The sequence below is a fragment of the Helianthus annuus genome, chromosome 12, assembly GCF_002127325.2.
Source record: "Helianthus annuus cultivar XRQ/B chromosome 12, HanXRQr2.0-SUNRISE, whole genome shotgun sequence".
NCBI lineage: Eukaryota > Viridiplantae > Streptophyta > Magnoliopsida > Asterales > Asteraceae > Helianthus > Helianthus annuus.
In genome coordinates, this window is record NC_035444.2 from 796,936 (window position 1) to 869,024 (window position 72,089).

At 37.1% G+C, this 72,089-nt stretch overlaps 4 protein-coding genes and 1 non-coding gene across 15 annotated transcripts in view; 4 read left to right on the forward strand and 1 right to left on the reverse strand.

Annotated features, from left to right (window-relative positions):
• The first annotated feature begins 11,757 nt into the window (after positions 1 to 11,757).
• Positions 11,758 to 20,578, forward strand: LOC110893689 (phospholipid:diacylglycerol acyltransferase 1). Its single transcript, XM_022140793.2, has 7 exons — positions 11,758 to 12,663; positions 15,115 to 15,337; positions 15,426 to 15,706; positions 16,212 to 16,533; positions 18,540 to 18,799; positions 18,899 to 19,391; positions 20,274 to 20,578. Exons 1-6 carry the CDS (start codon positions 12,158 to 12,160, stop codon positions 19,380 to 19,382), a joined length of 2,076 nt encoding a protein of 691 aa, XP_021996485.1. The 5' UTR covers positions 11,758 to 12,157; the 3' UTR covers positions 19,383 to 19,391; positions 20,274 to 20,578.
• Positions 20,579 to 22,559: 1,981 nt separating this feature from the next.
• LOC110893688 (serine/threonine-protein kinase pakF) lies at positions 22,560 to 35,456 on the reverse strand. Of its 11 annotated transcripts, none has more exons than XR_002565937.2 (16): positions 34,297 to 35,414; positions 33,515 to 33,709; positions 30,254 to 30,520; positions 28,418 to 28,678; positions 27,165 to 27,425; positions 26,792 to 27,040; positions 25,921 to 26,181; positions 24,938 to 25,849; positions 24,669 to 24,854; positions 24,158 to 24,358; positions 23,935 to 24,084; positions 23,759 to 23,842; positions 23,446 to 23,670; positions 23,285 to 23,361; positions 22,848 to 22,952; positions 22,560 to 22,769 (listed from the first exon to the last, which is right to left on the reverse strand). XR_002565937.2 is itself a non-coding variant. In XM_022140787.2 (16 exons), exons 1-15 carry the CDS (start codon positions 35,164 to 35,166, stop codon positions 22,849 to 22,851), a joined length of 4,287 nt encoding a protein of 1,428 aa, XP_021996479.1. In that variant the 5' UTR covers positions 35,167 to 35,456; the 3' UTR covers positions 22,560 to 22,769; position 22,848. The 11 variants fall into 11 exon arrangements, 6 of the variants coding, with proteins under 6 accessions (XP_021996479.1, XP_021996483.1, XP_035836596.1 ...); XR_004874315.1 differs by having other exon boundaries at positions 22,848 to 23,218; XM_022140787.2 differs by having other exon boundaries at positions 22,848 to 22,936; positions 34,297 to 35,456.
• On the forward strand, positions 26,328 to 26,428 carry LOC118485337. The gene has a single exon (XR_004875638.1). It is a non-coding gene; the product is annotated as a U6 spliceosomal RNA (small nuclear RNA).
• Positions 35,457 to 71,057: 35,601 nt separating the features above from the next.
• LOC118479258 (threonine synthase 1, chloroplastic-like) overlaps positions 71,058 to 72,089 on the forward strand; it is a 6,350-nt gene continuing 5,318 nt past the window's right edge. The window contains exon 1 of the mRNA XM_022140741.2: positions 71,058 to 71,674. Coding sequence (XP_021996433.1) covers positions 71,155 to 71,674 — 520 coding nt within the window. The 5' untranslated portion in view covers positions 71,058 to 71,154. The remainder of the gene's footprint in view (positions 71,675 to 72,089) is intronic.
• LOC110893661 (serine/arginine-rich-splicing factor SR34) overlaps positions 71,943 to 72,089 on the forward strand; it is a 3,633-nt gene continuing 3,486 nt past the window's right edge. The window contains 1 exon segment of the mRNA XM_035980704.1: positions 71,943 to 72,089. This exon segment is cut by the window's right edge and continues 72 nt beyond it. The gene's annotated coding sequence lies outside the window, so the exon portion shown is untranslated.

A 72,089-nucleotide genomic window follows, 5' to 3' on the forward strand; every position in this document is an offset into this window, starting at 1 on the left:
TTAATAAGTCTAAAATATCTTATTTATTATTTAAAATCAGTAGCAACTGGAATCGGGTCAAAAGACCTTGTAGAACTCAAGTTTTGGCCAAAAAGGGCATATTCGGTATTTACCGAACCGTAGCCATAACCGCAGGTTATGAGCAGGTTAAAATTAATTAAAAATCTTTAAAAATCCCAAAATATTATTTTACTACAGTGGGTAAAAGTTTTGGTGACGAAATCTTGGTTTAGGTAGGCGTTATGCTAATTGCGCCGTTTATTACAAAAGTTTCTTATAAATGCGCTATTTAGCATAACTCCCATTCTAGACCTCGGATTGGCGTGAAACTTTAGGGACATGCTTAGAATTTAGTAAGCAAGGTTATGGTCCCTTCACGTGTCCGAAATACTCGTTTTATTTTAAAAAGGGCGTTAGGGTCAACTTTTAAGTAATTAACGGAAATGCGTAAAAGACTCGGACAAACAACGAACCGGTCACCGAGGGTGATACCATCACGTGACCTGGTCCTAAGAGAGTCCTAAGGCATATCTACATTGCACTAAAACGGGTCAGAACTAAAGTCAAAGCAAAAGTCAAACTTTTGCGACATTCGGCTCCGAACCGGTTCAATATGGCAAATGGCCGAATCAAACCTGCTTAAAAGAGTTTATATACTTATTATCATGTTTTATGACCATCAAAACAGGTTTCATAGCATATACATTACAGATTATGTACAAAATCGCAAAACGGCTTTCTGTTGACTTTTTAAGCATACGTTTGACTCGATATTTGAACTAGTTAGAGTGGTGATCAGGGGGAACCCTTTTAGAGGTTTATTACCCACATAAATACCAACACATAACTACTTTTGATTCGAGATATGACTGAGCCATTGTAGACTAATCTCAAAGTCAAACCGTAATTACGACGGTTTGATTTTTAGCTATATACTAAGCAAAAACTAAACCACAAAAGATTAGACAACTTACAGAGGGTTAGTGCACGACTTAGAATGATAGAGTAAAGCTTGAGAGCTCCAAGAATGATCAGAAGTTGAGTTTTGAGGTGTGTTTTAGTTGTGAACTAGGAATGGCCTTTTATAGTGCAAGATGGGCCTTTAGATCATTACAACACATCCTATAAATGAGTATGGATCAATGGCAGGTGTCCTAAGGTGCTATGGGTCGAGTAGGGGACGCCCATACCTCTGGGAAACCCATTCTTAAATGTTTTACCGCTTTAAACAGCCAACAGCCAACTTTCTGTCACTGGGCATCGCTTACGGACCGTATGGCTTGGGCCTTGCGGTCCGTAAGCCTGTGGCAGAGACAAGCTTAATCATTCACCCCTTTACGGTCCGTAAGGCAGGACCCTTGCGGTCCGTAAAGTTGTTTTTAAATCTTTTTCAATCTTTTTGTAATGATTACCAAAATCCTGTATTTAGTAACGAAATCTTTGGTGATTAATAACCTGACCTTTCGGGTTTGAAGGGGTAACTTTGCGATTTGGCCCTTGATTATTTCCAACTAAGGGCCTCGTGTTAATTACCCGTACTGTTAAGTCCTCGGTTATCTTGTTAATTATTCGGAAAGCCTCGACTTTCATTGTTGACGCTTTTAACCCTTCTCGTACGAATTTGATCATAACTTTCTCGTTCTAAAACGGAACTTCGTGGAATTTATACAGTATATTCTAGTGAGCGTATTTTACTGTTACAAAGCCTCGGGTACGTCAAAGGGTCACTCAGAGGTATAATTAAACATGTTGACACAGTTAACCCCTGTAGCTTGTAATCTCTCACTTTCTTCCACGTTCCGCTTCCGTACGATCCATGATTTATTCGTTTGAAGGTACGAGCATCGTTAGGGTTACTGTATAGTATATTTACCCTTGTTTGACATTTATAACCCTCGAATTTATATACTTTCAAGGTTTGTCAACATTTGTCCTTTATTAAATATAAAACGCCACGTGTAAACTTAAGACACGTGTCAATACATTATTGGACACAAAATTTCGAGGTGTTACACTGTTGCGGCTGCTGCTGTGGGGGTTGCTGTTGGTGCTGTTGTCTGGTGTTTTCTGGGACTGATTCGAGTTGGACACCTTGTCCACATCATTCCATTTTCGTTTGCTGTCAACAACAGGAATAGTAGCTGTAGCAGTAGTTGCAGCAGTAGCAGAAACACGTGGTGGTAGCGAGCCACGCTCCACCTCCTGATCGGTAATCTTGTGAGCTAGACGTATGATTCGAGGCAAGCTGTCAAGATTTGCTGCAGTGACTAGACCCTTGAGTTGTGGTGCTAAACCGTTGATGTACAACTCAATCTTACGGTGGGGTGGTCGCGATAAGTTAGGGCACATATTCGCGAGCTCATGTGACCTTTTCGTGTATGCTTCAATTTCGGACCCTGCCATCTTCAAATTGTAGTACTCATCCTCCAACTTTTGAATCTCATCTCGAAGGCAGTACTCTTCACGCATCAGCTCCTTGAAATCGTCCCAAGTAGTCGCGTTCGCCATTTCAATACCCAGCATTTGGACTTGGGAATTCCACCAAGTCAAGGCACCATCCTCAAGTGTTCCTGAAGCATACTTCACTTTGTCCCCACCAGGACAGTTACACATAGCGAAAACCGATTCCGCCTTTTCAAACCAACGTAGCAGTCCCACAGCTCCTTCAAATATAGGTCCCGTATCGTACTGGGTATATTCGGTACCGGTACCCACTTTTAGGGATTTTCGGTACCGATATTTTCGGTAGCAGTTGATACCGAGCTCATCCCTAACATCACCTTTGAGCTTATGCCACGTACCAACGCATTAAAAATAGAATTACCTATATATTAAAAATAGAACTTAATGAGTAACATCACCTAGGGATGAGCAAATGGTACTGGATACCAGTACTGAATTTACCAAACCGGGTACATTTTCAGTACCGATTCAGTACTGACTTTTGACATTTTCGGTACTGGTTTGGTACCTGTATTTACCGGTTTTTACCCTCAAATATAGGTACCGTATCGTAGCGGGTATATTTGGTACCGATACCCACTTTTGAGGATTTTTGGTACCGGTATTTTCTGATAGCAGTTGGTAGCGAGTTCATACCTAACATCACCTTTGAGCTTATGCCACGTACCAACGCATTAAAAATATAAGTTAATGAATAGTAACATCATTTACCTATATATTAAAAATAGAATTTAATGAATACTTTTAATTGATATAAACACCTTATCCTAGTAGTCCATCCAAAAAAAAAGTATCAGATCATATTAAAGTGTAAGTTGTTGAAAATTAATTAATGCGTACGAGGCATGAATTAAAAAGCAAAGTAAATATATATGTCACACCCCCAAAAATACCACATGCGGAAACCCCGCTAGGCGTGTGACGTACCAGGATCTAACAACAATCAAATTGAACTAATATCAAGTTATAAAACAAAGTTTCCGTTCATATTGATAAAACATTCATAAACATAATCCAAGTTTAACATGTTCAGCGGAAAAAAATAGTAAATCATTGTTCAAATGTTTCAAAACCAAATGTATGTAAAAACAATAAGCCCATCATGCGTATCCAAGCAGTACGACCCATGACCTCTCCAGCAATCCCAGATAGCAAGTTCCTCGTTCATAACATCTAACGACTTGCGAGCATGCAACAAGTGTATCAGACAACGCTGGTGAGTTCATAGCTTTACGAAAACGTTAATTTCCAAGTGTTTAGTTCAGTTCATTAATAATGTTGATAATAACTCGAGTACCGTACAATATGGCTCCAGATTGTTTTGCCCGTCCCCAATGCCCCTATCTAAGCATTGGTCATGATTAAGGCCATTAGTTCACGCCCGTCCTCTCAGGTACGGTGTGAGGTTGCCAAGCCTAATAGCGCTATCAACTAATACCCCGTTACCTCTCTGGTAACTAATTCGGTATAAGATGGGACTTAAAGTGATAGGAAATGAGTGTATTATCTAACATCCCAGTTTTTACCCAAAAGACTTATTCCTCTCAGGAATACCCATTTGATTGTCCCACCCACCGGGACGCATGCTCAAGAGAAATGAACTCACCTTAGTTTTGCTCGGTATGTTAAGTTACATGTTCCAAGTTGGTCTACCAAACCCTACAGTGGTTATCAATAACATCAGGTTTATCATCAATTAAAACACATATTTATCACAGATTGCATTTATCACAAAGATCACTGTACACACGTAGCACATACCCAATCTCATACAAGTCCACATCCCATGTGAATGACACAATACAACATATAACAGAGGAGTTTCTACTCACACCATTCCAATCAGATCTCTCATTCTTAATCAGCATTGTTATCATGTATCAGATAGTATTTATAAACACAATTATCCATTATCATATACATCATGCAAAATTTCACTGTTCTTCTGTCCATTAGCTCTTTTGTAGCATCCTTACGAAGGACCATTCTTCGTGGGATGCCTTCACGGCGAAGAATCCCCTATGGCGAAGTACTATTCTTCACCGAGAATGAATGTGGCTAAGAAGCTAAGTAGTTCGTCAAACACCAGTCGACAAAGGACTAATCTTCGTCGAGGATGAGTACGGCGAAGAACCATAGTGGTTCGTCAAGAATCAGTCAACGAAGAACCTATTCTTCGTCGAACTAGATTCTTCGTCGAACCTCATCAGACAGTTACCGTTCCTTTGATTTCGTAACAACAGTTAGCAAATTATTAGCATGATTTCACAGATCAATCAACATTTCATAGTAACAGTTACATTCATTACATCAGCTTCATAAACAACAATTAATCTGATCAATCATCATCCAAAACATAGATCCTGATCGAATCATTAACACAATGATTACAACTTTAACATGCAACCCTAATTTCTTATGTAGAATCAAAACAGTAACAACTTATTTATATCTGCAAACTATCAAAGGTTCACCTAAAAATAACACTAGATCATTATCAAACATCATCATGCAATTCCCTTCTAACAGTTAATTATCACGAGTTTGTTCCCCATTTAATTGATCCATATTCAACCGAATTTCTAATAACCCTAGTTTGTAATCACATTCAACATTATTGGACATACATACTCACAGTCAAGTATAATCAAGAATTCGAATCACAAAGTGTTGACAAACTAACCGTAGGATGCAACAAAGAATACTCGGAATCAAACGAAAGCTTCGAAGTGTTAAAGGGGCTGCCGTACGGAATAGAAAGGATGAGGGAGTTTAGGGTTTGATGAAAATCCTTAGGTTATACGTACATACGTATGTTTATATGACGCGAATAAGGTCGGGCCACATCTGGGCTTCATTTGGGCCGAGAGCCCTTTCGACGAAGGACCTGCTTGACGAAGAACCTTCTTCGTCCAGCAAAGGTTGTGGCGAAGAACCTTCTTCGTCATCTTGGGTTTCCATTACACATTAGACATTAAACATTACACATTTAACAACTAAGCATCAGAATACTTTAATTATTTAAATAAACTACACATGACACCACGTAAAACAAATTGTAAAAACAGGATTGTGAAACAAGTGATGCGTAGAGGAAAGACCTTGAAATTTCAGGTTGTCACAATATATTTTTTATGAAAGGCAGCAAAGTAAATATATACATTTTTATGAAAGGCGGCAAAGTAAATATCAGTAGTAGCTTACATATCGATTACAATCTAACAAAGCTTTCTGAAAATTAAATAACAAACTATACCTTCAAAATTTATTTAGACAAATAAACAGTTTGATAATGTCAAGAGTTTACTCGTAACACTTTCACTGCTTTTTAGCTTGCTAGGCTTAATACATTGTTTTTATAAGAAGCCTTTTAGAATGATGTACTGTTTTTTTTTTTTTTTTGGGTAAAATACCCCTAAAAGCTATTCGAAACAACTATAGTTAATATTCATCAGCTAAAAATAAACATTTTGCTATAGTGAAGTATTAGTTTGTAACTTTTAGGTATGAAAAATAGTCCTTTTTTTTAAATAAAAGTTTTTGGATGTGAGAGTTAGAAATATTTTTTAATACGAAAAAGCTTGATTAAATATAGCTACTTAAAGAGCTCAAAACTTTTTAGCACCAAATTGTCTAAATATATTTCTTATTTTATTATTGATTTATGTTCATGTTATGTCTAAATATATTTCTTATTTTATTATTGATTTATGTTCATGTTATATATTTCATACTTTTCAAGCTGCATCTAATATACCAAACATCTTTCAACAATCAACTTAGTTTATTATAATTATACACCTTAGATATGAATGTTTAGTAAAGAGCGATTGGGGTGTAAGGTTGATGACTACAAAGTGACATGTGTTATCACTTAATATATGTTTGTAAACTCGTGTGATTGATTTAAGAGTGATTTTATTAGAACTTTAAACCATAATGTCATTTAGAGCATTTTTATTCACATCAATTTCACGAGCATACATAAAGAATGTCATGTATCAATACTTAACATAGATTTGTAAACTCGTGTGATTAATTTGAGAGTGATTTTATCAAAACTTTAAACCTTAACGTCATAAAGAGTGGCATGCGTTGTTACTTGTCCATCACACTCCCATTAGAGATGCTCTTAGATTGTGTTATTTCTCGATTCACATTGGTAATAAATATAAAGAGTTAAATGTTTGGTTGGTCCCTATGGTTTGCAGATGTTGCAGAGTTGATCCCAAGACTTCAATAATTACAGAGTTGGTCTTAATGGTTGCAATTTTCAAACTCGGGTGATTCTTATCATTAACCTGTGTTAAATTTCTCAGTTAACTGTGTGTGAAATTGTAACACCTGCGTCCCTAGACTTTTAACTTTTGTCACTTCTAGCCCCTATACTATGTGATATTTGTTACTTTTGATACTTGGTGAATCTTATGCTATGACCCTTGATTCTTAATACTAGATACTTGATGCTTGGAAACTATGATTCTTGATACTTGGAAACTATGATTCTTGATACTTGATACTTGGAAACTATGATTCTTGATACTTGATACTTGGAAGCTATGATTCTTGATACTTGATACTTGGAAGCTATGATTCTTCATACTCGGAATCTAGATTCTTGGTTCTTGATACTTTGGTGCTTGACTCTTGAGGCTCGTGAAACTTGAGACTTGGTTGAACGAGGTACTGGAGTCTTGTCACTGGCGGAAACTATGAAACTTGGAATCTTTTGTGTTAAATAATGAAATCTAGTTATACGATACTATTACCCAATAATACGCAACGCAACGCAACGCTTAATCTAACTCGCAAAACGAATCAAAGACGGTGAAACGGAAAAGGATGGGATAGACCGAATGGCAATCCGATCGGATGACCATCCGATCGGATAACCATCCGATCGGATGACCAACCGATCGGATGGCCATTCGACCGTAGTGCCATCCGATCCGTGCATACCGCCTCACTCCCACTCTCTGACACTATAAATAGGTCGGTCACATCATTCTCACTGATGTGACAACCTCATTCGATCTAGACGCACGCATTCCTCTTTTCTTCCATTTCTCGGTGACTTCGGTACGTTTTACACTAGATTCTTGTACATCTTTAATCTATGCGCTATTTTCTACAAGATTTACCTTTGAAATCTCTAAGATTTGAGCTCTTGAAGGTGATGACATCGTGGTGATTTGTACCAAACTATTGTGTGATGTCACTCTAGTCAAGATCTAGCTCAGATCTAAGGAATTTCATGTGTTTTACACTGAATCTTAACTAAATCTAGACTTTTTAGCTAAAACTTACGTTTTCTGTCATCTTTTCTTAACTTTTTACTTAAAACGGTGGAATCCGGATCTGAACAGACTGAAGACTTGATGATTAGTCTTGAGTCAGCTTGGAAATGGATTGTTGCCGGAAAAGATGACCGGAGTACGGATTCTGACATAAGCACTGTCATGGGCAGACACCTAAACGGACTGGGGTGATTCCCATTCGATCAGAACGACTGTACATTGACGTGTTTACCCTTGTCTCAATACGTACCATGCCGTCACCGTTAAACTAGAAACTTAGAAACTTTACAAGGTTATGAACGGGACAAGGACAACCCGATCGAATGGCAATCCGATCGGATAGCCATCTGATCGAACTGCCATCCGGTCAGGAGACACTTGTCTGGTAACCTTAAACACTTGGAACTTTGAAAATTTGGAAACTACCATCGTCGACTGGCAATCCGATCGAACTGCCATCCGATCGATGTGATATGAGTCTTGAAACCTTTCAACACTTAGAAACTTTTTCAGAAACTTGAAACTTTGGGAACCTCAACGATCGAGTGGCAATCCGATCGGATAACCATTCGATCGAGGTAACTAGGGTTAAACACTTGGCTTGACATTTTGAAAATCTTGACACTTTGATCGAATGGCCATTCGATCGAATGGCCATCCGTACGAATGGCCATCCGATCGGATGACAATCCGTCCCACACACACATGTCATCTCGATCGAATGGCAATCTGATCGGATAGCCATCCGATCGAACTGCCATCCGATCCAGTGACTGACCTGACACTTTGCGCAATCTCGTTATTCTGTCCGAAACTTATCTATTGTAATCTAATCAGGCTAACTCTAAAGAGCTCCCTTTGATCCAATAACAGTCAATCTGTTTAGCAATCACAGTGAGTATACTCGATCCTTTTTTGTTTTAAACTTTGGGATGCAACATGTATTCTATTAAACTATGATACTTGAAACTTTTGAATCTAAACTCTATCCTATGTGTATGTGAAACTTGTGATTCTTGATTCTTGATTCTTTGTGCTATGTGAACGTTTAATCCAGAGTGTGTTGTTCCGTCTTAACAATAGTAGCGCTATAGGAGATGCACCTCCCCATTATTCTCGGGGGTATTGTTAGGATGATTCTAGTTTTCCTTGATTCTTGGGAAAACAACAAAGCATCGGGACACTTGGGCTATCACTTGGACTGCGAACACTAGCATGGCTGAAACTATTTTGTTATCATTTACATGATGGATATGAGTTGTTTTTAATCTAATATTCTATATACTCAAACTTGCATACTCGCCGATACATTTTTGTACTGACTCTATTTTAATACATGTTGCAGGCTGATAGATGCTGGAAATATGGAAAACAAGCTAGGGTTGATGCTTAGAAACTCGCCTAGTTTAATTCTAGAATTTGAAACAATGGTTTTGTGATTGTATTTGATATTTATGGTTGTGTTGATGTTTTAGACAAATTTTGCATTAAACTTATTTAATCTATATTGAAATTTTTAGTGTTATGGAATCTCGTGAACAATCTGAACGCTTAGTGCTCTCACCCCGATGTTTCCGCCATCGGTTGGGTTGTGACAGAAATGACCAAAGTACACTTAGTTATTAAAATATACAAAAAATAGTAATGTTTAAGTAAAACAATACTTAAATCTTTGTAGGTCCCACCCCCTTTTCCATCGATGTCCACCTTCAGCAGCAAAACCAAGTTCGTTTTTTCCAGGCAGACCCAATCTACTCTATGGAGGTTAGTTATGGTTGGTTGTAGGGTGTACAGTGGAGCTTGAAGGTTGAAGGGGGAATGGGAAGGGGGAAGGGGAACACCACCCTCTTGAAGAGGGGAAGGGGAAGGTGGTACGACGTCGGGGATGATGGGGGAGCCTAAAACCATTCCTCATAACTAGGGGTCTTCAAAACTATCCGTATTCAAAATTCCGATCCGAAATATATGATATCTGAATCCAAAATATTCGAAAATTCGGATATCCGAATTATCGGATTTGGATAGTGATTTTAAAAAATTTCGAAAATTTTGGATATCCGAAAATTTAATTTTTATTTTTTTCGGATATCCTCCGAAAAATATCTGAAATATCCGAAAAATATCCGAAATATCCAAAAATTATCTGAAAACTTATATTCGGATATCCGAAACTATCCTAAATATTTGGTTGTGAATATCAAAAATTAATAAAAAAATAAAAATCAAATAAAAAATGGATATTCAGATATCCGATTCACATCCGATCGGATATCCGAAATTTCGGATATGGATTTGGATAGTGAAATTTAGTATCCGAAAATTTCGGATATCCGGTTTTGAACACCCCTACCCATAACCTAAGGTGTTGTTTGTTTTTGCAGACATAAATTGTCTGCAAGCTGATTTCATCTGTTTTCATGTCTGCAACTAAAGATGTAGTCTGAAGCTCTGCAAGCTGAAAATATAAGACTGTTTGTTTTTATAAGTTGATACCGTCTGCGTAAACTGAAAATATGTAACTGTCAGACTTATCTTACTAGATAGAGTCATTTAACATTCAAGTTACAAAAAAATATGAAATTAGCATCGTCAGAAGTAAACCCCAATAACTACAAACTGAAACTAGCATTATCAATATGAAATTACATTACAATAATACTAGTAATGAAAAGCCAACTGAAGAAAAAAGAAGCATTACCGCCACAATCAAGTAGAAGAAAAAGGGGAAGATGTAAACCAAACCAAAACACGACCCACACATGAACATGAACCAAACCAAAACTATAAACCTTACTTTCATCATTACTCACTTTCAGTGATGAATCTGACCCTGAAATTATGAAATTGGGGGTGTATGTATGTATGTGTTATAATCGGTGATATTACTGATACATACATATTCATACAGGCTTTAAGCTAAATATAGAACATGTACACAAGACGAAGACGCACAAAGTTTGCGTAATCAAAAAGCAAAAGTTAGGTCTAAGAAGCTAAATTAAGAAGCAAAAAAGAAGTACCTGGTAGAAGGAGGAGGAGCGACGACGTCTGGGAGGGGCGATGTGGGAGAGTCTGATGTTTTAAGCGTATATGAGGGATGAGTATATTAAGGTTTTTGTGAAGATGTTTTAAGAAGGGGGTCCATAGCTTATTTTTTAAGATGAAAAAAGCTGAGTTCATATCTGTTTAGAAAAAAACAAACAGTCTTCAAGGGTAACGTCTGCGCGCCTATAGACATCAGTTCTCTTGAAGATGTTTGAAGAAAAAACAAACACCTCCTAAGTTTGTTTGTTTAAAAGAAAAGGGCGATTATTGTGAATGAATGAAACTCAGGGGACTAATAAGTAAAACACAAAAGTACTTTTATTAACAAACCAATGATATCTTGGTCTAGTGGCCAAGAGCGAAGTGGTAAGCTTTACTTTTCTTGGAGGTGCTGGGTTCAAGTCCAGACAAGGGGGTTTTAATAATAACTTGGTGATACTAATATACTAAATAGGTGTTTGGGATTGCTTATTTAAGTAACTTGTTTTGAAACTATTTTGTAAGGGGAAAAGTTAATTTTCCAAAAAATTATAAGTTGTTTTGGAAAGCTAACCCAAATATGGTCTAACTACTAACCCGATTAGCGATGTCCTAAGGGTGGAGGGTATAGTCAATCACCCTAGGGTGTTTGAGTGAAATCCTACCCAATAATATTATGTCATGTTAACTCCTCATTCTACTCCCCATTTTACACTCAATTACTAGATATGGTCAAACACCCCTCAATTAAAAAAAAAAAAAAACTTGATTGGTCGCTCCTCTCTCTCTCTCCTCTCAATCACATCGGTGAACAATCACCGATTTTTATTTCTCTCTCCAACTCAAACACCCAACTCAATCAGGTGGAGGTGGTCACCGATCGGTGACTCCCACTCAAACACCCAACTCCCCGAACCTATACCACCCTCCACCCTAACCCGTTAAAAAAAACAGCACAAAAAGTACTTTTCATCAGCTATGTTCCCGTCACCGGGCCCACATCAGATCCAACATACACTCTCTTCCCCCGACCTTCCTCCATCAGTTTTAGCGGTGCCGGAGATTCTTCCACCTCCCTTCGCCGCCGGTTCTTTTCTCACACAGCACCTGTATACCCCCCTCTTCTTTGTATATATATACACACACACGCCGCCATATTCATTTTGATAAGTACGTATTCTTTCACACAAGAGTTAGGGTTTAATTCTTCCATCACACCTCTCACTTCACTGTACAAACATCCGTAAACAACAAACCACTCTGAAACTTTCATCACATCACATTCGAGTATTTCTTCTTCTTAAACTTCTTCTTCTTCTTCTTCTTATTATTATATTATATTATATTATTATTACTTTTTTTTATAAATAAATATGCCGGCGGCAAGGAGAAAAAAACACGGTGGAGGCGGTAATTCCAAGAAACCAACAACTTCCAACCAGCAACAGCAACAGCAACCTGCGTCTAAAACCGACGACAAATTCAAAACACAGAAGACAGAAAAAGAGGAAACAACCAACGCTTCGAATAATAATAACAATATCAACAATTTGAAGAAGAAGAAGAGGAGTAAACGGTCATGTATAGATAACTGTTGTTGGTTGATAGGATTCATATGTTCAACCTGGTGGTTTTTGTTGTTTTTGTACAATGCTATGCCAGCATCGTTTCCACAGTACGTGACGGAGGCGATAACCGGGCCGACACCCGACCCGCCCGGTGTGAAGTTGGATAAAGAGGGGTTAAAGGCGAAGCATCCGGTTGTTTTTGTACCCGGGATTGTGACCGGTGGGCTTGAGTTGTGGGAAGGGCGCCCGTGTATGGATGGCTTGTTTAGGAAAAGGCTTTGGGGTGGTACCTTTGGTGAGGTGTATAAAAGGTAATTTTATAAGTTTATATTTATTTGCAATTGAAAATTTTAATTTTGTGATGTTATCATTGCATTTTGTTCATCTTTTAGGTATAATTATGTAGTCCTCTTGCTGTTATTGAGTTGTGATACCAAGTATCATGGTCCGTATGGTGTTAATCTTGTTAAACGCACGTTTAGCTACTTTGTATCTCATGTCTATAACTTTTTTATATGTTTTATGCACCAATATGAGAAATGATGAACCTAGCCTCCTAATTTTATTATTTTTTTTTTTAAATGCAAAAGTTCATTTTTATTTAATTCCAAACATCAGGGCAAATTACATAAGGATAGCGGGTAGACGAGCAACAAACTGCGCCGCCATCCCTTTCTGAATAGAAAACCCTAATCTACTAAAAACATAGAAAATTACATAGTGTACTTTTTATTAGACATGTTTAATCGTGTCATAAACAGGTGCGGAATTGTCAGCCTAATATGGATGAATGAGGAAGATGAGTTTCTTTCAATATGTGGATCTTTATTTTACAAAGTCAATATTTTGGTGGTGATAATCTAATGGCAATAGATTTACTTGTGCATATTTATCTTATCTTTTATATATGTTAGATAATCAGAATTTACCCAACTCTAAAGTACATCAAGAGTTATTATCTGGTGCACCAAGTTATATTGAAGCTGACTATGTGAATCTCATTATTCGGTATCACATAATAGCTTTCAATGCATGCATCTAAACACCCCTATGGATAATAGACACTCATAGTGTGGACCACTAGGAACTTGTCTCAATAATGTGGGCAGCTGGTTTTTGAAAGTGAACATGTGTTGAATTGAAAGAAGAGTTGAAAAATCATTGGTTAAAGGGGCTAAAATGTCAAATTAGGCATGTTTGTGCTTTAATTCTTTGATTATTTGATAATAAAGCATATGTATCTTTCTGTAGCACATTTTGGTTGCCTCTAGTCTAAACCTTTGTATCATCTACATGACTTCCATATTAAATGCTCCTTTTTGACACTTTCCACCCTAGAGTTCTTGGAACCAAAAAAGTTGTTTGGTGATAGAAGTACACATAGATGTTAAAAGCCATCGCCTCTTGCGCCTAGGCCCAATTTCCTAGCAAGGTGAGGCAATTGCGCCTTAAGTCAAGGCAATTGTGCTTTAATTCTCCAAGTGATGGTTCATGCGCAGGTTCCAGTGAGATTCCTAGATTCCTGAGAGTTTTCGACCAAATTCTCTAAATTCTTGCAAGATTCTAGCTCGATTTCTACTTTTATCTAATGAAACTACTTTTCTACACTAATAAACTAGCAATTTTATAACTTTTGGTTCTAAATAGACGATACTAAATGTTATATAATAGTTTTATTTTATTTTATCTGAAGAATAGTGTGATTTTCTATTATATAAAAATATTTTAAAATTTTTTTGTTGTACGCTTTTTTTTTCTCGGGCCCACGCTTTTTTTGCGGCTTGCGCCTAGGCCCCAGGCGATGCCTATGCGCCTTGAGTGCGCTTAACGCCTTTAATAACTATGGAAGTACAAATAAACTCTCATTTTCACCATAAGTAGCTTGCTTGAAGGTCTCATTGATCCGCCGTAGAAACATGGAATCAAGCCCGTTATCTTGAAATCATTGAACATGAAAATGCAAACTAACAAAGTTGATATAAACTTTGACTTACAGGCTTACAGCCCTAACCGACAAAAATAAATTTATAGCAAATTGTTTTGCACCTTTGTCTTGTAATGTGCTGTAGAGTGGTAACTCAATGGTAGAAAAATCTCGGGTGCATACGAAGTTGTTTAGTACCATCATACCATGGACCACTGGGAATTTGTGTCAATAATTATTATGCACTTTGTTTTTTTTTGGGTAAATTTCTTTTTGAGTCCCTGTGTTTTAGTGGTTTTAACTAGTTGAGTCCAAAAGCAAAAAGTTTAACGACCTGAGTCCCTATAAGCATTTTCTTTAACCATTTGAGTCCTTTTGAGTCCAAATTTTAACCTTTTGAGTCCAATTTTTTGGACTCAAATCGTTATAAAATGAACAAAATTGGACTCAAAACGTTATAAAATAAATGGTTAGGGACTCAGGGCGTTAAACTTTTTGATTTTGGACTCAAGTGGTTAAAACCACTAAAACACAGTGACTCAAAAAGTAATTTACTCTTTTTTTTTTATTTGAAAAGGGAAATCAATTTATAATAACTAATAAGGGTCAAATTAGAAATGTTTGTGCTTCAGTTTTCAATTAATTATTGAAAGATGGAAATCAAACCTATTATGTTAAAATCATTGAAGATGAAAATGTATGGCAATAGGACTATGGGACTGTGTTTATATTATAGTTTCTTTTATTTTTACTATTGAAGTTACAGTTACTTATCAGCATATCCTATCACAACATACTATTTAGTTTTAAAATAATATTTATTGTGTATTAACTGCAGGCCCTTGTGCTGGATTGATCATATGTCACTGGATAATGAAACTGGGCTGGACCCCCCTGGTGTACGGGTCAGGCCCGTATCTGGACTTGTGGCAGCCGATTACTTTGCTGCCGGATATTTTGTATGGGCAGTTTTGATTGCAAATTTGGCCCGCATCGGGTATGAGGAAAAAAACATGTATATGGCTGCTTATGATTGGAGGCTCTCATTTCAGAATACCGAGGTATGCATTTTTCACATCAACGCTTTTACAACATAATTATTTTTAAACAATTGCTCCCCTTTTTTTGTTGATATAATATGATATTCAGGTACGAGATCAAGCTTTAAGCAGGATGAAAAGCAATATAGAACTCATGGTAGCGACAAGTGGTGAAAAGGTGGTTGTAATTCCACATTCTATGGGTGTTCTTTACTTCTTACATTTCATGAAATGGGTCGAATCACCAGCTCCGATGGGTGGTGGTGGTGGATCAAATTGGTGTGCTAAGCATATAAAAGCCGTGATGAATATTGGTGGGCCCTTTTTAGGGCTTCCAAAAATAGTTGCAGGGCTTTTTTCTGCTGAAGCTAAAGATATTGCTGTCGCCAGGTATTACGAAGTTGTTTTAATAACCACTTGAGTTAATAGCCAAAATGGTCGGTTTGCTCACTTTTGCCACTTTAGTCCAAAATCCAAAATTTTTAAATCTGGGTCCCTGAGGTTTGCATTTTGTTGCCATTTTAGTCCAAATTTCAAGAACTCCATTTTTTGACTGTTGCAACCAGCCTATTTTGTCCTTTTATGCAGGGGTATTTTGGTCATTTTTATGAGTTATTATAACAAACTCAGATCAAGAACCCAGAATACCCCTGCGCAAAAGGACAAAATAGGCTGGTTGCAACTGTCAAACAAGGGGGGTTTTGAAATTTGGACTAAAATGGTAACAAAATGCAAACCTCAGGGACCCAGATTTAAAAATTTTGGATTTTGGACTAAAGTGGCAAAAGTGAGCAAACCTCAGGGACCATTTTGGCTATTAACTCTAACCACTTGTTTCATGGATACCAATATTTTGTTACTCATAATCCTCTATATTTTAATACTTTCTGTTCAGGGCTGTTGCACCTGGTGTGCTTGATTTAGATATATTCGGTTTTCAAACATTACAACATGCGATGAGGATGACACGCACGTGGGATTCGACGATGTCGTTAATACCAAAAGGTGGGGATGCTATCTGGGGTACACTAGATTGGGCCCCAGATGCTGACCATGTCTGTGTTGCTAAGAAAATTAAAAAGAATGATACTCAAACAGCAGGTGAAAACGGAGCGGGTTTTGATGATTTTAAATCTCATAATTATGGGAGAATTATATCATTTGGGAAAGATGTTGCTGATTTACACTCATCAAAAGTTGAGAGGGTGGACTTTAAGGTATTCTTTGATTTTAATTACTAAGTTATGTAGTTTATGCACCGTAATTTTAGTAACCGATTTAAAATTATGAGCAAATAGAAACCAGGTTACAGCTTATTATTAAATTTAGCAAGCAATCTCATTTTAATATATTTCACCTGTAAATTGCTGATGCGGCCAGTGGTTGGTGCTGATGTAACTTAGTTGTTATATCGATACTAAAACGTAAGTTAGGAAAAACTGTAAAGATCTTTAATTAAAGAGTTAAATGCTTGGTTGGTCCCTGTGGTTTGCGAAAATTGCAGACTAGGTCCCAGTGGTTTACTAATTACACGCGTGATCCTAGTGGTTACAATTTTTGCACTCGAGTGGTCCTTATCACTAATCTCTGTTAAGTTATCCAGTTAAGTGTGTGTGAAAATTACCTATTTACCCCTGAACAATTGAAAAAATAAAAAATTAAAAGAGATCACCTACACTCATCTTCCCCATGTATCTCTTTTCTGTCATAACAACCACCGTCCATCACCACCTCCACCAACATCAATCTCCACCACCACCATCAATCCGCCATCGACAACCATACAATGACGAACCAGGGCTGCTCCAAAATCACGTTAGCACTGCCTACGTTTATCACCGGTACTCACGCTTCAAAATCTAAGTAAACAGGGCTGCTCTAAAATCACGTTTAGAGCAGTTGAAAGGAATGGAGGCCGACAGTGATACATTTGTTTGGGTTTGCGGTTGTTAATCGTGGTGGCCAATGGTTACGAAGAAGTCGCCGTAAAGTCTGGGTAAATAGGGCTCGATGCAAAATAGATAGAAACAGAGGAAACGAAAATCGCCATTGATTTGTGTCTGATAATAGGGTCGGTTATTTATTTATTTATTTATTTATTTATTTATTTATTTATTTATTTATTTATTTATTTCCTAATTGTGAATTTGTGATCAATGCACAGACGTTTAGTGATTCACAACTTTAAATCGCGTATGACCTGCAATAAATACCCATCAGGTTTTAAATTCCCATTTTGAGTTATGTGATTTCACATTTTGAATTCTGTGATCAATGCACATAAAGACCCATCAAGTTTTGAATGCCATAGTTATGTGAAAGGTCCATGGAAAGATGCAACAGGCTGGTCTTATGATTATTATTGGTAATGTCTGAAATCGCTTAAGACCCAATCGGAGATGTTGGTGGTCAGGCGGTGGTGGTTTGAGGTAGAAGAAGAAGTGGGGTGTAGTGGGACCCACAAAAGATTATTGTTTTAATTAAATATCTTTTATGTTTGTTGTTATTAATAAGTAAGGGTACTTTGGTCATTTAACAAAACTTAACTGAGAAATTTAATAGAGGTTAGTGATAAGGACCACCCGAGTGCAAAAATTGTAACCACCAGGACCATGCGTGTAATTAGTGAACCACTGGGACCAAGTCTGTAATTTTCACAAACCACAGGGACCAACCAAGCATTTAACTCTTAATTAAAAGTAAAGTACACGGATAGTCCCTATGGTTTTACCAAAGTTTTGGATTTGGTCCCTAGCTTTCCAAAAGTACTTAAATGGTCCCTGTGGTTTGTGCTTCGTAACACATTTCGTCCCTAACGAACAAATCTAAAGGTTTTAGCAGGTCTAAGTTAGGGACTAAATACGTTACAAAGTGCAAACCACAAGGACCATCTATGTACTTTGGTGGAAAAAAGTTGGGGACTAAATGCGTTATAAAGTGCAAACCACAGGGACCACCTGTGTACTTTTGGAAAGCTAGGAACCAAATCCAAAATTTTGGTAAAACACAGGGACCATTCGTGTACTTTACTCTTAGTTTTGAATGTAAGAACATGTACTTTTGGAAAAAAATAGCCGGGGACTAAATGCGTTATAAAGTGCAAACCACAGACACCATCTGTGTACTTTTGGAAAGCTAGGGACCAAATCCAATCTTTGGTAAACCACAGGGACCATTTGTGTACTTTACTCTGAGTTTTAATGTAAGAACTTTTAAAATGTAGGGTGCTGTAAAGGGTAATAACTTTGCAAACAAATCATGTCGAGACGTATGGAATGAATATCATGAAATGGGAGTTGGAGATATCAAAGCTGTTGCAGATTACAAAGCTTTTACCGTCGAATCCGTTTTGGAACTTTTGGAATTTGTGGCACCAAGGATGATGAAGCGTGGCGGTGCTCATTATTCTTATGGGATAGCTGATAATTTAAATGATAAAAAATACGAGCATTATAAGTACTGGTCAAATCCCTTAGAAACCAGGTTAGATATCTTACTCACATGTTGCTTTTACTAATATTTATCGGCCTTTAAAGTTTTACACTTATTAAGTGGTTCTACACTTCTATGATCCCTACACAGATTACCAAATGCGCCCGAGATGGAGATTTTTTCTATGTATGGAGTTGGTTTACCCACCGAAAGATCATACGTTTATAAATCTAGTCCAGCCGCAGAGTGCTACATTCCTTTCCAGATTGACGCGTCAGCAGATGGTGGAAACGATCAAGGCTGCTTAAGATCCGGGGTGTATTCCGTTGACGGGGATGAAACAGTTCCCGTTTTGAGCGCAGGTTTCATGTGTGCAAAAGGGTGGCGGGGAAAAACACGGTTTAATCCTTCGGGGATTAAAACGTATGTAAAAGAATATAATCACGCCCCGCCTGCAACCCTTTTGGAGGGAAGAGGGACACAAAGTGGAAACCATGTTGATATAATGGGGAATTTTGCGTTAATTGAAGATATTATAAGAGTTGCGGCTGGAGCCACTGGGAATGATCTGGGAGGAGATCAAGTTTATTCTGATATTTTTAAATGGTCTGAAAGGATTAAGTTGCGACTGTAAATACAATCGGTGAGTCTTATTTGTCGCTTTATACCGTAGTAGTGGTGGGCGGGCGGGCAGTTTGACTAATGGATCAAAAGTGGGTCGCATCAAAACGTTTTGGTCGACCCACCAAATTTCTTGTCTGCTTCTTAAAATTACACTAAATAGCAACCTTCATTTAATTATGGTTTTTTATTCAATTTCTGTATCAATTATTACCTTCTGCTTATATATTTTACCAATCGACTTTTACCAAATGTTAGGTACTATTTTGTGTAGTATTAGTAGTACTCAAACATCAACTTCATCACTAAAAGCATGAAAGTAGTCACATTACTATTTTGTGCAATTTGAACTATAATAGTCAACTTATTCTCTGTTGAATAAAGTTAGGAAAATTACAAGTTTTGTCCTTTATCTTTATACCACTTTTCAGGCGGTGTCCTTTTTAACGAATGTTGACAGGCGGTGTCCTTTACTAGGTATTTTGTTGCAAGTTTAGTCCTTTACCTAGGTATTTTGTTGCAAGTTTAGTCCTTTACACCCAACAATTAACAGGGTTTTTTAACTGGGTTGGGTGTAAAGGACTAAACTTGCAACAAAATACCTAGTAAAGGACACCGCCTGTCAACATTTGTTAAAAAGGACACCACCTGAAAAGTGGTATAAAGATAAAGGACAAAACTTGTAATTTTTCCATAAAGTTATTTAGGAGATTGGAAGCATGTTAATTTACATTGGATGACATTTAACGCTGAGTTTTTAAACTCTTACAACATTTGGTGTAAAATATGATCCATATTGACCCCCATTAATATATAACAGGTTTAATTACCGCATCTCTTTTACACAAAGGATTGCTACGATCATATATTTGATATTTGTATTGTGCTCTTACCTTTATGTTAGATGCCAAGGCAAAATATCAAACAATGATCAGATTAAACGAAGAAGCTTCTTGGAGTTGGCATACAGGTGGCAGTTTGAATGCAGATGATGATCAAGCCGAGACGGGGAAACAATCTAATTAAAATCAAGCTTGTCGACATGTGTAAATATCTACCTTATATACTCCCCCATATATTACTAGAAGTTTGGTTTTTAGAGTGTAATCAGATAGAAGTAGCATGTATGTAGTTCGTTAGCTACAGGTAGAAAAAATGCTGTCATAAAACAAGCACCAAAATTCAATTTGCATCTTCCAATTTTTTTTAGATTCTGCTTCAATCCCTATTGATTGGTTGATTACAATTCGGATTTTGCATACCTTCCAGTTCGATTGGTTTATTGTGACCATGATTAGTAAAAATAGAAAACCAAAACGAATCGTTCGGTTGGTTGGTATTTTGATTAGGATTTTTGTTCAAACCTGTTCAGTCGGCAATTTGATTGCGTGCAGCTGGTGTACGATTTTTTAAACTTCCGGTTGATTCTTAATTGCACTTGGTTGCAGTGCCTTTGTTTGAATATGACAAGCTTCCGCTCATCCCTTGTGATAGAAGGAGCATGTAACACCTCCACTCATACTTAGCCAAAATGACTAAACATAACCAAAGCCAATTTACTTGGTGCGTTTGCCTTGTTTTGGCTTCCAGGTATGTGAATAACTTTGCAAGATCGGAAAGTCCCCGTAAGCTCCTTTACGTAATTATCATGGAGACTTCTTACCCTGGGCTCTTCTTGATAGGATCAAGATTCAAGGCATCTGTTATGAACCGTGTTGACTCCCGTAGGCCCAACCTTGTGGCCCGTTTAATAAGCCCAGCAACACAAGCTAGATATAACACTGGGAGTTCTAGATTACAGGGATTATGAAAGAATGTTTAAGCAAATTGGTGTTCTCTCTCATCTCAGATTCTACTCTAATCTCTCATCTCCATTCTATCAGTTCTTATTTTCCCTTGTAAAGTCTTTTCTTGCAATTGAATGTTAATGAACTTGATTAGATTGTTCTCGATTTGAATTCTCCTTATCAATTGATGTATGAATTGAGAAGTATTCACTTCAGCATCGCCTTCTCGATACACGTGATCCTTATAAGACAATCACATCTAAACTCCTCTAAGATGTGATTCTTGTTCAAACTTTCCGAACATGGAACCATAGGAGATTCATCTTCCGATCGGGCAGTGGCGAAGCTTGAATTTTTCGGTCGGGGGGGGGGGGGGGGCGAAAACGTATATACCCACAAATTTCTATACGAAAACTACATATATAAACACTATTGAGCGAAAAATTCGGCCCCCCCCCCCCCCCCCCCCCCCCCCCCGCCCCTCTTATCCTTCGCCCCTGCGATCGGGTGTCTTCAGTCGTGGGTATTATCTCAGTAGCATTAGGCTACGATTTGAATCTGTCACTAAAATGAAACTCTGGCTCTGGTGGGTCGGTTTGGAGATTTCTGTTAGTGGTGCTGTATTCTAATTGTTAGTGGTGCTGGATCTGGATCGTTGGCCGATCTCACAGTGGCATCAATGTTGAAGAAAGCATTTGTCTCGCTCTGGTTTTGGACATACGATATACGGATGTCAGGTAGAACACATCAAGCAAACAATGTATGCTTCTGCGAAACAAAACATCTTTAGCTTTGTAACAGTGAGAGGGGATGTCTCCCTTTGACCAGGCTCTGGTGTGAAGATAAGAATTTGTTTGCAAAGGGCATGTAAAGGCAGAGTGAGACAGCCTAACATATGTCACTTGGTGAAGATGAGTATTTACACTTATTTTTAGTCTCTGTCTCTTTGACGTGACCTTTCTGGCATTTATGGTGTAGGTGCCAAGCCTCGTCATGTAACTATTGTATCACATCATTAATGGTCGACCTTTTGCCTGACCATGTTTCCCACAACTTAAATGGTCATCATGGGGCATTACTTATGTTTCACAAGTGTTCTTCCGGACCTGCTGGTCCGATTAGTTAAACCAGAGATTTATACTTTGGTCCTTAGGTCGGACTCAAGCTGGATAGGTCGTTCATTCCTACTTGAAGTACTCAAGCACAGCTTGTTCTTAAGGAAAACAAAAAAAAGACCCGATTCTCACCGAGGTAAATGACAAGCAGGCTTAGCATAGCATTTTCATTTTCCCGATGTGTGATATTAAAGTGTACATTTTGATAGTTATTGACGGCCTGGTTCCGCCAAGCGTGTTTGACTATGTTGTTACGGAGTTTTTAAGTTTGCTTATAACTGTAAGGTATTTAAATAAGAATCCCAAACACTCCTTAAACGTTGTTGCATGCAGCATGCATAATGCATTCATGCCTCATGTTGTACATCCGCATGCTCGATTTTCAAATGGTAAACAAAGGCGGTATATACCAATATCACACTCGTGTTCAAACACAAAACCTTACAAACAATAATCAACAGGACAGGAACCAATCATGTAAGACGCCAATACTTTCTCCTACAAAATCAAGAAACAAAGTATTAACCAACAGTAACACGAAACAAGATTATCTGACAAACAATCTATCGAACGTACCTTAATCTCTTTTGCTAGAACATTGACCTGTCATCCAGGTAAACATCGATACCAGTTTATTCCAGAATAGCTCTCCGCACAAAACCACTCTGTAACATAACAAGGCTATAAAGTAGAAATAAGAATAAAGAATATTCTGGTAACAATAGTTTTTTAGATTTTGGTAGCAACCCATTGGGTTGTCGCGAGATGCTTACTAGTTTAAGCTTTGATTTTTTTTTTTTTTTTTTTTTTTTTTTTTTTTTGTGAACCAGTATGTCTAATATGATTATTATTATACAAAAGAGGTTTGTGCAACAGAAGTATGCTTTCGGCCTTTCGGGCAAGGATATTCGTTTCACTTGGTTTTGGGCTTGTGTCCAGTTTTCACCCTGTTAAAGAGATTAAACATAAGTTGAATTGGCGCATTCATAACATGGACGAGAAAGAGAACGGACCTGTCTGAGATGAACTGCCACCAGGAACAGTAACAGCAGCAATAACAGCAGTTACCCGAGCCTCTTGTTGTCTTTTTCTGGTAACAAAACATAAATCTATCAGTCAGACACCAATAGATTCTTTAGAAGATTTCGGTTCTGAAAACAGAATCTTTTCTTACTGCGTTGTCAGGACTCTTTGGCAGCAAATAATCTGAAGCAGCAGTGTCATCACCATTGCTAGACTCAGAACTTGTACTATTACTTCTCTTGATTTTAGACTCTTGGATTTGGGTGGCGGAATTACTAAAATCTCCTCCTCTATCATTGACAATCAAGTCAGGTTTGTCGGTGTTCAATGAGCCAGCTTTCCCGCTGTCATCCGGAATCGTAGAGTTTTTCACTTCCTGCACACAGTTCCGTTTTTTAATGGTTGAAACTTGAAAGTTGAAACTGTTGGAATATTTTTAGACGTTTACATTAAGACGAACTCACCACGATGTGGGGATTGCTTGTGTTCATCATCAAGCCGTTACCCTTTTCTTTTGTAGCACTTATTTCATCTGGAAGGGGCTCTTGCTGTGTAAAGTTGGTGGTCAAGTGAATATCAGAACCGTCACTAAAGAACTTTTAGATAAATGCATTTCATGCCATGAATAATGATAACTCACCATAGCAGAACTGGAAAACGATGCAGTTATTTTGCATTCGTTAATGACTTCACTTTCTCCAATGATCTTTGATTCCTCATTCGACTTCGGATCGACCGTAATTTCTTCTGTACTCTCCGGGACTTTCACATTCTCTTTTACAACATCCTCCTGTACACACCCAACATCATTACTGAATTCATTTCATGCCATGATTATAAATCATACATTATGATGAACTCACCATAGCAGAATTACTGTTGTCACCATTGTCAGATTTTGAAGATGGTGTAGTTATCTTGCTTTCATTACTGACTTCATTTTCCACACTGATCTTTGATTCCTCAATCGATTTCTGATCCACCGTAGTTTCTTCTGTACTTTCAGGGTCATTCAGGTTATCGACATTCTTTGTTTCAGCATCCTCCAGCAGACTCTCCCCTAGCTGCATTACATACATGTTTGTAATTTCTCAATTAACGAACAAAGTTTTTGGGATTTAAATCTGTCTATCGTTTATCTGAATAGAGTTGTTTAGAATGAGCACTTTCACACTGTTTATTTAAAACATTTTATTTCACTTACAAATAATTAAATAAATAGTCTAAAACAATCCTGATCTCCCCAATCAGTATTTTTTTTTTTTTTTTTTTTTTTTTTTTTTTTTTTTTTTGCAGTTTCAAAACGCAATAAGCAGATGATCAAAATCTATTCAATTCATCATACTATTTATTGTAAGTTAAGATAGAACTCACCAGATTGACGTCTTTGTTCTTTTCGTCAATAGTTTCTTCAGTTACCTTGGATTCTTCCTCTATTATATTTGGGCTCACCGTCTCAACATTATCATCACCTTTATGATCATCCTCAACAACGGGTACTTCAGATAGACGGTTGCCATTACCACTACCAAAAATCTGGACATCAGATACGTTCCCGCCCTGCATCAATAACCGAAAATAATGAAAAACTATAGCCACATATTTCATTAAACAAACCACATTAAAAGTACTGTGAAATTCACCTGTAATCTCAGTGCTTTCTCGAGTTCTACGACAACCTCAGGCATGGTAGGCCTTCCTTCAGGATTTTTCATCACACACCAACACGCAATTCTGGCATAAGTTTCCAAGGACTCGGTTGTTATTTCATCTCTAATATCAAAATGTACTATCTTACGCAACATATTTTGTTCCAATCTCTTGGGAACCAATTCGGTCACATGACGTTCCTGATAATCATCAGTATCCACCAACTCCGGTACCCCACATAAAACTTCAAGCAACAACACGCCGAATGAGTACACGTCAGATTCCTTGGTCAACTTCCCTGTCGCTGCATATGCAGGGTCCATTGATTTTGGAACAATCTCAACTTGTCCCGGCAGTAGTTTCGGTAACCCAAAACCCGAAACTTTAGCTTCAAAGTTTGATGAATCTGAGTCTGACTTCAACAGGATTTTTGGAAGTCTTATATTGCCATGAATGACATCATCACTATGCAAATATTCGAGTCCACGAGCAGCACCATGACAGATCTGGAGGCGCTGGATCGCGGTAAGATGTTTACTCATCTTATCTGATAAATTCCCACCCGAGACATACTCGTAAACAAGTATTATTTCTTTGTTGTTTTCATCACAAAACCCGATTAACGCCACAAGATTAGGGTGTTGCCGGAACCTATATATAGTCAAAATCGCTGATAGCAGCTTAGGTTTGATGTTATGAAGGTTTGTGATGTTTAACCGTTTCAACGCCACTTGTTGGTGTCTGTATTCTCCTTCAAACATGGTACCGTAACCACGGAAATCTATTTTTTGACCAAATTTGATCTCCTCTAATGGAATTCGAAGGCGCTCAAGTTCATCTTCATTAACCTCACTGAAGCTGAAGCTCCCTCTGTCTGACTTCAGAATCTTCGACTCTTGCACTTCCTGTATTCAGTAAGGTAGTTTAGTGCAACACATATTGCGGTTTACTTGACCCGCAAGAAACTGATATTTACCTGGCTTGTTAAGGTAGTTGTGTCAACATTGCTAGATTCTGAAGTTGTACTGATTTCAGTGGTCCCTTGGTCAATTCTGCTCGTTTCGTTATGAGCATCCTTAATAGCGATTTTGCTTTTATTTTCCTCTTCGTTTTCAACCGTGATGTTTGATTCCCTTATGAAGTTTAAATCGTTTAAAATTTCTTTTTGGGTCGTTGGATCATTGTTGCTACTCTCATTATTGGCATCCTCAGCGTGATTTTTGTCGAGTACAGTCTCCTGTATCAAACCAACAGTTCCAATTTCGTTACTCAAATTCAAAACCGTCACTAAAATAGATTTGAAGCATCACGTGTATCAAATAAAATACAACGTTTGATTCTATATGTAATGCCTGTTAACATATACATAATGCAAATACAAATGTCCCTTCAGGGACATCCGATAAAATTGGAACGATACTAAGAAGATTAGCATGGCCCGCACAAATCAAGAAATAGTCTAAAAAGAAAGTAAATAAAAACAGATAAACCAAAGTATCAAACGCAAGAGTCAAAATATAAATTGTAGGTCAACCATTTCAAGTCTATATGACTATAACTATTTACGCCACTGTTATTTTCAGGCCCAAACATTTAAACCCAAAATTTAAAGCGGTAACCGACACAAAACTAAACATGCCATATGCAAAATAGAAAACTGAAACTAATATGTATCAGTTCCTAAACTGAACAAAAATTTCGGTTTTGGTTTAGTTTGGTTAGTTTGAGTTCTAAACTGACCCATGTATACCCCTAGACTCAGCTTTTTTTAATATTTAAAAGAAATTAAGTACAAACTATAAAATTTAGAAATCATGTGGGTTAATAATATATAAACTGATATTTACCTGGTTTGTTGAGGTACTCTTGTCATCATTGCTAGATTCTGAAGTTGTAGTAATTTCAGTGGTCTCTTGATCAGTTTTGCTCATTTCATTATGAGCATCCTTAATAACGATTTCGCTTTTCTTCTCCTCTTCGTTTTCAACCGTGATGTTTGATTCGTTTATGGAGTTTAAATCATTTGCAGCAGCTGGATCATCATTGCTATTCTCATTTTTAGCACCCTCGATATGATTTTTGTCGGGTACACCCTCCTGCATCAAACCCATGGTCCCACTTTCGTCATTCATTCAAACTTTTTTTAACATTTTAAATAAATAAAGTACAAATTATAAAATTTATGTATGTATCACTCACGCGCAAGAAACTGAGATATACCTGGTTTGTTGAGGTACTAGTGTCACCGTTGCTAGATTCTGAAGTTGTTTTCATGTCAGTGGTCTCTCGGTCAATTGTGATCATTTCATCATGAGCATCCTTAATAGCAATTTCGCTTTTATTCTCCTTTTCGTTTTCAACCGTGATGTTTGATTCCTTTGTGGAGTTTAAATCGTTTGAAATTTCATTTTCGGTAGCTGGATCATCGTTGCTATTCTCATTTTTAGCATCCTCGATATGATTTTTGTCGGGTGCACTCTCCTGCATCAAATTCATTGTTTGAATTTAGTTACTCACTTGTCAAAACCGTCACTAAAATAATTTTGAAGCATCATGTGAATCAAATAAAATACAACGTTTGATTTCATATGTAATGGACTAATGCCTACTAAAATATGTAAAATGCAAATAAAATAGATAAACAATTTCCTTGTATGTATATTTAAAATATGAAGAAAATACAATATAGCAATCTAAATTTAGAAAAAGAATGGGTTAGTAAACAAGTTAAAATGATTTCAGATTAGTCATTTTTAAATCTTGTCAAATGTTAGCTCGTTTACGTTATGGATGAAAAAAAAAAAACGATTAACGAACTGAACCCAAATTTTGATAAAACCGCACCTAAATGACCAACTCGTACTAATAATCGATGTTGAACGGTTTGACTTTGGTTATATCTCGTTCCAAAACCAAACTGCACCAAACCTCACCGAACCGAACATGGAAACCAAACCACACTGAACATTTTAAAATGTTTGTTATTGGAATTATAGCGAACTTGAGCCATTTTTTTTCGGGCCCAAACATTTTAAACAAGAAATCGACCCATAACGAAACTGAACCCATATGTAAAATTGAAAACCAATATCAATACGAATTGGTTCCTGAAACTGAAAATCTGAAATTTTGGTTTTGGTTTTAGTTTTTGCTTTGGTTGGTTTAAATTCAAAACCGACCTCTGTACACCTTGGACTCAACTGTTTTTTAATATTTATTTAGAAAAATAAAATACAAAATATGAACTAGTTTTTAAAAGGCTTAGTTTTGCTATTCAAAAAGGGGTAGCGGCGCAGCTTGTAGCCCGTTTACCAACTATCTTGATGTAAATTATTATATGATAAATTAAATTAAAAAACGATACTTTATATGTTAAAAAAAAAGAAAAATAAAATACAAAATATGAAGTTTTGTAAACATGTTAGTTACTAACATATATATGTACCACTCACCCTCACAAAACTAAAATTTACCTGGTTTGTTGAGGTATTTGTGTCACCAATACTGGATTCTGAAGTTGTAGTAATATCTGTGGTCTCTTGATCAATTATCATCATTTCGTTATTAGCATCCTCAATAGCAATTTCGCTTTTATTCTCCTCTTCGCTTTCAACCGTCGTGTTTGATTCTTTTATGGAGTTTAAATTATTTACAATTTCATTTTCAGTAGCTGGGTCATGGATGCTATTCTCAATTTTAGCATCATCGATATGATTTCTGTCGGGTACACTCTTCTGCATCAAACACATGATTCCAATTTCATACTCAAACGCCAAAACCATTACTAAAATAAATTGAAAAATAAAACATTTGATTTAATTTATATGTAATATAATAAAAATTATTTTCCTGATATAGAAAACGTAAGTAAAATAAGATAAGATATACCAAAGTATCAGACGCAAAAAAGTGGAATATGATCAAATATCGTATTTTGTTTAAACCGTTTGGACTCATAGTAATTTCCTTCCACGCACACTTAACATATGAAAAATAATTTAATATGGATCATCTTAATAATTTATAAAAAAAAGGGGTTAGTTAACAGGTTGAAACGATAATTAGTCATTACTTGTCAGATGTTAGCTCGTAAGTCGTAACAATTATGGGTGAAAAAACCGAAACTGACATCGTAATAGCTAATATAACAACAATAAAATAACCGACCTATGGTTTGACAGTTCGTTTTTTTTTAACCGAAACCTATGGTTCACTTAAAGTTATAGTTTGTTCCAAAACTGAGCCTGTAACTCAAACCGCACCAAACCAAACTATTTTAAATGTTTGTTATTGGGTTAATCATTTATGCCCCTGTTTAACTATTTTGAGTTAAAAGTTTTAGGTCCAATTATTGAATTAAAAGTTTTAGGTCCAATTAACTCAAAAGTTTTTAAGCCCATATTTATCAATTTGTGCCAAATTTCTTTTCAAGCCCAAATCTAAAGCGGAATATCGAAACATAACCTGAAACGAACCCGTACATAAATTAAAAAAAACCGAATATTGAAATATCGGTTGTAGTTAATTTGGTTTGAGTCCAAACTTAACCCAAACTAAGCCATGTACACACTAGAAAACGAAATACAGAAATCATACGTGCCAATAATCAAGTATATCTAACACATGCGCTAAAACCTGTCACGTGAAATGCGCAAATGCATTATTGTTTTTGTATGTTTCTTATCAAAAGCCAAAACAATGATTGAATGAAAAAAAGTTAAACCTTAATATACTAACTATTAAATTTTGTTTTTAAGTTAAGATCACACATAGAAGTGTTTGATTATAATATTTTGTTTGTAACGTAGCGTGAGTCAGGTTGTTAAAGTTGCTTTGATGCTAATAAATATATGGTAATTGACATAACAACATATCACATCTAGTGATGTAATTGGCGAGAGAAATATGATGATTAACTCTTCTTTTTCTTCTTTTTATTTTTAAATTTTATTTAAATCATTTATAGATGTTTTCCAGTTTATATAAGTTTAAGTTAGATAAGTAACTTGTTTTTATGTTTGTCAATTTTGTTTTATTTAATATATTTTAAATTTTTAAAAGATTTAAATTGATTATAATACACTATTTTAAATCGAACTTCATTTTCAACAAAATTTATACCGGAATGTCGAGGAAAAAGAATTTGAACACACCCATGTATTCAATTTTTTTAAGATAACGTCACAAGTTATTAGAGAAATATGAAGATATATAAAGGTAGAACTGAAACTTTAAAAAAATATATCTTATAAATACTATTTATAGTTAAATGCAAAATAATAAGTAATTTAATTTGGTTTACTACTTACCGTATTAGTATCTTTCATTGTATAATTCTCGTCGTTGCTAGTAACCTTGATACTTTTCTCATCTTCATTGTTTTCCTCGATGATTACTGATTTATTGTCCGAGTCAAAGGCATCAATGGTTTGATCTTCAATGCTCTCTGGATCAATTGTGCTCATTTCGTTATAAACATCCTCAGTAGGAATTTTGCTTTTATTTTCCTCCTCGTTTGATTCCATTTTGGAGTTTAAAATTTCCTTTGTGATCGATTGATCATTGTTGCTACTCTCCTGCATCAAACGCATGGTTCCAATTTTGTCACTAAAAAATTTGAAGCATCACGATGAATCAAATAAAAATACAACGTTTGATTTGATAGGTAATGTAAAATAAGAATTGCAAAGCATTAAACACTTATAGACAAACAAAAAAGGTGAAAATGATACAAATATTTTATTTTTTCAAAAACTGTTTGGACTTGTACTAGTTTCCTTTCATGGTTAGACAACAAGTTAAACGACATATACTAATAACTAAAGGTTTGATTTTTTTAGACCGAAATTATGAACCAAATTGGTTATACATCATTCAAAAACTTCAAAAACTGAATCACACCCTAAACTTGGCACCTGAAGCACACCAATCCTGGAAGCCAAACCAAACCGCATTGAACTTGTTTGAATATTTGTTATTGGATTTATGGACCTTATTTATTATTTTGTACTAAAACACTTAGAGTACCCAGTTTAGGGTGAGAGGGGCACTCCCCTAAGAGGGGAGCCCCCTCTCTTACGCATAACCAATCATCGTGTGTCACGTCAACTCCCCTCTTAAACTCCCCTCACACCCTCAATTTGATGGCACCACTCCCCTCTTAACTCCCCTTGTTTTTTTATTCAAAAAAAAAGGAAAATGTTTTGATTGGTTGAAAATCAGGCTGGCCCACCATCTCCCCCTCTCCTTCATCGGTGACTTCTCCCCGCTGCCACTCACCGAATTGGGTCACCGCAGGGATGGCAGCGGTGTTCCCGCTCGGGGAATAGGGTCACCGAAATGCCTCCCCGCTGGTGCCCCGGACCCCCTTATAATAGGTGGTTAGCAAAAATTTTAGGTCAAACTTTTTAACCGAAATTCAACCAACATTTTTCAGGTGCAAGCATCTCAAGTCTAAATTTAAAACCGAAAATCAACACATAAGCGAACTGAACCTATAGGTATAGTGAATAACCAAAGATCGAATTAAAAAGCCAAAACAAAGATCGAATTAAAAAGGTATAACCGTAATATATAACCGTAATATATTGAGTCTCTGTTTATAAGTTAAGGTATTACAAAAAAAAATGTTTAGTTATAACTAATGGTTACACTATTTGTTTAGTCTCGACCAAAGTTGTAATGTAAGATCATGGGGTGTGGTTTGCTTAGTCCTTTTGAGGACTACCCGCCACGTAGGTGACACATCACCATGGGTGGAGGACCATCCCCTTAGGGACTACCCAAGGGTGTGTAGGATAGTTCTCTCTCTCTTTTTTTATTATTATTTTGTTTGATTTAATTAAATAATTAAAACAAAAAAAAAATAACTCTCTCTATCTTTCTCTATGTGGTGGCCCACAATCAATCACTAGCCAATCAAAGAACTCGTCGTCAGCGTCCTCCTTCCGCCGTTTGAGACGCGACGAGCTCCAAGGGAGCGGTGTGCAACGTGAGGACGAGCCGAGACAGGAGGGGACGACCCCACACCTTGGTCTAATACATCACGTTTATAAAGTTGCATAGATGCTAATAAATAGATATGACAATAGACATTACATCATGTCACATCTAATGATCAAATTGGTGGTGAGAGACATGATAACTAACTTATCCTTTTCTCTATTTTTATTATTTTTACTTCGATGAGAAACTTCCATAAACATTCATTTCAAAGGTTGAGATCCTGTACAAACAGTGCTAATTATAAGAACCGTAAGAACAGATCTGAACCATTGTTAATTTAAATCAAGGGTTGATATTGATTATAAATAAAACTCTTATAATTAAAAATTATTACTAACAAGTTAGGGGTAATTTTGTAAAATTGCTAGTCATTTGACCATTTTCTATTAAATACAAATTCCACCAAGGTTTTTTAAACTAAAATAACTTTTATATACTTCATTATTTTTTTAAAAAATATATACCATAAAATCAAGTATTTTTTTATCTTTAATATGAGTACCATATTGCTATACCTTTTTGTATTTATAAAAGTGTTTTTTTAAAAAAAGTTAACAAAAGGTGTTTTATATTTGTGCTAATAAGGTGCTGATTATGTGTTAATTACAAAATAATACAAACAAACACCAAAAGTAGATATAATCAGCACATCTGGTGTGCTGATAATGGAGAACGATTGAAGATGTTGTGCTAATGTCGTTTATGTTGATAATGGAGAACGATTCGAGGACGATGTGCTGATAATGAAGAACGATTAATGATGTTGTGCTAATTATATAGTGTTGTGCTGATTATATTTTTTGTAATTATTTTTAATTAGTTATAAATAAATATGGTCAAAAAGTCTAAATTACCCCTAAACTAATTTTTTATTGATGGACACTTGTCAATTATGTATTGGTTCTTATGGTTCTTACAAACTTAAGTGTTTGTATTTGATCCCATTCCTTCATTTCAATATCCCATATCACATACCAAACATTCCTAAAAAAAACCCTTCATTTTTTTTTTTTTGACAACATCAAACCTCCATCTTACATTCCATTTTTATATAAAATAATAATAATAATAATAATAATAATAATAATAATAATAATAATAATAATAATATAATATAGTCTGTGGGTCAAGCTCATTTGCTGTCCGCAACCGCAAGTGCGGACTTGGGGGCCTGACTTTGTTGTTCATTTGCATCGCATGTGTGGTCGTAAGTATGGTTTGTGAATCAAGACTTGCCACGTTTAGAGCGATGTGCATGCTTAAGTTGTTACATTTAAGGTCTATTTTTTTATTTTATCATTTATTATATTACATATGTTTTTCAGTTTATACTGCTTTAAATTAGAGAAAGTCACTTATTTTTATATTCGCTAATTTGTTTTATTATATATATTTTATTTAATATATGTGTTGTTAAAAGTTTAATTGGTTATATACTTATATATCTTATTGTTTCACATCAAATACGTTAACTAATATGTTTAAAATACGTTAACTGATTAGATATTGAATATAAGAAATAAAAAGGGTAAACAGAATTTTCATTATATTATTTAGTCACTCACCGTATTAGTAGCTTCCCCTGTATTCTTCTCACCATCATCTTCTCCAGCAGTATCCACTTTGTCTCCGGCGTTCAAATCCTCCACATCTTCTTCAATAACCGGAATGTTCTCCTTCTCAGGTTCTTTTCCGGCTTCATCTATCACTCCGGCGAGCTTTCCACCACCAGGAATTTGGACATACGTCACTTCCCCTCCCTGCATCAAAATTCCAAACATAAATACATATTTTATCTTCCTTTTAAAAATTTCTGGTTCCGTCACGTCACTGATACTATTAGACCACCCGTAGTGGTGAACAAAAATAATACCCTCACCATGGGGCATTATCTGACACGTGGCATCCTAGTCAGCATGGGACGTTATTGCAAAAGTGACGTAGTGGGTATAATGCCTAATAATACCCTTCCAATCATTAAAAAAGAAAAAAAAAAGCAAAAGTTGCTGCTGATTGGCTAGTCAAAAAAGCAAACAGTCCCATTGCCACATGCAAAAATCTCATTGGCCACTTGCACCACACCCCAAACAACTTCAGCGTTTTAATAAACACGCTCACATGCAAATTTTCAAAACAAAACGCCGGATAACGCCGCACGTAATGGGGTGGGGGGCGTTTTGGGGCGGTTTTTTTTTCAAATTTTTTAAAAAATCACGCCCCACTACGGGTGGTCTTAGTATTTATCAGAACGTCTGAAATAGAGTGAATAAAAATTGGAGTAAAATCATGGATCCGCCACTAAGTTATATCTACTGAATAAACCATTTCAAAACCGTATAAAACTTACCTGTAATCTCAACGCCTTTTCAAGTTCTTCAACAACTTTAACCATATCAGGACGCTCGTCCGGATTTTCCAACACACACTGGCACGCGATAGCGGCATAAGTATCCAACGCCTCAGTTTTAATCTCCTTTCGAATATCACGATGAACGGTTTTACGCAATTCATTTTGCTTCATCTTCTTCGGTACCAATTCAGAAACATGACGTTCCTGATAATCGTCAGTATCCACCAGTTCCGATACACCACACAACACTATCAGCAACAACACACCAAACGAATACACATCTGATTCCTTCGTCGGTTTGGAACCTTCTTCATCAGAAGATTCCAGGACCTTCTGACCTTTTCCAGGCACTATTTTCGATAATCCGAAGCTAGAAACCTTCGCTTCATATCTTAAATTTGCATCTGAATTGAGTGAATTCAATAAAATTTTTGAAAGTTTGATGTTACCGTGAACGATGGTTAGAGATTCAACTCCGGTGTGCAAATAACACAGTCCACGAGCAGCACCGAGACAGATCTCAAACCGCTGAATCGTTGTGAGTCGTTTTCGCATCTTATCTTCTAGATTTCCACTAGCTACATACTCGTAAACTAGTATTATTTCATTGCTCTTCTCATCGCAAAACCCTAGCAGAGCCACGAGATTCGGATGTTGACGGAATTTAGAAATTGTTAGAATCTCACCTAACAATTTCGGTTTAATGTTCGCAAGGTTCGTGATGTTTAACTGCTTCAACGCCACTCGTTGATCGTTAAACTCTCCTTCGAACACTGTTCCATAGCCCTGAGTCTCGAGTTTCTCACCGAATTTGATTTTATCGTATGGAATTCGAAGGTGATCCAGTCCGTCACCGGATTCAGACATGATTTTGGAGTTTTTCGGTTACGGAAATGAACGGAAAGAGAGCAAAAACCAGAAAAAGTTGCAGTGTGAGTGAAAACAGAGGAGCATGTAAGATTTATATAATATTACAGATACAGTAATTGATAGTCTAGTGAGAGACTCTAAATGTGAATGTGGATCTGAAAGTGGTTGTGGAAAATGTGATGAATAAACTAGAGAAAGCTTAATGATAATAATAATGGATGGAGGAAACTGGTAGAAGATGAGGCGAGTTTGAAAGCAATGGGAACCACCATTAATGAAACATGTTGAAGGTGTGGGGTTTTATAATTATTTTATGATTTTAAGGGAAATAGCTGTGTTTCGTTACGTATATTTAATTTAAATGAAAATGAAAGCATAAAATATTTTAATATAACATATTTTATAAGTAATATTCAAACAAATCGTTGACCGTTAATATATAATTAAGATTACATATTAATCATGCAATACGTGCTAGCAGGCGAGTTGCAATACCAATAATATATTAATTAATCATGCAATACGTGCTAGCAAGCGAGTTGCAATACCAATAATATATTCTTGGTACCTAAAATTCGATTTCAACAATTTTATTATTTTGAAGGAAAATACTTTTATATTTATTTTTTCATTGCAACTTTTGATAAAATCGAGAAGATATTGAATTATTGATCGACTGAAGAACGTGATAACTGCTAAATTAAGTAAACGAAATTTAATGTATTTGATATTTGCCTCCCATGCTAAAGTAAAATCTAGGTGTGCTAAACGGGTTTGTAAATTTATTTTCATTTAATTTTATGTGATTATGCCAATGATCTCTAGATCAAGTGGTGGAGGGCTTGCATTTCTCTTGAGAGATTCAAGTTCGACTCCCACTTGGTGCAGAGTGAGGCATTGGTGGGCAATGATAGGAGACCCAGGGAAACCTGGGTTGGATCCTTGAGCCAAACGGGTTTTACCGGTAATTTCACCGTCGTGCCTACGGACGGGTGGGTTACCGGGTTTTCCCCGGAATTGGTGGTGGACTCGGGTTACTCTCGGAGTACTCCGTTTGTCCAGTGGGTGCCCCGAGAGTACTCGGGATTGAGTTTGTTGGCCGTTCAAAAAAAAAAAATTTATGTGATTATGAGTAATATAAAATCAACTTCATATATGTATATTTCATGTTTTTTGTTTTCTACCATGAAAGACTATATCAATAGAAAGATAAGTGGTACCCAAATTACTACATGTTAAAGATTTAAGATGAAGGCAAACAAAGTTAGGTTATTTTACCACATGGCATGCATGCTAGCTCTTTTGGTAGTTGTATGTCTCTTGAAAGATAGGCCACAAGTGCAAAGTGCAAACCTGGGTAAAAGAAATAGTTTAGAATAATTTGTGTCAAGTGAAATCTTGACTCGAGTTTTTTTGTTCAAGCATACATCCTCTTTTCGTTCTATTCTTTGGAATAATTGGTATAATTTTGTAATTATGTAGTCAGTATCGTTTTTCTGTTGTTTGTTTTTTCCGGCTCGGTCTTCAGGTTCGGTGTTTTGAATGAAAGTTTCTTTAAAAAAAAGTCAACATACCCGGTTTTCACACATTATATCCTACCTACTGGTACGAGTGCTCCTAGAGCTGTGGGATTTTTTTGGTTCAAAGCATAGATCCTCTTTTCATTCCATTCTTTAGAATGATTGGTGTAATTTTGTAATTATGTAGTTAGTGTCGTTTTTCTGTTGTTTGTTTTGTCCAGCTCGGTGTTTTGAATGAAAGTTTCTTTAAAAAAAAGTCAACATACCCGGTTTTCACACATTATATCCTACCTACTGGTACGAGTGCTCCTAGAGCTGTGGGATTTTTTTGGTTCAAAGCATAGATCCTCTTTTCATTCCATTCTTTAGAATGATTGGTGTAATTTTGTAATTATGTAGTTAGTGTCGTTTTTCTGTTGTTTGTTTTGTCCAGCTTGGTGTTTTGAATGAAAGTTTCTTTAAAAAAAAAGAGTCAACATACCCGGTTTTCACACATTATATCCTACCTACTGGTACGAGTGCTCCTCCCTTGTCAATGAGCATTGGTAAATTCCCAACAACTTTATCAATTACAAATGGCTAGAGGTCCATAGAGATACTAAATAATCCTTTTAAGTTGTAACATGTTAACTTTGTCACAGCATGCAAAACTAATTAACAAACTTTATCAAGCATGATTGTAATGTTTAGACGAGAACAAGTAGCGTAGAGGAGAGTATCAACAACTTGATAATGCACACACTGTCTAATCCATAAGTTATTGTGGAAGGAGCTAACAATGATTATTGCCGCGACGGTGATTATTGTTATTTTGATAAAAGCCTTAGGATCAAGCGTCAAGGTAAGGTTTGGATATGATTATGATTAAATGCAACGGGACAAGTTTTTGTTTTGCTACAAAGAAGGTGGAGTTGCACTGGATAAAACGTAATCAGTTACTTATCAACTATATTATCTTTTAAAAGTTTCGTATAAGATGAAAAAGGATTAATAGTTATAATTAACAAATCCTATTTTGTTATCTAAAAATGATTTCAAATCTTTCATTTCATATCATGCTTTTAAGTTTTTTTTTCTTTTAAAAGGAAATAATGTCACATGCTTCCAGTTATAAAAGAGTTTAAATACATAACATTCAATTATTTTTTTGAATTATTAACTTGCAATTAACGACGTCGATGGGCTTGGCAGGTTGGCATCGTGGCAGGGTATAGGTAGGGTTGGTCCGATTTTTCAACCAATAAAATCAATTTATGCAGATAATGTGTTATCAAAGGTTTAAACTATCAATAATTCCATATCGTGTCAATTTTAAAATATATTAGGGCATACGGAGTGGGTGCGGCAAAGGGGCGGCAAACGAGTTTGCCGCGCGGCAAACACCGCCGCCGACAAACTTTGGTCGCGGCAAAACTTCAAGAGCGGTAACCCTTTGCCGAGCGAGGAAGAAGAGAGAGAGAGTGAGGGAGCAGGAGAGAGAGAGGGAGTGTATGAGAGAGAGGGTGTTGTGGGGTGGGGTCCATGCCATCTCTCAACCAATCACACCTTTTTCCTTTTTTTTTTAAAAAAAAGTTTACCACTTCACCAAGTGTTTAAACCATTGCCAACACTTTTCACCAAAGTTTAAACACTTTTCACTGATTGACGTGGCACACTCTCATTGGTTGATTTTTTAGTCAAGGAATCAAATTAATCAATTTTGAAGTCATTAATCCTTTGTCAACTATAGACAAATTTTTTTTTAATAGCATATTTTTTTTACTCCTGTTGTCTGTGGGACAACTCAATACCTTCCCTCCTAAGATGTTTAAATGCTTTGCTTTTGCCAATGGACCACCACCCAATTGATCAACTATAGACAATTAACTAAGGGTTTTGAATGTAATTTATTTTAAGTAAATTTCATTAAACTACCCTTGACCCAAACGGGTAAGAGGCCAAAGAATATACATACTTTCAATCCAAACGAGCAAGAGACCAAATTACAACATACATAAAGGAAATTTACACCAATCCTCCAATCGGATGGATTTAAAGGAAGAGCCATTTTTCAACCAAACAAAACCTCTGGACTTGACTTTCACTATCACATCTTATGTACTACATTTTTTATTTTGAAATATAACCTTGTTCTTTCTTTTTCCGAATACACCACATTGTAATAAGAATTAAGCCATGGATAATCTTTTTCGCTTTCTTATCCATGTTTGAGAAACAGTGGGATTCTAATAGATCTTTAACCGCGATAATAAGCACACCGTGAATAAATAATCCGCGTATTCCTCATTTTTGACACAAAGTAGGCACATGACCACCGAAATTTTCACATTTCTTCTCCTTAGATTCACATGGGTGGCTAACTTGTCTAAGTTAGCCCTCCAAGACATAATGTTGCATTTTAGAGGCACCCACTTATACCATTTGAAAACTGATTCTATACCACCCCCTTTATCTTTATCCTTTATTTTTTAATCGACTTTATAGAAAAAAAATACCAGATTCATCACCAAACCATTTCCACTCATCCTTCCCATCTGATAACCGCACTCCCACGATCGAATCCTGGCAATATACATATTCCAACCTCCCCGCCTCCGACTCTGGCGTCCTATGCCAGTTCCAAGATCCCACTATCCTATTTTGGGCCAATGCGACCCTATCCGCCACTTTGCACGTTCTATCAACCTCGAGGCCAAAAAGGTGAGGCCCTGTCCTTGAGCAATTGCTCTCCCATCCAGATATCGACCCCGTATCTAATATCCCGCCCCCTAATTCCCCACCTACCCCTTTGATGAGACTTTGAAGACATTTCCCATTAACTTTCAGGACACAAGACAATCACCAAGAAATACACAAAACCCAGTAATAGACCTCCTGATACTCAAACATTTAGCCAAGTCAGCATCAGCATAGGCTGTGTGTCACACCCCCAAATTACCACCTAGGGAATACCCCTGCTAGGCGTGTGTCGTACCAACAACGAGCCACAATCATGTTGAACCCATACAAGTTTTCAAATAAAAAGCTTTCATTCATTTCAAGTAAGTGTTACAAAATCATAATTTATAACTCGTTATGTTCAGCGGAAGCATAATACATAGTTTAACCAAAACCCAAGTGTATGAAATCAGCTAGTCTCTTTCTAAGTTTCCATGTATCTCGACCCACGACCACTCCAGCATCCCAGACGGCAAGTTCCCATGTTCCACATATCTATAACCTGCGAGCATGCACACACGTGTATCAGACAACGCTGGTGAGGTCATAGTTTTACGAAAACTTTAGTTACCAAGTGTTTAGTTCAGTTCATTGATTTCAATGTTGATAATACCCCGAATACAAGACGACTCCTGATTTACACTGCCCTTTCTCTGATGCTCCTATCAAAGCATTGGTCATGACTAGGTCATTAGTTCGCACCCGTCCTCTCAGCTGCGGGGTGAGGGTGCCAAACCTAAGTAGCGCTACCAACTAATACCTTGTTACCTCTCAGGTAACTAAACAACACGGAGGGACTTTAATGGTGATAGGATGAGTATATTATCCAACATTCCAGATTTACCCAAAAGACATATTCCTCTCAGGAATACCAATGATTTACCCAAAACCAATCCCTCTCAGGGATACCCAAAGATTGTCCCAACTAGGGGTGTGCAAAAAACCGAATTAACCGAACCATAACCAAATTAACCGACAAAACCGAACCAAATAAAAAACCAGTGGGTCGGTTAATGGTTTTTTTTTGAAAACCGAATGTAGCGGGTCGGTTATGGTTATCATTTTTTCCATACCCACCATAACCGAACCGAACCGACATGTAATAAATATTTGTAGGATTTAGGACTTTTCACCATATTTTTAATATTTGATGTTTTTGACTGAAGATTTTTAGTACTTATTGATTTTTCATATCATTTTGTGGTTTTGGTTGAATGTTTAGTTGAATTTATAGAATGTAACATATCACTTTATTTGAATATTCAATAATAATTGGTATTAATATTATACATTATATGTATTTTTTAATACTATGTAATATACTAATATATACAAATATGCAACAACAATTTATTCCATGTTATAAAAATTAAGCTATTTTTAGCTAAGCTAAGTACACGGTTAACCACCCATAACCGACCTGCTATAACCATCAAAACCGAATAACCATAACCACCATAACCGATCGGTTATGGTTATGGTTATCCAATAACCGACATCGCGGTTATGGTTATGGTTTTTGGTCAAAACCGACCCATGCTCACCCCTAGTCCCAACCACTGGGACGCATGCTCAAGAGGAATGAACTCACCTTTGATTTGCTCGGTAAGATTAATTACTTGCTGATGTGCGTGAAGTGTGTTATTATTTTTGATGTTTATTTAAGCCCTTTTTACACTTTTAGCCAAGTTTTAAATTTATAAAACACGATATTTACTAACACTAAACACACATATGGGCAAGTGCACCCATCGTGGACGTAGTATAGTGTTGGCAAGATACCGAGGTTGTCCAAGGACACAAGAGCTTTTAATACCGGTTTATCCTCAACGTCTAATCAAATCAAAAAGGTTAGAAAAATGTTTTAAACTAAGAAAATGAAAACTAACTAAATGCTGAAAAATAAAATAAAAATAAAAACAGATAGACAAGATGAATCACTTGGATCCGACACGTGTATTAGTATAACCTTTGATTATTTTCGCACTTTTGCACTTGTTTAAGAGATTATCTTAGTTATTGTAGTAGGCCCCTCTTTTGAAGGCGACGTTACCCTCAACCCAGTAGTTTGAGTCAGCAAGGATACAATCCTAAAGGGTCGGATTATTGAAAGATAATGAATTAAGTTATTAATGCAAATTGTGGTAGGCCCCGCTTCTGGCGGTGACGTTACCCTCGGCTAAGTAGTCTGAGTCAGCAGGGATACAGTCCTAAATAGCCGGGTTATAGTATTAATAGTAGTTAACTTATGAGGGGGTCAAAGAGTTTGGATCCCCGCCATCCAATACCTATGGGCATTGAAGGAGATCCTACTAAATTTGACCCAGGTCCCAAGCAGGACCTCTAAACGCTGAACAAGGGCAAGACCTTTACCAAACCGTTCCCTTAACCCCCGACCAGGTAGCCAACATACCTCCATATAGACCGTGGAGATATGAATGGTGAAAATCTTTTATTTTATATAGACAGTAAAATAATGCCAAGACACCACGGACAAACGATAAGGAAAGATCACCTTCAACATAAGTAACTAGTTATTAAAGTCATTAATACAAAACCAAATAAAAAGTGCAAAAGATTAAAAATAAAAAGTATTATACTAAACACTTGTCTTCACCAAGTGATGTAAGAGACTTAGGCAAACATGGCCTTGATTGTCAAGAACTCTTACGATCAATCTTGGATCCCGAGACGACTCACACACTCTACGATGGACAATGGATGATGGTGGTGAATGATGGTGTTATGGTGGTGGTGGGTGGTGGATGAAGTGTGAGAGAGGTGGTGTGCCAAGGGATGAGAGAGAATGAAACCAAGCTCCTCTATTTATAGGCTGAACAGAACGCTGGACACGGCCCCGTGCCCGTCTGACATTCTCTCTCTTCATTAATTGTAATTGCGAATTACAATTAATGCGCCTGCTGTACTTTCACCACGCCCCCCGTGCTCGCTGGACACGGCCCCGTGGTGAGCAATGGAAGCTTCTACTGGTTTGTCTTTTCTGCTGCTTCCTGGGCACGCCCCCGTGTTCGCTGGACACGGGGCGTGTTCAGACTCTGTTTCTTTCTCTTTGCCTTGGGAGGTGCCGTTGAGGGTCCGGGCAGTCCACTTTTGTTCCTTTTCTTGTATTTATGGTAGAATTAGTGGTCTTTTTGCTTCTTTTGTAATTTTGAGCTCATTTCATCCTGAAAATACAAAAGGAAGACAAAAACACTCTTTTTCCAACATTAGTACTTAAAAAGGGTTAGTTTTATGCCTTAATTGATGTGTTTTATATGTTGCATTTTACACACATCAAATACCCCCACACTTGAACTTTTGCTTGTCCTCAAGCAAAACTCTTTAAATGTGGCTTACACTCCCAAATGGAATAGGTAGAAGAGAAGTTTTTTTAGCTTGTCCTAGAGTGTCTGGAATCCAAGGTTTTTATAGGTTTTATTTTTATTTATTTACAATCCTATTCGTTATGATTTATTTTGAACTTTTCATAAGATAAATTACTTATTCGGGTATAGCATGTTTTATTAAAATTCCATTTATATACAAGTTCACATACCTCACGGGAGATCACTCAACACTCGGCCGAAGGTGTATATTTTAGTGAATCACTCGAGAGTGGCACGGAACTTACGTCTTCCATAGGCTTGCCAAGCAATCAATCCTCCTCCTTTTTAACTTTTTTACCTTTGTAAATATCCAGAGGACTTTTGGGGTGAAGGCTTGGGTTTAAAGGTGGGTGGTTGGTTAGTGGTTAGTAAAAAGGGCGAAAATCGTAACAAGTGTCGGTTTTCGTAAAATACCTTGTTTTTAGTGACTTATTATTTTTGAAGCATTTCTCCAAACAAGCTTTTGTAGCTTTTGTTTGTTTTTGACTTTATATATATTATTATTATTATTTTTTTTTTGTTTTTTGATGTCACATGAAAGGGCAAGTTGACGAAAAACCGAGCTTGTTACTAAAATAAAAGGAAAAAAAATGAAAAAGGTTCTTGGTGGGTAAAAAAAAATGGTTTTTTTGGGGTGATGAAATGATAGGTTTAGGCTCAAAGGGGTTTTCTAGGGGGATTTTGGGTAGGTAAAAAAAAAATGAAAAATAATGGTTTTGAAAGAAAAATAGTTAGTCCTAATGCCTCCATCATTTACTTACTTGGGTTTAAGTTGGTAAGGACCGGTAATGTATCGTCGTGGCAAGTTCTAGATCTGTAAAAACCGAGCGGCTATTCACACAAGAAACGAAAAATGAGCATTTAATCTAAATATGTGTATTTTTATGCTCAATAAAGGCTCAAAACTCACTTTTGTGGGAATGGGTTTTTAATGTGACCAAGCATATATAATCGAATTTTTAACTAGACTTGTTATACCGTTTCATAATTTTCTTATGTTAGTTCTTTTTATCACGACGCTATCGGTTGTAAACTTGTAAAAATATAAACCTTTTAGAACTTGTTATTCCCAACTTAAACTAAGATAAGTAAATAAAAAAAATGAAAAAGTTTTTGAAAAAATTTGGGGTGTTTAGCGGTTCCAATAGAGTTTTGTGTAAGGCTTGTTTTAGGATTTTGCAAAAAATTTCAAGGTTTTAGCATCCCCCCCACACTTAAATTACACATTGTCCTCAATGTGTCCAAAAATAAAGTTTTTGGTTGATTAGAATGTATAAAAGTGTGTTTAAAAAGCAAAGATTTGTGTTACTGGCATTCTGGACACGACCCCGTGTCCATTGGACACGGCCCCGTGGTGAACTGCCAGTAACAAAAAACTTACAGAAGGTGAACACGGGGGCGTGTTGGGTGAACACGGCCACGTGTCTGGCAAAAAATTGCAGGTCAGTAGCCAAACAGCAGAACTGGGAGATGGACACGGGGGCGTGTCGGCTGGACACGTCCCCGTGTGGACAGTCTGTTAGCCCAAAAAATAGGTTTTTTCTCCCGGTTTCTTCATCCTAGGGCTGCAAGTGCTAATGTTTAGCACCCTAACCCTTGCATTGCATCTGTTTAATCATTCAATACCAACCAACCAAGCACAAACCATCCTAATTTACCATTGTCAAACATTATCCAAACATAAAATAAAAACAAAATAAAGATAAAAAGTAGTTAAGGAAAGTAAATTGTTCGACAAATGGCACGCAGGCCATGAATTGTTTGATAGATAAGAAGGGCAATCAAACCTGTGGGCTCATCACCAGCCAGCCCCTTGTTCCTCCCAGCCTCCTACTCCATGTCTTCATCACTATCCTCACCTCCGCCCCCTTGCCTCGCCATGTACTCCCGGATGCTACCGATATCATCTTGTATATCGTTGACGCTGCGTTCGATAGCTCCAACCCGGAGGTGTGTGTTGTTGGCGAGGTTGTAGGTGTTCCTGGTGCACATAAGGTTTTCCTGCAAAAGATCATGTAAACTTTGAAAGTTAGGAAAACCGCCTCCTTGAGAGGAGGATTGACCCGGATCGCCTTGGGGCGGGTACTGAAAATGGGGAGGTGGTGCATGAAGAACTAGAGCCTCCTGCGGGTTCCATGCGTAGCCTTGCGCCCTCTGAAAGCTCACCGTCCCGTCCTCCGCTTCATAAAGCAAGTTCATGGCTCGGCAGATGTGATAATCGACCCGTCCCGACCATGGACTCCTTTCGAAGGACCTAGGGATATTCGTGAAGTGCTTAAAGAGACGGTACACCCATCCCCCGAAGAAGATTGGTGTAGGAGCAGAGGCAAGGCGGTTCAAGTGCATGTTTCGCAGTAGGAGGTAAGGAACATCGAGAGGCTTCTGGTTGTGGATGCAGTGAAGGACAACCAAATCTTTCAACCCAACAACGCCACTACTGTCATGGCGTTGGTTCAGCGAGTACGTGAGGAGCCTGTGGATGTAGCGGTATAACGGGTCCCTCAGTTTGGTGCTCTTTGTGCTGCTCGGGCTGTAGATTCCATCACCTATTTGAGCCCATGCGGCTTGGCGTTCAGTTGCATCCAAGTCTCGCAATCCCCCAGTATTCTCTTCATTCCCCGCTTCTTCATCTTTGTACAGCCCAATGATGGATCCAAACTGTGCCATGGAGGTTCTATAGGTGGTCCCTCCACATCGAAATTCGACCGCCTCGTGGTCAAACGGCTCCAATCTCGAATTGAAAATGAAGGTGCTATAGAACTCCATCGTGCATTGATGGACCGACCGAAGTCGGGCGGTCAATGCGACATGCAGCGGACCCCTCACAATGTTGTTGAAGCGGTCCAGTTGGTTCACCATGGTTAGCAAATCAGTACACGCCCGCCTTGGGTACTCTTCGGGTCTTGTTTGTAAAACCTCGTATCGTGCCCTTGCGTCCAGTTCATTTGCGTTAAACCGTGTGAATTTAGACATCTGAAAAGAATATAACAAAAGTTAGTGCGAAACAAGGAAAATCGGATTGGAAACTGCAAACAATGGGCTGGACACGGCCCCGTGTTCAGCGGACACGGCCCCGTGTCCAGGCGTCTGTAACACAAAAATTTCATTTCCGTCCCGGTTTCGAAAACCTGAAAATTTTTAGCCTAATAGCAGCGGTTTCCCCCGAAAATGAAACCCTAAGTGTCATTTTTCCCAAAACAAACCGTTTACCCTTTCAATTTCGTGTTTTTCGGTTCAAGAACAAGGGTTTGGGTTTTTAGTTGGAAATCGGACGAATCTATCAACAATACATGTCTATTTACTTTCTACTACTCTATTCTAAACTACTACTAACAATTTTCATCAAAAATTTTGAGTTCGATCCGGATGAACATGAAGAACCCTAGATTTTTCCCCAATTTTTGATGTTTTAACTACATGCAAGTAACTAATCTAACTACTAAGAAGGATAGAATCATACCTTGACGTTGTTAGATTCGGTGGTGACGTTGAAAATCTGCAGAAAATCGCCTCTAACCAGAGAGTTTTCGACGAAACGGGGCGTGTGGAATGGTGTAACTGATAGGAAAAGAGGGTTTTATCCCGACAGTCGCCTCGACACGGCCCCGTTTCCAGCGGACACGGCCCCGTGCCGGGCGAAGTTTTTAAAATATATTTTTTTTATGTGCTCGTGTGCATGCCCCTTATTTCCGAAAAATGGTTAGATGATTTACCGGTTTTGAACGTACACTTACCTGTAACATGTCGGGTACGAGTTTATTCGTCGACCGTCTGAAGTGAGATCTCCTCTTCCTCATCCTCAATGGATCCTCGGTAGAGTTTCAGCCGTTGGCCATTGACTTTAAATGGTGTCCCATTTCGAGTTTTAATTTCTACAGCACCGTGTGGAAAAACATGGGTGACGGAAAAAGGTCCTGACCACCTAGATTTTAACTTACCAGGAAATAATCGAAGTCGTGAATTAAACAATAGAACTTGGTCTCCAACCCGAAATTCATTAGATTTAATATATTTATCATGCAAATTTTTCATTCTTTCTTTATAAATTTCGGAGTTAGAATATGCATAATTCCTAAGTTCGTCTAATTCGTTTATTTGACAAAATCGATTTTTACCGGCAACTTCTAAATCTAAGTTTACGTTTTTTATTGCCCAGTAGGCTTTGTGAGCGATTTCTACTGGCAAGTGGCAACTTTTCCCGTAAACGAGTTTATATGGGGTTGTGCCTATAGTGGTTTTATAAGCAGTTCGAAAAGCCCATAAAGCGTCGTCTAATTTGTCGGCCCATTCTTTTTTATTTATTCCTACGGTTTTTTCAAGTATTCGTTTTAAACCTCGATTAGTCACTTCGGCTTGCCCATTTGTTTGAGGATGATATGCTGTTGAGACCCGGTGATAGACCCCATACCTTGTTAATGTTTTTTCGAGTTGATGATTGCAAAAATGGGTACCTCTATCACTTATTAAAGCCTTTGGTGTCCCGAAACGAGAGAACAACTTTTTCAGAAATTTTACCACTACTCTTCCATCGTTTGTTGGAAGAGCCTCGGCCTCTGCCCATTTAGACAAGTAATCGACCGCCACAAGTATATATTTGTTTCCCTTTGAAGGTGGGAAAGGTCCCATGAAATCGAGTCCCCACACATCAAAGATTTCACAGACGAGAATGCCATTTTGAGGCATTTCGTTTTTGGAAGAAATATTACCTGATCTTTGGCAGGCATCACATGTCTTTACAAGGTTTTGTGCATCCTTGTAAATGGTTGGCCAGTAAAATCCCGAGTCAAATACCTTTCGTACGGTACTTGCGGCACCATGATGTCCTCCGTATGGACCTTCATGACAATGACGGAGTATTCTTCGTGCTTCATTACCATGGACACACCTTCGGATGAGCTGGTCGGCACACATTTTGAAAAGATAGGGGTCTTCCCAAAAGTAATGCTTTACATCGGCAAAGAATTTTTTTTCTTTGATGATGTGGCCATCCTTTTGTGACTATACCGCTAGCTAAGAAATTAGCTTAGTCGGCGTACCATGGTTCTTGTCTACTTTCCATCATTTCCAGGGACTCCGTCGGAAATTTCTCGTTGATTTGCTCGTCCCTGGTTGTCTCCAAAGCTAGGTCTTCTAAGCGTGAGAGATGATCTGCAGCAGTGTTTTCTGCTCCTCTTTTGTCCTTGATTTCAATGTCGAATTCCTGGAGGAGTAGAATCCATCTTATCAAACGGGGTTTTGCGTCCTGCTTCTTGAAGAGGTACCTGATGGCTGCATGGTCTGTATAAACTACTGTTTTAGAAAGAACAAGGTAAGAACGAAATTTATCAAAAGCAAATACCACCGCTAGTAATTCTTTTTCTGTAGTTGTATAATTTTCTTGCGCATCATTAAGAGTTTTACTAGCATAATAAGTCGGGTGGAAATGTTTTTCTTTTCTTTGTCCCAAGACTGCTCCAACAGCAAAGTCGCTTGCATCGCACATGATTTCGAAAGGAAATTTCCAATCTGGCGCTATCATGATAGGTGCATTGACTAGCATTTCCTTGAGGGTTAGAAATGCTTGATTGCATTCCTCGTCAAAGATGAAGGGTGCATCTTTTTCAAGCAGTTTTGTTAGAGGTCTTGAAATTTTTGAAAAGTCCTTGATAAACCTTCTATAGAATCCGGCATGTCCTAGGAAACTTCTGATTGCTCGCACGGAGGATGGAGGAGGTAATCGAGAAATAGTCTCTATTTTTGCTCGATCAACTTCCATTCCTTCGCTTGAGATTTTGTGACCGAGTACTATTCCCTCTGTTACCATGAAATGGCATTTTTCCCAGTTAAGGGCGAGGTTAGTTTCCTCACATCGGGATAGCATTCGTTCAAGATTATCGAGGCATTGGTCATATGAGTCTCCAAAGATGGAAAAGTCATCCATGAAGACTTCCATTGTCTTTTCGATCATATCATGGAAAATGGCGACCATACAACGTTGGAATGTTGCAGGCGCATTACATAGACCGAATGGCATGCGTCGATATGCAAAAGTTCCGTAGGGACATGTGAAAGTTGTTTTCTCTTGGTCTTCCGGTGCTATCGGTATTTGAAAGTAACCTGAAAAACCATCTAAGAAACAATAAAATTTATGACCGGATAATCTTTCTAACATTTGATCAATGAAGGGTAAAGGAAAGTGGTCTTTCCTAGTTGCTTCATTTAATCTCCTATAATCTATACAGACTCTCCATCCCGTGACGGTTCTTGTTGGTATTAATTCATTTTTCTCGTTAGTTATCACCGTCATACCTCCTTTCTTTGGGACTACTTGGACGGGACTTACCCACGGGCTATCGGAGATAGGGTAGATTAGTCCGGCGTCGAGTAGTTTGATGACTTCATTCTTAACCACTTCTTGAACATTGGGATTCACTCTTCGTTGTGGTTGAATTACTGTTTTGTAGTCATCATTCATTAAAATTTTGTGCGTGCACATGGAAGGGCTTATTCCTTTAATATCTACAAGCTTCCAAGCGATCACATTTTTGTGTTTTTTAAGTAGGTTAACTAATTTTTCTTTTTCTATACTACTTAATTTAGACGAAATAATTACAGGTAAACTACCATCTTTGCCTAGAAAAGCATATTCCAAACCTTTAGGAAGTTCCTTGAGCTCAATAGGTGGGTCTTTAAGAGACACCTTATTTTGTGGCTCATCTAAATCAAGGACCTTAAAGGTTTGTTCTATGGCTATCTCTTCCTCGACAAAGTGGTCTTCTTCGTTGTTTGTATCGGGTGGCTCAGCTTCATCTTCAATTAGGGGGTCATTGTTGCCAAAAGGATATTTCATTGAGCGCTCAAGATCTATGCTCCTTTTGAATGCCCCTAATTGAAGAGGTAGATTGTTGAATTTCCGGTTTTTCAAAGCTTTGTGTGTTTGTACAAAAGGTTTTCCCAAGACTAGGGGAGCATCATCTAAGATGACGAAGTCGGTTGGGATTACTATTTGATTTGTTTGAACCAAAACATCTTCAACTACACCGATTGATTTTATTACTTTCCGGTCGGATAGAAAAATGGGTATTTGAAGTGGAGTAAAATCACTAACACTTAATTTTTCAAAAATGTAGTTAGGCATTATGTTAACACAAAGATCTTTATCAATAGTGATATTGCTAATAAACGAATTTTGAAAGAAACATGGAACCGGTGTAATGTTAATTTCAAAAGGATCTTCTTTTATTAGCGAGGTTTGATCATTAGTTAACTTAACACTTACTAAGTCTTTGATTTTAGCATTAGTGTTTAACTCTTTTAAAAACTTAGCAGGAGGGGTTATTAAACAATGATTTTCGAAAGTAGGTGACAAGAGGTTAATTTCTTCAAAATTAGACTCTTCTTGAATTTTAACAGTAACGGATTCACCATTTTCATTGTTTAACTCATGTGTCGGTTTTTCACTTATTTGTTCTTCCATTTTTACACTTTCAACTATCTCTACGTTATTATCATTTTTTAACTCTTCTCTTGCGCGGAATTCCTCTTCCCTTGTGCGAGATTCTTTTATATAACGTTCGATAGTTTTAAGTTGTTCTATTATCCTATTAGTTACTTCGGTGAGATTGAAAGAATTCGGATCTTCAAAGCTTGAATCCGGTTGCTCGATCCTTGGTTCCTCATAATACTCATATGAAGTAGATGGTTCACACCATTGTTCTTCATTGTAAGTATATGATGGATAAGGGTCGAAACTTTGTTCTTCATAGTACTCATATGAGGTGGGCTGTTCACACCATGGTTCCTCATAATAAGAGTATGAAGGTGGTGGCTCATACCTTGAGTCTTCAAAGTATGAGTATGAAGGCTCATACCTTGGTTCATCAAAATATGAGTATGAGGGAGGAGGTTCATACCTTTGGTCTTCATAGGATGTGTATGAAGTTGATGGCTCGTACCTGGGCTCCTCATAATGGTTGTATCAATTGGATGGTTGATATGAAGTGTCATATTGAACCGGGCGTGCATTACGACAATTAGTGCAATAATTACCCCTATAATCATCCTCATCATAGGTGTAGTTGTAACCTCTTGAGTATTGATCCATAAGAATCACTCAACAGACCACAACTGAGTCTCGGGACCAGAAAACAAAAATAAAGATGGAAACAGAAGCTGGACACGGCCCCGTGTTGAGTGAACACGGCCCCGTGTTCAGGGACTGTATCTGGGCGTTTTAATTAAATTTACTGGTCTCGTTGAGCACGGGGGCGTGTTGAGTGAACACGGCCCCGTGGTCAGACTCTGTATCTGGGTATCTACTCTAAAATATGCAGCACGGGGGCGTGTTCAGCGAGCACGGCCCCGTGTTCAGGCTACTGTAAATGCAAAAACTAAACTAAAATGCAGAAAAATGCGCGCGTTTTAAAAAGGTTTTGAAAAACTGATTAGGCCGTCGATTTTAAGCTTTCTTAAAATCCTTGTGTCCCCGGCAACGGCGCCAAAAACTTGATGTGCGTGAAGTGTGTTATTATTTTTGATGTTTATTTAAGCCCTTTTTACACTTTTAGCCAAGTTTTAAATTTATAAAACACGATATTTACTAACACTAAACACACATATGGGCAAGTGCACCCATCGTGGACGTAGTATAGTGTTGGTAAGATACCGAGGCCGTCCAAGGACACAAGAGCTTTTTATACCGGTTTATCCTCAACGTCTAATCAAATCAAAAAGGTTAGAAAAATGTTTTAAACTAAGAAAATGAAAACTAACTAAATGCTGAAAAATAAAATAAAAATAAAAACAGATAGACAAGATGAATCACTTGGATCCGACACGTGTATTAGTATAACCTTTGATTATTTTCGCACTTTTGCACTTGTTTAAGAGATTATCTTAGTTATTGTAGTAGGCCCCTCTTTTGAAGGCGACGTTACCCTCAACCCAATAGTTTGAGTCAGCAAGGATACAATCCTAAAGGGTCGGATTATTGAAAGATAATGAATTAAGTTATTAATGCAAATTGTGGTAGGCCCCGCTTCTGGCGGTGACGTTACCCTCGGCTAAGTAGTCTGAGTCAGCAGGGATACAGTCCTAAATAGCCGGGTTATAGTATTAATAGTAGTTAACTTATGAGGGGGTCAAAGAGTTTGGATCCCCGCCATCCAATACCTATGGGCATTGAAGGAGATCCTACTAAATTTGACCCAGGTCCCAAGCAGGACCTCTAAACGCTGAACAAGGGCAAGACCTTTACCAAACCGTTCCCTTAACCCCCGACCAGGTAGCCAACATACCTCCATATAGACCGTGGAGATATGAATGGTGAAAATCTTTTATTTTATATAGACAGTAAAATAATGCCAAGACACCACGGACAAACGATAAGGAAAGATCACCTTCAACATAAGTAACTAGTTATTGAAGTCATTAATACAAAACCAAATAAAAAGTGCAAAAGATTAAAAATAAAAGTATTATACTAAACACTTGTCTTCACCAAGTGATGTAAGAGACTTAGGCAAACATGGCCTTGATTGTCAAGAACTCTTACGATCAATCTTGGATCCCGAGACGACTCACACACTCTACGATGGACAATGGATGATGGTGGTGAATGATGGTGTTATGGTGGTGGTGGGTGGTGGATGAAGTGTGAGAGAGGTGGTGTGCCAAGGGATGAGAGAGAATGAAACCAAGCTCCTCTATTTATAGGCTGAACAGAACGCTGGACACGGCCCCGTGTCCGCTGGACACGGCCCCGTGCCCGTCTGACATTCTCTCTCTTCATTAATTGTAATTGCGAATTACAATTAATGCGCCTGCTGTACTTTCACCACGCCCCCCGTGCTCGCTGGACACGGCCCCGTGGTGAGCAATGGAAGCTTCTACTGGTTTGTCTTTTCTGCTGCTTCCTGGGCACGCCCCCGTGTTCGCTGGACACGAGGCGTGTTCAGACTCTGTTTCTTTCTCTTTGCCTTGGGAGGTGCCGTTGAGGGTCCGGGCAGTCCACTTTTGTTCCTTTTCTTGTTTTTATGGTAGAATTAGTGGTCTTTTTGCTTCTTTTGTGATTTTGAGCTCATTTCATCCTGAAAATACAAAAGGAAGACAAAAACACTCTTTTTCCAACATTAGTACTTAAAAAGGGTTAGTTTTATGCCTTAATTGATGTGTTTTATATGTTGCATTTTACACACATCACTTGCTTAACCTTAATCAACCGTGTCCTATTTCAATTACTCACTATAGTCAAGACCACATTCAACGTTTCGCACCAAAACTTATCACATAACATCCATCATACATTTTAGTAACCCATGTAACTCAGTCATTTAAACAGCAAACCACAAGCAACAAACAACGCTTAAGCAATTCAACGTAGGGCCCATAATGTGCAACGTCTTTTATAAATCTACCCGGCCCATTAGGCTAACGCAACTAGAGTGTGCAGTATGTGCATGTCACACCCTGGATTTTGCGGAAGCGTGGGTTTATTTGGTGTGACTTCTTAATACCATAGTGTAACACCCCGAAAATATAAATCTTTATATTAGAAATTTAAGGATTTCATAAACAAGAAATAACCATGTAGAAATTTTAACCTAGTTAAGATTTTACAAGTCTTGAAATAACTTACACTTGGTTAAAACACTAGTATTTAAAACTAAATAAAAAGTGAGGGACTAAATCTGCCAAAGAATGAAAGTTATAGGCTGATTAGTAACAAAACTCACCAAACACACCATTTGTTGGTGTGTCTGGTCGAACAAGAGGAAACGGGCGACCAGGGTATTCCCCAAACCCTAACTTCACACTAAAATCTGCAAATTGAAGCCCCAAATCCGTTCCAATCAAGTTCTAAACGCAAATTAGCGAACACCTCGTCATAAGGATCAAAAGGTATGTAGAAATTTGATGTTTTGATTCACCATGAATTCTAGGGTATTGATGAAAAACTGAAATTTAGCCTAGATATGTTATGCATGAACAAGTCTTGAAGTAATATGATGTTTAGGGTTGAACCCTAGATGATTATTAGTGAAAATCATTACATGATACTTGAAGAAATTACAATCACCATTGTAGGTGATTTATGATATTGTAAAGTTAGACAAACACTAGGATTATGGTTTTTAATCTAGTGAAAAGCTGAATTGTATGATGAAATTCAGCAATTTAAATGTTAAGTATGTAAGATTTGCTTAATTGAAGTTAATTTAGATGTTAAATTTCAAGTCATGAACTTGGTAATGATTGTAGAAAAATCTGACCCATTAGGTGTTTGTTGAAATGCCTAAGTGATGGTTTTTATGCTAAATTTGATGAAAACGCAGATTTTGATCATGTCTCATAAATGATGTGATTATGGTCATGAAAAGAATTCTAAACAAGTTAAAAAACTTCTAGGCAAAGAGTCCGGATCATCAAGCGGACAAGCCGGAGGGAATTCACGGGGAAAAGGCGTGCTTTAAAGGTATGAAATTTATCGTTTCATTACATTATGTTTATGGTTAGTCTCATGTCGTTATTTATACATGAAAATCGAGAGTTACCTTTATGGCATGAATTTGATTAAAGTCTTAAACAAGTGATAATTATGGGAATTAAATGTCCGTAAGGTGCTTAATTCAGTACCAAACGGGTCAAACAAGTTTCGTAGTAAATATGAAGTTTAACAACATTACATAAGGCATGGTTATGATCGTTGTGTAAGCCGTATGTTAGACACGCTAAATTTTGTTGCGAAGTCCAACTCCTAGTACAGGAGTTAGGGTCATGAAATGGTAAATATGTCAAGTAGTATAGTTGATGAACATGAAGTCTTGAATCAAACATGTAGATGATTTCGTAAGCGATCCCTCGTGGGAAAGCGAAACATGATAGCGAGTAACAATTCCGAACATGGGTAATTAACCTTGGGTAGGTGATAACATGTCCAAGGTTAATTCCCTGCAAAACGGAATTGGAATGACTAAAATCGCAAAGCAAGAAAACATGTGCAGGGTATACCGTAAGTTACGGTGACACCGTAACTTACGGTAGCCAATAAAATGCTACGGTGGGATTCTTCTGCCTTACGGCAGAACAACAAGCTTCCAGGTGCCACCGTAACTTACGGTGGCTACCGTAAGTTACGGTAGCCCCCAGTTCCAAATGCTGAAATTCATATTTCTTGATTCCTTTAATGGGTTTTAACACACCTTTTCGTTTATATTAATGGTCATGGACCATAATACTAACATTGGATTAAAATGCTCAGTTTTCAGGTTTTCTAGCAGAAGGGTGATGATCAAGCATATGCATCCGGACCGAACACTTTAACAAATGCTTCCGCACATGATCTTTAGTTTTAAAAACTATGAAAACAATTGCAGTTTTCGTTTTGAATATGGTTTTGTAAGAACAATACATGTATGTTGTGTCTAGTTATGGTTTAAAATATTAAAAGTTTTTGTAAACTCTAAATATTTGGTATCAAATGCATAGTCTTATGTAATTAATCTAGTAATATTTACTGAGTGTTACACATAGCATAATCACAACAATGCTATATGAAAATAAAACCATGATGTTCATCCATTCATCAAGTTTTTAAAAGTAAAAACACAACAATATTGTTTAAAAAGTCGACACATAAGAAGAAATACAACCATGACATAATGAAAACATGTTCGTACGATAAGACAAAAGACTTGACTAAAAACACAGTTTAAGACTTGTAACCCGTCCAGGCAAAGGTCACACTTCTTAAACTCGGATGACATCATTATTCCTACGCAGCTTGACGTGATGCATACCGTGCCAGATCCACTAATTTCCTGAAATACATGTAGTTTGAAAAATCAACAAAAGTTGAGCGAGTTCATGTAAAAGTGGGTATGAATAAACCTTTAGAGTATGTATAAAAGTCTCTGGTATGTAGCAATAAGGAAAAAGAGATCACCAATGGGTTGCAAAGCCACTGGTATGTGTGAGAAAGTGCAGGGAAACTCAAACCTAGCAAATTTGTTACCGGGCTTCGGCTGTAAGACACAATCACCTCTATGGGCCACCCCGGCCTCACGGGTGTGGGCTCGCTACACCCAAATAGATCTATCACTCTTTTGTCCCTCGGTCCTACAACGAGGATTAATGGCCTCAAGTGTTGTACCCACCCCTCACATGATCTAATAGTATAAACCCTCCCTATGCTAACCATACCATGTAAATAAATGTTTGTAATAATTGTCGCATGTATTTCACCCCCGAAGTATAAAACTGAAAACAGTAAAGAGAAAAGGGGGACATGAACTCACAGAAGTGCGTATCCAGAAACGTCAATCTCCAACTCTATCTGCTGCGTGACGACCTACACGTACTAATGCCTATTAGACGGATGGGCCGTGCCTTGGCTTAGGGTTTAACGTTTTTGGTAAAATAGTTAGGTAACTATTTCGTATTCACACTTCTTATTTATTTTATAAGTATATTTCATTCCCAAGGATGAGGGTTTTTATACATGTACACGTTATAATCCCGAAAATATATTTTTAAGTCTTACTTAAAAAAATATATTTTAATCACTTGTCTAAAATGTTTTAAATTCCAAAGTATATCTATTTTTCCCAAAAATATTATATTTTACTTCATACATTTTCCAAAATAATACTTATCAAAATATACATATAAGAGTATTTTTCAGAAATACTACATAAGTTACGTTTTAACATTCGCGTTGTAATAACAATACATGTGTAACTTAAGTATTTATTTTGTGAGAGCGTTGTATTAATTTGGAGTCGTTATTTCACAGTATTTTCAAGTTATATTATTTTTACCCTAAAAATAATATATCTAGTACACAAAATAACAAACAATCACACAAGCGTTTTATTATAAAATATATATTCTAAATATATATTTATCAATTTTAATTTACGAAAATCTACCTCCGGCACTTGGTATTTTTGTAATAAAAATCATGGCGAAGTTTATTTTGAAAACCAAGTTAAAAATATATTTGTAAACGCTTGTTAGAAAAATATTTCTAAGTGTTGTAATTCTAGAAAAATTTCGCCAGAGTTTCCTCTGTAAATGGAGGTGTCAATGCTTTTTAGCAAATCATTTTCTTTTGTAAAATCATTCAAACAATCAACAATCAACAATATACAATCTTTAATCACTAATCTTGACAAAAATAAGCCTAAATCATAAACTCATGAACTTGAAAGTTTGTAAATATATGTAGTAAATTACTAACATACTTAGTAGGTCTTGTTATCTTTAAAAATATGATTAGTTTCTTAAAAACTTTATAAAGAATGTGTATTTTCACAACTTCTAGTCATGATTTCCAAAAATATTTCTTTGTGAAATTTTCTTTCTATACAAGTGTTCCTACACTTGTTTACCCACTAAATATGTGTTTAGTTCATACAAGATCCAAGTTTTAACAAAACTAATATTTTTCACTTGGTTCTTTCGAAAAACCACTTATAGATCTTTAGATCTACAAGTTTACAACTTCATTTTTCAAGAAAACTTATATTTATTCAAGTTCAAAGTTCATGTGTGGATGGTTTCATCATCCTTCATAACTTTAACCTTTACATCTTGCTAGTTCATGTTCTTAAACATGATCTAGCAAGTCTAGATGATGAACCATCTTACTTCTACTAAGAAACAACATGTATTAAGCATAACAACACAAGATCAACATGATTTCAACATCATTTTACACTACTTCATCTCTTTATCCATTCTTCATCCTTTATGTTCAAGATTAGTTCAAGATCTTTAGAGTTCCTTAATATTTTACCATTCAATCAACTATTAACCACCAAAAACAAGAACAAGATGAAGATTCGAAGCACTTACTACTAGCACAAGGCTAGGGGAGAAACAAAGCGTAAAAGTGGTGGATAAAAGAAAACTAGAGTGGTCCTTGAGCTTCCGAGTGCACCAAGCTTACTTGTTGGACCTCTAACACCTTTAAGTGTATGGAAAATGGCTTGAACAAGACTTGATGGTGGGTGTATGGTGGTGATGGGTGGTGGCCGTAAGTGGGGAAGGAGGAAGAGAGAAAGCTTGTTTTGAAATGAAATGATCAAGTTCTTATTTGCAAATTTATAAACCATGTTTCCTCATTAACCATCATGTAAAGTGTTTCTAATCTTCCAACATGTGCAAATAAAATAATCAAAAGAAAACAAGAGTGGGTCACCCTATGGTGACCTTCGAGTGGGGGGGGGGTAGGGGGTTGGGTTGTAATTGTAAAGTAACTAATTTGGTTAAGTTCTAAGTTTTTAGTTAGTGTATTGTTATGTCTTATATAATATAAGGTGTGTTAGGGTGTTCGGGGACCCTAACTAGTTCAAAAAAGTAAAAAAAAACAATGTGTTTGGCAATATTTTAATGTTCCGGGTAAAGTCCGGTTGTTCGGTTAGATGTTGATCCGTTAAAGTGCTAAATAAAGCTTTAAAGTGTCTTTTATATTGTTTTTAGTAACACATTAAATTCCTAACACTTTGGAAAGTGTCTAGGACTATTTTGCCAAGTTTTTGCACTTTACTAGCTTTGTTGCTGAATTTTGGTATTTAGTGCAGAATTCTGCACTTCAAGTATGTTTTAGGCACTTCCGGGCACTATAACTATCACCTAGTGACGCAGTTTTATGGTCCTCACCTCCCTACACTCCCTACTAGTGTAGTATTCTATTCCTGACTCATACTGGCCTCAAAACAATGTCTGTCTAGTGCTGGCATTGTCAGCATGTTTACTGGGTTATCCGCTCATTGTGCTAACTGTGCTTTGTGCATCAAGTTTGTCACTATTGTTTGTATGTAATAAATAGAGTGACAGTATGAAATGTGATGCATGGGTATGTATGTATCAGAAAACAGGAAGTAGTTCAATCATAATTGTAATCAAGCAAAGTAATTAAGCACTAATTAAATATTAATTAATTTGTACAGATACCTGGATTCGTGAGGGTTGTCACAGTGCAACCCATTTATAACCAGCCCATGAAAGGTGTGTATGCGGCCCACTTGTGTAAGATAACTAATTTCCTTGTGCCCATTGTTAACCCTCAGCCCAATCCCATTGTCAGCCCATAAGTTTATGTTATATGCAATTGTATGTTTAAGTGCGGCAAAACAAGAACCTGCGATTTATGTGTGGTCCGGCCCTTAACGCAGATCTGGCCCAAACAGCCCATCAGTCCAGGGTGGCTGCCCGATTGTTTCCGCGTCCACTATGCGGCCCAGCCCATCCGTATACCAACAGCCATCTATGCGGCCCAGACCAGTAACAAGCATAAATTAATTTGTTAGACTAACCCGGTTGTATGTAAAGCCCAATCCATTTGTCCATTACAAGTTAACAAACCCATTAAGTAGTTGTTTAATTTACTTATGAATGTGGTTCAGTTTATGAATTCAATTACATTCTGTTTCGCCCCCCTTTTAGATCATTAGGAACCAACAAAATAATTTAACATACAGGACTCAAATTAAGCAATTCCATATGTGTTGTACCTTAGGCATCTATTCTTATACTTTTCATGAAAATACATGCTCAATCTTTCAAGAAGACTAAGACTCAGTTTATTAAACCAAACGATTTTATATTCATGCTTTAAAGTATTTCATGTCCACTATCTTTCTTGTCATACAAACAACTTCCACAGTTTTCATACATCAATCGAGCCATAATTATATGATTTATACACTTAATAGATCATGCATAAGCAACCATATTCAGATCCGTTACACAACACTAAATACGCAACAATTCCTTTGACTATTATTACCGAGTACCCTATGCTCCTGCTATTGCTTTTGAGACAATCTACTCGAATCAGATTGGTAAAAAACCTGGCCGTATTAAACCTAATGTGTATGTGTTTTTAACAAGTACATCTCATTAATAAATCTACGTGATAAATCTATATAATGTTTGATAACCCCAAACCCTACAACTTCGATAATCATGCAGATTCACGTAACAATCATTCAATCACATATTCGGGCAGATTAATCAGATACCAAACACATAGAATCATACTAACCGGATAATAGCGTTTGCTAGACACAAGAGACGATGCACAAGGTAATCTGCTGTTGATTCCCAGAGGCGAATAAGGGTGTTTAGGGTTTGTTTATTGTTTGCAAGCTATGTGAACGTATACCTACATGTTTACTCTAAAGATATATACGTACCAAGAACTTATCGGGCTTCTTTGTGGGCTTGTACTGGGCTGCGGATCACAATGTAGTAAATAGAGATATATTTTGGGCTGATGACTTGATGTGCGGGCTCAACATATGAATAATGTGATGACCGGCCCAATTGTAGTGTGTGTGTGTATATTAAATATACTCATGACATAGACGACCCAAGTATATTTGGCCCAAATACATGAAATACCAAGGACGACCCAATCACAAGGGTGGCCCAATAACACACTCGAGCATAACCCGACGTGTTTACGTTAAATAATTAATCGTAGCAAAATGTGAAAGAGGAATAACGAGGAATCAAGACTGCAAGACTAACCTTGGAAGTTCGGGTTGTCACATTGTTAAGCTAAACACATCTGACTTGGTAAATAAAATTCCTTTATCAGGCGCATATTTAAGATACCTTAGCAAATGAAAGGCAATTTTTAAATGACCTTCAGTCGGGCTATGCATGTATTGACTCAAAAAATATACTATATATGCAATGTCTGGTCTAGTATGGGACAAGTATATCAATTTTCCTATTAATTGCTGATATCCTGTAACATTCTCTAACGGACCATTATTACTATTAAGAACAACATTTACACTATCACTGTTCTATTGGACAACTAACTGGCTTACAAGCTAACCTTCCATATTCAGCCAATAGATCAGTGCAATACTTTCTTTGTGACATACAAATACCTTTATCACTACTAAAGACTTCAATACCCAAAAAGTATTGTAAAACACCAAGATCTTTAATCATGAATTTGGATTTAAAGCATTCTGTGACTTTATCAATTTCAGCCAATGAATTACCGGTTAACACTATGTCATCAACATAGACCAACAACACAACAAAGACATCCTTAAAATTTTTAACATTGACTAAATGAGTTAATCTTTTGATATAAATCAAAAACCACCGACCCATCTATTTTATCATAAGTATCCCTTAATTCCTTCCAAACCTCAGCAGCAGATTTGGAATAAACATGACCTAGATATAATTCTTCTGAAACAGAATTTAAGATCCAAGTTAACACTACCGAGTTACATCTTTCCCATTGTGTTTCAAGAATTGCATTCCCCTCAGGTTTAGCAAAAGTACCATCTATAAAACCAGTTTTATTTTTGACTCTCAAAGCCAGACTCATGGCATTAGACAAAACAATATAGTTTCTGTCCCTTTAAGTTTTACATTAATAACAGTCAAAGCAATGGAATCACTAGCATGTAGGTATAAAGGACTATCGACTTCTAACTTGCTAATTAAGGTTTCACTAGGACCACCTGTATCTCCAATTTTAAAACACAGTAACAAATAGCAAACAACAAGTTTACACAAAAAATACTCAACTGGACAACACATGAGACAACAAGTAACAACAGACAGAAAACTTAGACCAGATAACCAAAAACAGTAATCACACGACAAAACTACAACAGGACCAGATTAGGGGTTCATCACTCAAAGGTCCCCCGCGGGCCTTATTGTAGAAGTCTTTTAAACCTAGATACAAATAACAAAAAAACAAACATAATCAAATAAGGCACAATACATAACACATTAGACTAACAGAATCAATTAAGACACACCAAAAAATATGCACAAAGAATGAATGCAACAGGATGTGACCCGTCCTGTGTCCCAATCAAAACCAGTCCAAACTATCCCGGCATCAACAACAACTAGATGCAAAAAAACAGTAAAAAATGAGTAAATCAAAGAACGATCTCACCAAGCAAAGAACCCAAGTCAGGGTTCCTCCAAATCCAGTTAGGGTTTTACAATCTTCAAGGATTGAACCCTAACTGGAGCAACAGCTTCCAAGAGTTCAACCACAGTAATCAGATCCAATGCCGGCAAACAGAAGTCCACCAAGACTCAGATCCAAAAACCAAACCCTAGATCTAGGGTTTCTACTTCTTGAACAGTACGAACTTGAATACGACAAGAACTGAAATCGGCAATAACCGGAATCCCCTGATTCTTTGAATGACTCTCACAAACAGATCTGATGATAACACAGTGGAACAAACACGAAGATCAAAAAACTTCGACAACACCAAGAGCCACTATGGCTCTAATACCATGTCAAAATGATGGTATCTACTGCACAAACACAAGAATACCCAAACTAGAGAATTTATAAAAACCCTAGACACCTAAATATTCAGTAGTACAACTGGAGAAATGAACTGAGACACACTCTCAACTCTCAGACGATCATCAACTCGATGATCGACACACACGAACACAAGAATCAAAGACCGACAAACAAATCGGAGAGATTTGTTCTATGAAAACCTAGATCGCTACTATGATAGAACAAATGAAAGTGAAGGAAAATATATCTCAGAGCCCTCTTCTACAAGCCGGGTACAAAACTTATATAGCGACCCAAGACTTGAACCATTCTTACAAATAATCCGGGATAATCCGGGTTGTTTTAATAAGCGTAACAACCCGGTCTTCATAACAATGCTCCAAGCCCATAAATCAAACAGGTACCCAGCTACAAGCCACTCCTGACGCCCAGTGAACTTTAACCATCAGCCTAACTACAAGTCACTCCTGGCCCACTTGTATGACAACCAATATAAAACAAGTAAAATAGAAACAAACATAAATTACAAATAATGAAATTGTATTTATTTATATTTTTAACAAAAACATCACAATTTAAAATAACAAACAGGTTACTAATTTACAAGTAACATACATAACTTGAGATACAAAAAATGTTAAGAATGAAGAAAATAGATTACAATGTAAGATGTAAATTTCCTTATAACTTTTTCGGGATAGAACACTTGCAATTAACCAGGGATGTCCCAAACATTTAAGAGAAAACCACAATATGAGAATCTATTAATACATCAAAAGTTGTACTATACATCACAAACGAGTCTTTATTTGTAGGATACACATTAACAATTGGTCAAAGTATAGAGACATAATTGAAATAAAAGACCATTACCGGAATATTAATTTCGATCAACATAATCAACATCTAGACTTACTTGAATAAAAAATAAAACCAAGAGTATAAAATAAGACATAAATTATTAAGAAAGGTCATGTGTTTATTATTATTATTATTATTATTATTATTATTATTGTTATTATTATTATTACTATTATTGTTATTGTGAGCTATATGTCTTTTTTTAACTCTTGTTCTGCATTCACACCGGTTCACAAACAAGTCATTTATTCAAATTATCGGTCCCTTGTCAGGATCGACGCTACAGCAATACTGCCAACCATAAGTCCAATAGCAGTAGCAGTGATACCGATTCCATTCACACCATCTGCGTAATCATAATAATACTATGTTTAAGACTAAATGACACAATCATATTAATTAAAAACAAAATGATGACTAACCTTTAGTGATCCAATCTTCAGTCGCCTTCTTAACTGACCAAACTCGGCTCCAATATGGTGCAATCTGTAACCACACGGTCAAATCAAGGTTTATATGAATTTAAACTGTAAATATTAGATCTTCTATTTTTAAGTAAAATACAATCTTCAAATTCAGGTTGTTTGTTGAATTCTATCTACGCATGATTATTTTGTAGTTTTTTTTCGTAAGGTACCAATTACGTTTTGTATGCTATGTTATCTTGTTGAAATGTCTCATTTCATTGAAGACATGATTGGATTTGGTTAAAGGAAACTTACCATCTTAGTAGCTTTTCCCTCATTCTTCTCAACGTTGCTAGACATCGAAATGTCACTAGCGATGGTGACCTCGTTGTCATTAGCTACTCTGGCATCATCTAATTTGCCTCCCCCAAGCGAATCGTTCACACCTTCTCTAACAGTCAGAATGTTTTTGCTACCAGGAGTTTGGACCTCCCCTCCCTGTAATCCCACTGCTTTTTCTAGTTCTTCAACAACTTGATCAATCTGAGGACGCGCGGTTGGATTTTCCATCACACACTGGCACGCAATTGCGACACGATCAAATCAAGGTTTATATGAATTTAAATTGTAAATATTAAATCTTCTATTTTTAAGTAAAATACAATCTTCAAATTTAGGTTATTTGTTGAATTCTATCTACGCGTGATTATTTTGTAGTTTTTTTTCCGTAAGATACCAATTACGTTTTGTATGCTATGTTATCTTGTTGAAATGTCTCATTTCATTGAAGACATGATGTATATTAGAATACCCGATCAGCAGACGGGTATAACGCTAGTTGGATTTGGTTAAAGGGAACTTACCATATTAGTGGCTTTCCCCTCATTGCCATTAGCTACCCGACCAGGAGAAGGGTATTCGCTTTTATTCTCCTTTTCGTTTTCAACCGTGATGTTTGATTCCTTTGTGGAGTTTAAATCGTTTGAAATTTCATTTTCGGTAGCTGAATCATCGTTGCTATTCTCATTTTTAGCATCCTCGATATGATTTTTGTCGGGTGCACTCTCCTGCATCAAATTCATTGTTTGAATTTTATCATTTATTATATTACATATGTTTTTCAATTTATACTACTTTAAATTAGAGAAAGTCACTTGTTTTTATATTCGCTAATTTGTTTTATTATATATATTTTATTTTATTTATGTTTTGTTAAAAGTTTAATTGGTTATATATCTTTTTGTTTCACTTCAAATGCGTTAGCTAATATTACATTAGTTACTTGGTTTAATACGGCTATTTTATATGTATATTTCTAAAACCCGTTAACTAATTATATATAACTTTACAAGTATATTTTGGTTTAATACAGTTATTTTACATGTATATTTATAAAATACGTTAACTAATTATATATAACTTTTCAAGTATATTTTTAAAATACGTTACTAATTAGATATTGAATATAAGAAATAAAAAGGGTAAAGAGAATTTTCATTATATTATTTAGTCACTCACCGTATTAATAGCTTCCCCTGTATTCTTCTCACTATCTTCTTCTCCGGCAGGATCCACTTTCTCCCCGTCGTTCAAATCCGCCACATATTCTTCAATAACCGGAATGTTCTCCTTCTCAGGTTCTTTTCTGGGTTCATCTATTGCTCCGGCGACGTTTCCGCCACCAGGAATTTGGACATAAGTTACCTCCCCTCCCTGAATCAAAACTCCAAACATAAATATATATTTTTATCTTCTAGTTGAAGGTTTCTGGTTTCGCCACTAATACCATTAGTATTTACTTGTATGAATCACACCCTAAACCTGGCACCTGAAGCACACCATTAATCCTGGAAGCCAAACCAAACCGTATTGAACTTGTTTGAATATTTGTTATTGGATTTATGGACCTTGTTTATTATTTTGTACTAAAACACTTATAGTACCCGGTTTTTAATAGGTGGTTAGCAAAAATTTAAGTCAAAATTTTTAACCGAAATTCAACCAACATTTTTCAGGTGCAAGCATCTCAAGTCTAAATTTACAACCGAAAATCAACACATAAGCGAACTGAACCTATAGATATAGTCAATAACCAAAGATCGAATTAAAAAGCCAAAACAAAGATCGAATTAAAAAGTTATAACCGTAATATATTGAGTCTTTGTTTAGAATACCCGCCAGTTGGATTTGGTTAAAGGGAACTTACCATATCAGTAGCTTTCCCCTCATTCTTCTCACTAGCGATGGTGACCTTGTTGTCATTAGCTACTCCGGCATCATCTAATTTGCCTCCCCCAACAGTCGGAATGTTTTTGCTACCAGGAGGTTGGACCTCCCCTCCCTGTAATCCCAATGCTTTTTCTAGTTCTTCAACAACTTGAGCCATTGAGGACGCGCGTCTCGATTTTCCATCACACACTGGCACGCAATTGCCGCATAAGTGTCCAACGCCTCTGTTCTGATCTCCTTTCGAATATGGATGTCAACAGTATCACGTAATTTATTTTGTTTCATCTTCTTTGGTACTAATTCCAAAACCGGGAATCTTCGACAAGCATCATCCGTATCTGGCAGTTCCCAGGCACCACACAACACTTCAAGCAACACCACACCGAAGTTATACACGTCTGATTCCTTTTTAGGTTTCTCAGTTTCGGAACGTTTTACAGGATGGATTTTTGAGAATCCGAAACCAGATACCTTGGCTTCAAATTTCGATGAATTTGCATTTGAATTCAACAGGATATTTGAAAATTTGATGTTACCGTGAACGATACCAGACGTGGCAGCGTCGACACCGGTGTGCAAATAACACAGCCCACGAGCAGCACCGAGACAGATCTCAAGTCGCTGGATCGACGTGAGTCGTTCCGTTATCGTACCTCCTAGGTTCCCACCCGCTACATACTCATAAACAAGTATTATTTTGCTGTGCTTCTCATCACAAAACCCTAGAAGAGCCACGAGATTCGGATGCTGCCCAAATCGAGAAATTGTTAGAATCTCAGCTAACAACTGAGGCTTAATGTTATCAAATTGGGTGAACTTAAACTGCTTCAACGCCACTCTTTGATCACAAAACTCTCCTTCGGACACTGTTAAATATCCCTGACTCTCCAGTTTCTTAACGAATTTGATCTTATCATACGGAATTCGAAGGTGATCCAGTCCATCTCCAGTTCCCGACATAACTTTGGAGTTTTCGGTCACCGAAATGTTGTGAAACACCGGAAAGAATTGCTATTTTGTGATTGAACTGTAATGGCGGGAGGTGCATTGAACATCAAACAGAGGAATTAAGAGATATATAGTATAGAGACACTCGCATAATGACAAACGTTAAATGTGAACGTGGATCTGAAAGTTGTTAGAGAACATGTGATGATGAACATGAATCAGAGAGAGCTTAATTTAAAAATACAAACATCGTTAGTTAGAATTAAAGAACATAAAGGTAAAACATTTTATTAATATTTATAGTATAAAATATTTAAACAAAGCGTTGACAATCAATATGGCTAACTTACTAATCATGTGATGCATGTAAGGCTTGTCCCCGGCACGGCTACACCGTCCCCTACCTCGCCGCGTCGCCATCGTCTCCCAATTGCCGTTCTCGCCAGGCCTTCATTCAAAAAATAGCGTTCAACGGCTCTATGTATTACAAAAAAATTAATTACTTTTTTCCTTTATAAATACTTACCATTTATTCCACTTTTCTATACAATCTCAGTCCAATCATTCTCACTTTTATACATCTCTTCGTTTTTATAAATACTAGCCATGGATCCCTACAACCAAAACAACCCGAATCCAAACCCGATATTAACACGTATACGGAAGAAGACTCCGCTGTCGACACGTATCCGGAAGAAGACCGCGCCATTTTGAGAAAAATGAAAGAAAAGATTAAAAATATGGAGTTCGTAGGTTTTTAAAATTTAAACAATCTAGTATTAAGTTTCTTTTTATTTTTAAATTATGTAGTGCTTTTTAAAGGTATGTACCATTTTTTTTCTTTTTAACGTTATGTTTAAGAAATTGTTGATTTTTCCAAAACAATAAAAAAAAGAGGCTCGTTCTCCACACTCTTGCTCCATCCTTTGAGGGTCATCTCCCTTCAAGGATGACATGGTGGAAGCGGATGATGTGGAGGCCCATCCCTTGAGGATGGGGCATCACTACACCCACCAGCCTAAGCAGGCAACTTATTAGGGACGGGTGGGGGAGCGGGTGCCCCCCTTAAAATAAACTTTTAGTGTATTTTACTCGCAAAAATCTTGATCGCATCCTTTGAAAATTTGGTTGAACCCCTTGTTCTCACCTTATAAAACAAATCCTGGGTCCGCAACTAAGATTATTAGAGTAGCATTTAAAGTTTGATTTAGAACAATTTTATCAAATAGAACAAATAATCAGCAATTAGAAATAAAGTGCCTTTCTGGCTTGACTTGTGGTTGGGTACTGACACATTGCAAAACAGATTCCCTGGTGTTTATGCATTAGCAAAAAATAAGGTGTGTATAAGCCAAAACGTGCACAAGGTGGGAAATATAACAATGGGCTTGGGCCTAGAGAAAACACCTTAATACAGAACATGAATGGAGAGAAAACGGAAGTCATATGATGGAACTCGGATAATGCAAACTCAAATGGGAATGGCAATCAAGCATGGGTGAACCTTTTAGTATATCCATTGTTCGAAGGGATATAGCGTTGGCCAGCAAAAGGAATAATGATGGGGAGTGAGAATTCTGGAACAATTGGATACCACCGAGGATAAACTGCTTTGTATGAAGGGCATGTATCGTCGAAGGTGGCCTTAATAAGGCGAGGAGTGCACATACCGAATCAACTATGTTGCAGATGTGGCAAGATCAAACACGGATCATATGCTGGTATCATGTCTAATCGTGCAATCATTTTAGTGGCAGATGTTTATTTGGTTAAATCATTCAGGAACAGCTAAGCATCGTGCAATGAAATCCTTCAAATTTATACGACCCAAATGAATGGAAGAAAATGGTGGGGTCGGTCATCCAAACAACAATATGACAATTATGGGAGTCGCAAAACGAAAAGGAATTCAATGGAACCAACGTGTCAATCACGAAGATGGTGGAGGATGTTAAAACAAATCCGTTTCTTTAGATAAAGACTAGATCGAAATATAGTAAATTTTAATCAGGAGAGACGAAGTAATTTGAACGTTTAGCCCAATGTATTAAAACAAGGTCTAGAAGGTTAAGTACTCGCCGAGTAATCACTACATGGTAGGTTACCGAGATGATTTTCTTCAACTCTGACTAATTATTCGTAATTGATCAAACGCAATCAACCTAGGATACAATCAGATCTAGTTGGTCAACTCGGGCCGAGTTTGACTTGATACAAATAAAACGTAATTCATATGTCTATCCTGTACTTTGTTGGTTGATACTTACCATATGATGTTCTTTTAATAGGGGTGTTCAAATCCTCCAATAATTAGGCTAAAAGATTACAACTCTTCTTAAAATGGTATGACAATTGGGTGTAACCATTAGCATTTACACTAGCAGGAAGTTTCAGTTGAAACATATTGTTGGTCGCATTTACCACTAATAGCTATTTTGCCACTAATGGTTAGTTTTTCCGGGTCATCTGTTGTCGTTGATTTGATATTGTTGACACTAAAATCACCAACAATGGTTAACCGGGAAGGGTTAACTCACTGATCTCGTCAAGAAGGGTTAATCCCTTCCTCTCAAGGATCGCTGGCTGGATCACCGGTGGGTTGATCTCCTGCACAAGGAAACGAACCGTGACTCATAACAAGGAGGATGGGGTGGGGGGTGCTCTTTGTTACCACTCTCCGACGTGAGAATCAGTAATCTGCTTGGGAAGCAAAGTATGATAGTAGTAGTAGTGAGAGAGTTGTGAAGAGATACCTCAAACCTGGTTTGGGGTTGGTATTTATAGCCGAGGAGTGAAGGAGGAGGATGATGGACAGACTGACGACGTGTTGTACCTTTGCAGGTGTGTCAGGCATGTCGGGTGTGGAGGTTACGCCACGTCAGTCTGTTGCTTACGTAGTCCTGACAGGTGACTGTCATTGGTGCTACTTGCACTGTGGTGTCAGTCCCACTTGTTGAGCGTACAGGATGCGGTGCGAGCCGCATCGCTGCCTGCGGTAACTTCTGATGTTACCGCGTCCCTTGCTTGTGATCAAGAAATACGCGAGATGCGGTGCCAGCCGCATCGTCGTCCGTGGAGACTGTTGCCTGCATCCCTTGTCGTGACGAAAATGCCCATATGATGCGGTGCCAGCCGCATCGTTATGTTCATCTACTTCTACACACAAGGTAAGGCTTCTTATCCTCAGACCGATTGGATTCGAAGGATGTGACCGCATGGGTGCGGTTCATTACTGGTGGGGGTTTGTTTGATACGGGTGATGGTCGATTTAGGACCATACCCCTTCAATATCGTTCTTAATTAAACCATCCATACATAAAACATAGGTGCATCTTGTTGTCTAGCTTAATTAGATTTTTGAGTTAATTACTGTTTTCGTCCCTGTGGTTTGTCAAAAATCACTATTTCAGTCCATTAGTTTAAAATTTTCGATTTCAGTCCCTGTAGTTTCACTTTTGTAACCATTACAGTCCACCCTGTAACCATTTCAGTCCCTTTACTAACAGAATAAATGGATTGAAATGGTTACGAAAGTGAAACCACGGGGACTGAAATCGCAATTTTTAAACTAATAGACTAAAATAGTAATTTTTAACAAACACAGAGACGAAAACAGTAATTAACTCTAGATTTTTTATGTTATGATATTATTTAGTGAATTTTATGGTACTGGTACCATCTTTTCACTAAAGCATATGTTCTAGATATTTAATAACGAGGCCCATAAAAATGTCATAGTGAGCCCAAGTGTTTTAATCAGAGGGTGAAGTGCACTCTTGTCATATCTGTAGTTTTTTATTTATCTTATATATACAAAGTTTGACGAACTGTGTCAAATAGCTGTCTGACACTCTCTCACTGGTCCAGGTATATATTATAATTTTACCTTATTTCAAATTTACGAATTAGCCTTCTGTTCAGAGTTATGATTTTGTCCCTGGTTAAAAATCAGGGTATTGTCATCGCTTTTGCTTTTTCCAAAGTATAATTTTACCTTATCCAAAATTACAATTTTGCCCCCAGTTAAAAATTACGAATTTGGCCCTGTTCAAAGTTACGATTCTGCCCCTGGTACAGTATTGTAATTGCTTTCGCTTTTGACATTACGATTTTACCCCAGCCAAATATTACAATTTTGCCCATAGCTCAAAACTTCAGTATTGCCATCATTTTAGTTTTTTAGCAAAACTAGAGAAGTGTTTTGTTTTATTTGGTTGACTCGATCTAATTTTTTTTCGTATCAAGTAGCTACTTAACACTCGTTCATTAATGCTGACAAATTACAGTTTTACCATGTGCTCAAAATTACATTCTTGCTATCATTATATTTTTTTTTTCTGTGAAAACTATGATAGTGTTTTTATAATTGGTTGAAAAAAATTTCGCCTACCGCCCGCCACCGGCCGGGGCGCATCAACTAGTTAAGGAATACAAATGAGAATATATCTAGCACAGTCAGAATATACGAGCCAGCCAGAATAAATTCAAAGAAATGCATCTTAAGCTCTTTAACTCCTTATGTCACACGTGTATTATTACATATCTAAATTCAGATAACATATCTGACTCTACAACACCACCACCCACTTTTTCATCCTCTCCTCTTTCACACGTCAAACATGGCTTACACTTACTCTCCGACCACCACCTTCTTCCCAAAACACCACCTCCGTTCCACCACCATCAACTGCACCTCCTCACCACCACCCACCACCGTCACCACCACCACCAACCGCCAACCAATACCTCCTCTCCTCCCATTCTCCGCCAAATACGTCCCCTTTAACTCCATCACCGACGAATCCTACTCACTTGACGAAATCATCTACCGGAGTAGCTCCGGCGGCCTGTTGGATGTTCAACATGACATGAATGCTTTGAAACAGTTTGATGGTAAGTATTGGCGCACGTTGTTTGACTCACGTGTCGGTCGGACCACGTGGCCGTATGGTTCCGGTGTATGGTCGAAAAAAGAGTGGGTGTTGCCGGAAATTGATAACGATGATATTATAAGCTGCTTTGAAGGTAACTCGAACCTGTTTTGGGCTGAACGCTATGGAAAAGAGAATCTCAATGGAATGAATGATTTGTGGGTGAAACACTGTGGTATAAGCCACACCGGCAGCTTCAAGGATTTAGGTATTTTATTTATTTATTTTATAACAAGTTGTAAATCTATAATACTATAAAAAGGAGAAGTGATGTACAAAAATGTAATCTATAATACTATAAAAAGGAGAAGTGATGTACAAAAATGTAATTTTGCCATATGTACAAGTTTTGAACCAGTATGTACAAATAAATCCAAGCAGGTAGAATAGGAAATGAAACAATTTTTTAAGACGCTCAAAGGGCAATATAGTAATTTTACCCATGAAATATAATTGCATCTTTCATTGTCATTGTCTGTTCGAGTATACAACCGGTCGCCTCCCTCATCATAAATGGAGAATTTGGATGGTCTTCTCCTTCACTATACTCCTATCTGATTGGTATAAATGCATCAAATCCATTTAGTGAGGTCGTTTCTTGTTTGATTTCGATTCGTGTTGAT

Bases quoted from the DNA above. Each gene is read 5' to 3' on its own strand.
- LOC110893689 (XM_022140793.2), top strand. From the start codon at position 12,158: ATGCCGGCGGCAAGGAGAAAAAAACACGGTGGAGGCGGTAATTCCAAG. The intron at 15,338-15,425 runs GTATGCATTTTT...TATGATATTCAG, and splicing joins TCTCATTTCAGAATACCGAG to GTACGAGATCAAGCTTTAAG. The intron at 16,534-18,539 runs GTATTCTTTGAT...TTTAAAATGTAG, and splicing joins TTGAGAGGGTGGACTTTAAG to GGTGCTGTAAAGGGTAATAA.
- LOC110893688 (XM_022140787.2), bottom strand. From the start codon at position 35,166: ATGTCTGAATCCGGTGACGGACTGGATCACCTTCGAATTCCATACGAT. The intron at 28,679-30,253 runs GTAAGTAGTAAA...TGTTTGATGCAG, and splicing joins CAATGAAAGATACTAATACG to AAGAGTGTACCCGACAGAAA. The intron at 23,362-23,445 runs GTAAGAAAAGAT...TTTTGTTACCAG, and splicing joins CAAAGAGTCCTGACAACGCA to AAAAAGACAACAAGAGGCTC.